The following is a 72089-nucleotide window of genomic DNA, read 5'->3' on the forward strand; positions in this document are numbered from 1 at the left end:
CTTCATTAGGTCCTTCTAGTGTTGACATTTTAGCTTTTCTCTTGATACGAGTTTTGCATACTGAGGAAGTATCAATACCCTTCACACTACTAGCTCTTGAAGATCTCCTTCTACCTACAAATTTAAGGGTAGCATTAAAACATTTAGGAACATGCTTTTTCTTTTTCATTTTTAACCATGAATTTGTTCTTTCGAAGACAACTTTTGTCCGTTCAAGGATATTACCTTCCTCTTTAGAATCCCAATTAATGACAACATGTTTTGAAACTAGGAACTCAGTTGTTTAAGTGTCAATGAGACCTGACTTATCTTCTTCAACACCTAAGATGTCCTTGTCCATATTTAATTTATACAATTCATTCTATGATATGGTAAATCTAGAGGACTCTATTTCCCAAACTTCTAGTTCATCTGTATAATTTTCCCAAAAGTCTTCAACATTATGTGCAAGCACAAACTTTATATTGGTTCCAAACAAGTTATGAAATATCCCCTTATTATCAAAATCACACCTAGCATGATAGAAGCCAAAATAGAAGTTAACTATGTATGAGCTTATACATATGGCATCTTTCATACTCCTACAGGTTAACTTGCCTAATTTGAATAGGAAGATAATATTGTAGGCTTCTTTAGTGGACAAATTATTTATTACAACAACTAGTTGCTGAGATACTTCTACTAAGATAAAACAATCAAAAGCATATCTAGGGAGTCACATGGGTTCATCATCAAAGCCTCCTATCCTTAAATAAGCTAAGTTAGGATATTGAATGTATATGCTCCCATAGGATTGAAAAAGTCTATGAGACTCATGAGAGAATCTATGATGAGGAGGACCCTTCCTTTCAAAGCATAGTTTCCTAGAGAAAATATCATGGACTTTCCTAAAAAATTCCATGGCTTTGTCTTTATGCAACACAGGGAAATAATTGTACGCAATGATACCTTCAATCCAGGGTTCATGAGCTAATTAGGTATACTTTTCTAATCTCTTCCTCTCTATCCTTCTGGAGACATTTTTCTATCACCAATTGCTCAGAAAATTACATTCTCAATATTCCCAAATCATTTGGATTTGGCCAAAAATCCTAGGAACTAGAAGTCATGTCTATATCTGCAGGATAGATATGTTCTGATTCCATATGAGGAGGATTTGAAAAAATAGGAGTTTGGTTAGTATGGAACAAATTGTTATTTCTCCTTTGTTATACATTTAGTGGATCTTGATGTATCACTTTCTCCTAACATATAACCTCTAGGGTGTCACAAAAATTATCTTTAGAGAGCTCACTAATGGATTTAGAACTTTTATAAGAAGATTCATTCTCACTGAGAGAAAGATGTGATTTCTTACTAGTAATAACTTGTTGTTAAGGGTCCAGTATTCTTGGTGATTCATTCTTCAACCCTTTCTTCCTCTTGGGGGAAGCTCCCCTTGAAGATTTACTTATGGGTTCTTTCTAACAAAGGCTCGTGTATTATTTCTTCTATCCATTGTTTCAAACTAAAAATGACACTAATTCTATAATCTCTGAGTCACCACCCACTGCTTATGGGAATTGTGATTTAAAATAAACAAACCTTGAAGGTTTACCAAGTCACTTATTATTGAATACACAAGACTAACTTTCACTAGATAGTACTCATGAAACAATTTTTTAACATAAAACAATTATGCTATACCCAATAGGAAAAAGGATCTGACATGTACTATGTATTTAGGAATACCTCTACAGTACTCCCTAGTAGGGTCATAATTTTTTTTGGTTTCTGATTTAACAAATTTAAAATAATACCAAGGGACAATAAATAACATAACACCTAGGGTTTAGCTACTTCACATGGTTGATACATCCTATTTGTGCCTAGAACAACTTAGCAAAGCACTTATTCTTTCTACTATTTAGGCTCTGCTAAACCAAGGTGGCTCAACCAAAGGATTTGACCATTTATGAAAATACCTTATCTCACAAATCCCCTATAATAGATTTTGGTCTTGAAATTTCTTGAAATTGTAATTGTAATAAAAATTTAATAATAGCCAATAATAAACTTGACAAATTATTGCAACAAGTGATGACCAACTTTATATCCCATTCTGACAACAAATTTTAATGATTTTTTATTTATAAGATTTAGTTCATGCTAAGATAAGGTTGATTTTCCTGATTCTTCAACTAAATGACCAGTACCTTAGTCCATTTCCACAAATAGAGTCATATCAGTCAATATTGATAGATCTATTTAATTTCCTTGCAATTAAAATAGTTATCCCTCTCATATCTCAAATTATCCTATCATTCCCAAGAAGTATTTACTTAATTCCTTGAATTAAAAGCAATAATGAAATTATATACAAATCATTTAAATTGCATTTGAATAAATTAAAACTTGTTCATTCATTCTTAAAATCATAAAAGCATGAAAATGGAGATAGAACTTTGAGACATAGATATTCTGCAACCTTCCTTGTATTAATATCCTTGAGAATTATGCATATCTGTCATATAAGACTTATGACAAATTGTGAGACTAAAACCAACTTTTTGTTACCTCCAAAAACTTCCAAAGAAAACAAACTTAAACACTTCAAGACTTAACACTAAATACTAGACCAACTCAAAATGATAATATTCATTACATATTTAGAATTCAGACCCTTCTTCCAAATCTTGGAAATCCTTTTATAGAATAAGCATTGCAACAAGCTTCAGATATGGGAAGAAATATTTCATCACATGACTCAAAAACTAGTTACAAAGAAGACAAAAAATAGTTTTACAAATATTCTCTGCAACTAGACTGATTTGGGAAGTAGCTCAAAACTTGACAACTAGCATCTTCATGTTCAAGTACAGTCTTTTTTTGAAGCGCGTGTGTATCTGTAAAAAGTAAATGCAAAAGGTAAGATACCCTTATATGATTCTCGCCCTTCCTCTATTTTATCTTTTATTTGCCTTCATCAGTTGTCTTCAATAAGTTGGTTCTATAACCTCTGATTTACCACCCACTACTTATGGGAATTGTAATTTAAAATAAATAAACCTTGAAGGTCTACTAAGTCACTTATTACTGAATACACATGATTAACTTTCACCAGACAGTACTCATGAAATAATTTTTGGATATAAAACAATTATGCTATATCCAATAGAAAAAAGGATCTAATGTGTACTATGATATTTAGGAATACCTCTATTTTATCTTTTATTTTCCTTCATCATATCAGTTGTCTTCAGTAACTTGGTTCTATAACCTCTAAGTCCTCAACCACTACTTATGGGAATTGTGATTTAAAATAAACAAACCTTGAAGGTCTACTAAGTCACTTATTATTGAATACACAAGACTAACTTTCACCAAATAATACTCATGAAACAATTTTTGGACATAAAACAATTCTATTATACCCAATAGGAAAAAGGATCTAACGTGTGTTGTGATATTTAGGAATACTTCTACAATACTCCCCAAAAGAGTTGCCACTATTTTTGGTTTCTGATTTAACGGATTTAAAATTAATACCAAGGAACAAAAAATAGCATAATACTTAGGGTTCAGCTACTTCACATGCTTGGTACATCCTATTTGAGCCTGGAACAACTTAACAAAGCATTTATGCTTTCTACTCTTTAGGCTCTACTAAACCATAATGGGTCAACCAAAGGATTTGACAATTTATAAATAATACCTCATCTCACAAATCCCCTATAGTAGATTTTGGTCTTGAAATTTCTTGAAATTGTAATTCTAATGAAAAATCAATAATAGCCAATAATAAACTTGACAAATTATTACAACAAGTGATGACCAACTTTATATCCCATTCTAACAACAAATTTTAATGATTTTTAATTTATAAGATTTAGTTCATGCTAAGATAAGATTGGTTTGCTTGATTCTTCAACTAAATGACCAATACCTTAGTCCATTGCCACAAATAGAGTCATATCAGTTAATATTGATAGATCTATTTAATTGGCTTACAATTAGATGTATCAACTATTGACCTCCAAATTCTATACTTGTAATATCTCTCTCATATCTCAAATGACCCTATCATTCCCAAAAAGCATTTATTTAATTCCTTAAATTAAAAGCAACAATGAAATGATATACAACTCATTTAAATTGCATTTAAATAAATTGAAACTAGTTCATTCATTCTTAAAATGATAAAAGCATGAAAATGGAGATAGAACTTTGAGACACATATACTTTGTAACATTCCTTGTATTAATATCCTTGAGAATTATGCATATCTATGATATGAGACTTCTAACAAATTGTGAGACTAAAACCAGCTTTTCATTAACTCCAAAAAATCCAAAGAAAATAAGATTAAACACTTCAAGACTTAACACAAAATACTAGACTGACTCAAAATGATAATACTCATTACATATTTAGAATTCAGACCCTTCTTCCCAATCTTGAAAATCCTTTTATAGGACAAGGATTAAAACAAGCTTTAGATATGGGAAGACACATGTCATCACATGACTCACAAAAAAGTTACAAAGAAGACAAAAAACCATTTTATAAATATTCTTTGCAACTAGACTGATTTGGAAAGTAGCTCAAAACTTGACAGCTAGCATCATCATGTTCAGGTATAGTATTTGTCTATAGTGCAGGTGTATCTGTAGCAAGTAAATGCAAAGGTAAGATACCCTAATATGATTCTTTTCCTTTCTCTATTTTATCTTTTATAATGGATGGGAGTGGATGGGAGTGGATGCATGAGGTTGATTATATGAGATTTGGATAATGCTTGGAGGAGGAGATGTGGATGGGATTTGGAGTGATTCGATGGATGGTGGGAATTTGATGCGTGTGGGAAGTGGAAGGATTTTAAGCAACTTGATGGATGGTATGGGGATGATAGCTATGGGAGATGGGACTGATATTATAGATGGGGAAGCTTCATCACTGACTACTTCACATGGTTGGATTAGATGACATGGCTTATCGACTATTGGAGGAAGCTTTTTTTGTATTTCCTCTAGGAGATTCCTTGGAGACTCGTGTGTCAGAGGTGGAGGTGGAGGATTGATAGGAATAGTTGGTGTGATGAGGGTGGAAGATTGGAAGCTTGGTTGATTGGGTGATGGAGGCGAAGCTGGGATATCAGATGGCATGACTAGATAGTTTGGAATAACTCTTGGATTTTGGGGGATGGTTGGTGGAAGGCCTCTAAGGCTCTCAAGATACCCGTCATAGTCAACAAGATTTTCATCATCATTGGAATAGGAGGTGGTGGGATCAAGGACAATATGACTGAACACATCATGATAGGTTTGGGATTTCATGTTTTGATGATGAGTCGGATGGGGATGGGGTCTTGCATATGGATGAACACGAAAGCTCATGGTTGGATTTGGATTAAGCGCAGATTTTGGATTGGCTGATGAAGGATTTCCTAGGGAGAGTCAAAGCTATATGACAAACCTAAGGAGGATTGGCTAGAGATTTTTGGCTTTCCTGTGGATGGAAGACTTCAAGGGCATGCTGTCAAAAAGTGAGTTTTGCTTTCCTATGCACTAGATTGGTGGAGATTGTGTCAACTTAAGGATAGACTAATGATCCTATGGGCATGATATGAGATTGACCACTTGTGTATCCCAACCTTTAGCTCAAGGTGATGAGGGATAACAAATGACAAAGCTAGATTACCCTAGACAAAGCTCTGTTAAAGGGATAACCTTGGTGAGGCTGGTGGATTGGTCGGATTGATTGGATAGAAAATTCTAGCAGAATGACAACAACTCTCTAAAGGCTTGGGTGTGATTTTGGATTGGGTTGCTAGCTGGCTGGGGGGGATGATTTGGAGAGACTTTGGATTTGGAATTTTTCTAAAGCAAGGAACTAGATAGATTCGATTGCAGCGGGGGAGCTTGGATGATTTTCTGATGAGGCAGTGACTACGCTAAGTATGCCTTGCGCTGGAAGATTTCTGTTTTTTTGGGATTTTGACCAAAGTTGGAAAACATTCATTCAAAAGCTATGAACAAACAAGAAAAAAAAATTTTGGATCAAGCACGTCAAACACACCAACATCCTAGGAAGCTTTCTACAAGGATGAAATTTGTTATAGCTAGGGAGTCCTTGATATACGCAAGGTACGTGAGGCCCAAATCTATAGATGAAACCAAAAAGATGTCACACAACCGAGAGGAGTGGTAACCCACTTCTCCTCTTTCATTTCTCAAGGGTATAAAGTTCCTTGAGGCTTAGCCTGAGTGACAAAATCTTGATTCCAAGAGAGGTGTCTCTGGATTCACCTCCCAATTTTTATACTCTGCCAGAACGTTGGAGTTGAGGTCGTCCCAAGGGGTGATGAAATCCCCAAGCAGGCCTCCTAAAAAGTGTAAAGCAAGACCACATACATGATCTTGGGCTTTAAAAGACACGCGTTTATTCCAATTGATGATTTAGATTTTGTAAGCTATGATTGAAGACACTTGTGATTATGGCATACAATGTTCATTCCAATTTGACAGCATCGTCGGCATAATGAAAGTCGAGAGATCGTCAACATAAGAAATGTGAGCATCATTGAAACTGCGTCCAAACCATGCAATGTTCATTGATTGTTAGGCATTCAAGATTGAGTGTGAGTTTGTTTTAAGCCTAAAACAAAGATGTGTGAAACTTGATTGCCAAGCGAGCACCCGGAGGCCCTCAACGTCAAGATTTGTCCAATTTTTATGCCCAAATGAAGTGTGAGCGAGATTAATGTGCATTCAAAGAATTTTCTAACTTAGAAAAACCACTAAAGACCCAAGTGAGTGGAGTTTGATATTTGTGGAGCACTTAACACCCTCTTAGGTGGACCCATCCCCATAGATGGCGCTGAGATTGCAACCAATGGTTAAATTGATGAGTGATTAAAGAGGGTGAGTCCAACTACAAACTTACTCAAAGCGTCTTTATTAGTTTTTATAACTTAGAAGATTTCAAAAATGTGGATTCTTTTTATGCCCCAAAAGATGATTATTTGATCTATGGCATTCAAAATTGGATTTGTTGTTTTAATCATGCATTCATAAAAAAACAAACTTGATTTTAATCCATGGCACTCAAGAATGATTTTAGCAACATGCATTCAAAGACAAGTGATTAAATATTCAAGTTTTTTCCTTTGAGCATTCAAGATTGAGATTTTGTGTGTTGTTTTAAGAACTTTGAAGTGCTTTGTTTTAACCTTAGATCATTCAAGATTGTTTTGGACTCAAAAGTGAAAATGACTCTTTGGACTTTGGTTTTCATTCAAGATTTTGTGTTCTAGTTTGCATATTTTAAGCCCAAAAATGATATTCCTAGATTGTTTTGATGCATGAAAAACCTAAGAAACATTCAAGATTTTGCAACAAGACATTTGTTTGGAACAAATAACAAAGCTTTTAGGACAATTTTTGGCAACCATTTAGGACTCTTAGTTTTCATGAGATTTTTAAAAGAACTTTAAAATATTTGCAAATGAGGTTCATTTTATCCTTGATTGATGCTTTGAGTTTGATTTAGATTTTAGTGTGCCCTTAGTGTTGATTTTGAACCTTTTGAAATGGAAACTTGAAGTTCTTTTTAAATTCCCAAAAATGAAGTGTTCCTAACTTTGCATGAATGCATCTAAAACCTTGATGTTGCAAGGATGCAAATGATTGGATTGGTTTAGTTTCACTTGTTAAAAGATTTTTTCTTTTTTGCAAATTTTTAATTTTTTAATGGATTTAAGTATGATTTGGGGGTTCATTTTAAGCACTAAAAAGAAGTGTGTATGATTTTGCTTCCTTAAAAAAAATGGCCAAGATCTCCCACAAGAAGAAGAAGAAGTAGTAGATGGAATAAGAAGAATATAGACAAGAAGAGGAAGAAGAATTCCAAGTGCTTTTTCCACCTATAAGCTTGAAAAATTTGCAAATACTATGAGATAGACTATGAGTTCCTTTGTCTTCTTCATGCTCATGTGGACCTACAAAAACAATTTATACAATCCTACCAATCACAAAAACAAACAAAATTAGCCAAAATTAGCAAATGACATACAAAACTTGACTAAAAAAGCTAATGCAGATGACCCATGTGGGGTCCAACCAGGCGTGCCAAAATGTATATGAGCAATGTTAGTATGCTAATAGAAACCAAATTTAAATAAAGCTTCTACAAACTAAAAAAAAATCATAAACTTCAAGATAGACTAAGATGAGCTCTCAATTGAGAATATGAGTCATTAATGGGCTCTCTCAATAAGAAGCTCTCTTGTTGAGTGGCTTTGTCTAAATAGATAGGATGTATGCTCAAGCTTATGCTTCAAAAAGGGCTTCAAATGGAGTTGGAATTTGGGTGTGAGTGTATGGTTTTGATGTAAAATGGCATTATGACTTTACTTCATGGATTGTGTTAAAATGGCTTGGGAGAGGATTCCTTAAATAGGCAAAGGGCTTGAGGGATCAAGGGCTAGGATGCAAGGATGGGGAAAAGCTCATGGAGGGCTCAGATTGCATGAGAGGAGAGCACATGGATTGTGCTTCCTTACAGCCAATCAAGGAGTGAGACATGTCACAGGGTGAGAGGATGCAGGAAAGGGGAAGGATGAGTCAACAAAGGAGGCTCAAGGGATAAAATCTTCATAAATACCCTCATAATGGCTTGTAAGAGCAATAAAAGGGCTTGGAAGAGTCATTTATGGCCTAGTGGGCTTCATAAAGTTTTATGGTTGGGATATTTTGAGGGAGATGAGAGGAATTTCGACTTGGGCTTGATTAGGAAGGTTTTAAGCTTGCTTAGGCTTGTGCAAATGATTAGAGGATGGATTAGGATGGTTTAGGATTAGCTTAGGGATAGGCAAGTGGATGGCATTTAATGAGGGTGGGTGAAGGAGGAGATATTTGTTAACTTTGGCTTGGGTTAGTAAGTCTTAACCCATGTTTAGAGAATGTGACAAGGTTAGGAGGGGATCAGGATTAGGTTTAAAGACATCTTCTAGAAGAGTCTAGACTTTGGATGAGGATAAAGACTTTCTAGAATAGTCTAGAACTTTCTAGGATGAGGATGAAGACTTTTTAGAAGAGTCTAGAACTTCTTAGGATGAGGATAAATTAGATTTTTAGGAAATAAATAAAGTTTTATTTATTTCAAGGGTTTGGGTTGAGGAGATATTTATTAAAACTTTTATAATAAACATGAGGATTAATATTTAATCTTAATTAAATATTTTGAGTTGGGATTAGGGGTAGGAAATGATGGGATTAGCCTTTAATCAAAATTAAAGAAGGATTAGAAGATTTTGGAAGAGTTTAGTGGTCTTGAGGAAATTGGCCAAGTTTTGGGCAAAAAATAATTTTTTTATTTATTTTGGGTTTTTTGGTCAATTTATTAATTAAATAATTAATAAATAAGGAAATAATGTTTAAATAAGATTTAAACATTTTTGGGAGGGATTCTTTAATTAAATATTTTTAATTAAGATAAAGGGATTTAATGGCATAAAAATAAATTAATTAATTAATAAATGATGATGTCATCAGAAATTTTTCAGAAAATAAAAATACTTTATTTTCTAAAGGTTTTTAGGTGTCTACAATAGCATCATCACCTAACAATCAATTACAATATCTTTTGGGGCAAACAATCTCCCCCTTTGTAATTAATGGCAACAAATAACATAAGATTTTGCATTACAAAATATTACATAAGATAATCAAATGTATGCATTGTCAAAAAAATAACTTTACAATTCTAGTTCTTCAAACTAATACTCAGTATCTATCTTCAGCAGTAGCAAAAATTCAACATTACTCCCCCTTTGATTATGATCTCTTATTCAAGTTCAATATTTTGTCTTCTTCATTTGATTATTCACTCTATTCAGAATATTCTCTCCTTTAGTTACACTTCTCCCCCTTTCTAGGTTATTATCCCCCTTTGACAACAATGCCAAAGGTCATCATAAATTTCAATGTGAAACTTATAAAACCTCGTAATTAATTTTGTAGCTTGCATGTACACATTACATCAAATTCATCATAGTTAACTTCACAACTTTATAAAATCTCCTAAATTGTGAATAGTTATGCATCAACTCCATAAGATATTTCAATTCATTCATGAATTGATGCAGCATGCATCTTTACCTAGTGAATTTTGGATAGGGGTAGGATCCCTATTTTACCTCCTAGATACTCAAAAGAATTCTTAGGCAATGGATTGGTAAATATATCAGCAATTTTCTCCTTCGAATTTACATACTCAAGCCTCACTTTATTTTCTTGAACTTCCTCCCTCAAGTAATGATACTTGATTGATATGTGCTTTGTCTATGAATAAATCATTGGGATTTTTGATATATTTATAGTACTTGTGTTATAACAGTAAATAGTGATAGGTTCAGTTACTTCTTCTTGCATTCCTTCCAACAATTTCTTGATCCATACAATATTCAAACAATTAATTGTAGCAACAACATATTCAGCTTTAGCAATAGATTATGAAATACAACTTTTTTTCTTGCTTATCCATGTGATCAACTTTTCTCCTAAAAAGAATGCTCCTCCACTTGTGTTTTTTCTGTCATCAACATTTCTATCCCAATTAGTATCTATTATACTTTAATATTAAATTCATCTTCTTGTTTATACCATAGGTCATAATCTTCAATTCCTTTGAGATGTTTGAATATCCTTTTCACAGTAGTCGTATGTGTTTCTCTTGGATTAGATGAAAACCTTGCAACTATTCCAATAGCTAGGGAAATGTTTGGTCTAGTATGTACAACATAATGTAGGTTTCCAATTATATATTTTTATTATGTTTGATCAACCTTAGTAATAGTGCCTTCTTTGGCCAATTTCACTCCAATCACCATAAGTTTACTGACTGGTTTAGACTCATGCATTCGAAATGTTTTCAATATTTCCTTTACATACTTGGGTTGAGTAACATTAAGACCTTTTGGTTTTTAAAAGACTTATGAACCAATGAGATTTTTTATCTCTCCAAACATTGACATTTCAAATCTAGTATTCATCTTATCAGCAAATGACTTACTCACATATCATTTCCTCCAAATATTATGTCATTAACAAATATTTCAGAAATTAACACCATATCTTGTACTTCATTTTTCAAATATAGATTTTTTTTTAACTTTCTCTATCAAATCGTATCTTAATCAAATAAAAGTGTGACCTTTCATATCATTCTCTTGGGGCTTGTTTCAATTCATGCAATGCTTTGTTCAACTTGCAGACCATGTCCTTCTTTCTAGGTTCAAAAAATCCCTCTAATTGTTCAATGTGGATTTCATCTTCAAGTACTCCTTTCAAAAATGCATATTTAACATCCATTTGATATACCTTGAATTTCTTGTATATAGAATAGGGCAATAGATTCCTTACTCCTTCCAATCTTGCAACAAGTGCAAAAATACCATACTCAATTACTTCTTGTGTATAACCTTTGTAGACCAATTTAGCCTTGTTTCTTACCACTTCTCCATTCTCATTCAATTTCTCTCTAAATATCCACTTTTTTCCAATCACATTATTATTATCAGGTCTTAATACAAGTTTTTGTGTGTTGTTCTTCTAAATTTGATCAATCTCCTCATTCATAGCATTAATCCAACACTCATCATTCAATGCATCTTTAAGTGATCTAGGCTCAAAATTAGCTAGTAAACATGTACCTTCTCTTATTTTTCTTCAATTTTATACTCCTTCACTTCTATCTCCAATTATTTGTTCAGGTGAATGGTTCTTTCTCACATATTTGGTTAATACACGCTTAGTTCTCTAGTTCTCATTATTTCCTTTGCTCAGTGGTAGTTTAGATTCCTACTTGGGTTGTACTTTCTAGTGCTTGAGTATAACTTTTTGAGATTCAATAACCACTATTTGATGCTCAGGTACAACTGTCTGATGTTTGGGTACAACTATTTGATGCTCAGTAGGCATATATTATAACTTGGGCAGGCTATCTGGTGCATCATTGTAGACATAAACAAATGTGTTTCAATCTTTAGGTTCCTTCTTTATTTCTAGATCATTCTTATATAAAAACTCATTAAATCTTACATTTTTGCTTTCAATCATCTTGTTAGTAGCCTTGTCCAAACATTTGTAAGCCTTTCTCTTAGATAAATATCTTAGGAATATACCTCCATCTCCTTTAACATCAAGTTTACCATTCCTATCATCCTTATGATATAAAATATATTTCCAAATATTTTGAAATAACTTACATTTGGTGTATAACCATACCACAACTCATAAGGTGTCTTGTTTGTTCCTTTCTTCAAATGAGATCAGTTGAGTGTCTAAACAGTAGTACTGATTGCTTCTCTCCCTAATATCTTAGAGACCTCCTTCTCAATCATCAATGTCCTCGCACAATCCATGATAGATCTATTTCTCCTTTCAAAAATATCATTTTGTTGTGGAGTCCTTGTGCAGATGATTGCAATTTGACACAATTCTCAGCACAAAAGTTAGTGAATTTAGTAGACATAAATTCACCATGATCTTAAACATTTCAAAGATTTTTTAATTTCCTTTTTAACTCTTTCTTTGTACCATTCAAACATATAAAAAGAATGTGATTTCACTTTAATGAACATTATAGTCATCATCCTTGAATAATCATCCACAAAAAATATAAAGTAACTATCAATTCTAATTAGACCACATAAATTAGTATGCACTAATTCAAAAATATCATTGGAAGTGTGTGTCTTGCTAGAAAACTTGGACTTTCATCTTATTGAGCTGAAATTCTTTGCACATGACATTATCAAATTTTTACAAATTTGGTAAGCCTCTTACTCTTTTATTTCTACTAATTTTCACCATATTTTCAAAGTTTACATGACACAACTTTTTATGCCATAACCACATATCCTCAACTCTAGAAAATAAACATGTATCAATCATAGGATCATAGAATAAGTTACCTGTAGTTTGCACTTCTATTACAATCAATTACCTTCATCATCAAAGATTTTGACCTTCTTTGTCTCAAATTCAATCTTGTGACCTAAGTTATTTAACTAATAACAACTCAACACATTACATTTGAGTCTTTATAATTAGTATACATCATCATATATGATCTTATCATTTAGCATTAATGATCCTTTACCTTTCACTGAGTATGGAACATCACTACCAAACTTAACAATTCCACCATCATCAATTTCTTCAAATTTTTCAAACTTACTTTGATCACCAGTCATATGATGTGAACAACCACTATCAATAAAACAAGAATAATTCATTATAACATGTGAAATAAGGGCATTTTCATTCTCATACCTTTCACCAGCTAGATCTTCCTTTATTGCAACATAGACCATTTCTACTACTTCCTTGTCATCATCTGAACTTGTCTTGATATGCTCTTCTTTATCAATGTAACATGACTTCATTCTTTTGTCTTTGAAATCTTTTTTCTTCATGTACTTGTAGTCTTTCTTATCATTTCTATTAGATTTTCCTCAGGTAGGACATTTAGTAGCAAATTGACCAACTTCATTATATTTTTAACAAATCAAGGGTAGTTTATCTTTGTATAAAATTTACCTTTACCTCTTGATAACCTTGTAGAAAGTAATGCTTCAATCTCGTCTAGATCATCTCCAAGATCAGATTTACTTTCTTCTTTGGTGTTCTTCTCTTTGTTTGATTTTTTAATGGTTAGTGAAGAATTAAAAGCATTTCCAATCGTAACCATATTGTTTTCATAATTTTTCAACTCAAATGCAGTCAACCAACCAACTAGACTATCAAGGGTTAGATCATTATTAGGCACAACTCTTACTTATTGAAAAGCATAAACTTTGATAGCATAAACAAGGATAAGATTTCTCAAGATTTTACTTACAATTTTAGAATCCAAGATTTTTCCTTTATCAACTCTTATTGCACCCACAACATCCTTGATTTGGTTCACATATTGTGTATTATTTTCACCTTCTTCCATTGTCATGTCATCATACTTACCTCTCAAGCTTTCAGCTTTAGCTCTTCTTACATTTTCATCTCCTCCATAGAATAGGTTCACTTTATCCCATATTTTCTTTGTAGTGGTGCAATTCTTAGCATCATCAAATTCAACATCAATGAGAGCAGATGCAATATCAATCATCATATTGTTATGATTCCTCTTCTCATTCATTTCATCTATAGTTAGAAGACTAGCAAGTGTGAGATATTTATTTTCCATCCAATGTGTGACACATCCCTAATACCTAAAAGATGTATCTTCATTCGGTCTTGCCATGAGGAAAAGTTCTCCTTGTTTAGCTTTGGTGGCTCTCTTTTCTACATCTTGATATTATCCTTAAGTTCCATTAAATGTCTTCCTTCAAGTGCTCTAAGATCTAATAACAAATTGTTAGATAGCTGAGAGGGGGGTGAATTGATTATGTCTAGGTATCTCACAATCTCTTCAAACATTTCATCACCATCAAAGCAACATAAACATCAACAACAATGAATTCAATACATCCATCACTCGATAGACATATCCAATATAAAACTTAACACATACATCACATTCTTTCCAAACTATTATCAAACTATTCCTTGTATTACCAACTATTAGTAAATCTCCATTAATTACCTAGTGATAACTTAGTTATTACCAAGTTACATTAAACTATAAAAACATGTAAAACAACTTCCAACAAAAATAACATTAACACAATTTTGACCCCAATATTTAATGTGGAAACCATGTTAAGGGAAAAAAACACCTAGGACCAAAAACCTAAAAAAATAACTCTTTTGAAGTGATATCTATTAGGGGAATACCTTGTTAATGATTCATAGACTTTGTTAAAGAGACCTTGTTAGAGGATTTCACCAAAAGATCATCTAGACCTTATCACTCCCTATCTAGGACTAAAAAGAGTGGCCTAATTTAAAGGACTTACAAATACCACTAATTGATGTTACCATATAGGATTTCATAGACTTGTTAGGTCCACTCAGTGCTTGTCAAATTTTTCTACTACAATAGTTAAACATAATATTATAAAGTGATCTATTAAGAATACAAACTATCATTGCTTGATCATATCTTTGCTCTTTCTCTTTCTCTATATTTTACTCACTTTGCCGATTCAATCTTATACAAACTCCTTCCTCTTCTCTCTTCTATGCTCACTTGTCTTAACTCTGACTTCTTCACCTTCAACAACTTTTCATTCCACAACAACTATTAACACTCCAACATAATCACCTTCTAGCTAACAACATGAGATCAGCTCCATAAACTTTTGAAATCATCTTTGCAAATCAATAACCTAAACTATCATTTCCTCCTCTTTAATATATTCCTCAATTCTTCTAGATCCTTCCATCTTTTGTCTCTTAATCATAATCATCAATATTAGGTTTATAAAATAATTCCTTCATACACTAAATTTAGACACATAGAAAATATAACTTTACATAGAACATTGTACCCACCCTTATCCTTCTTCAATTTCCTTCATCAGATCCTTCTCAATTTTTCTCCATTTTTGATCTTACAAAGAACTTTAACTCTCGAATAGACCTTCTCAACTTTCCAAATTTCCATCAAAATTCGGCCTCAGATTTTAATTTATCAAACTTGTTCATCTAGCTATCACTAAATAAACATCACATTTACTCAAGAAATATATAACTTGGTTAATACTAACTCACTCAGGCAACACTGCATTCTTCCTTCTTTTGTAATCACTCGAGAAATATTATAGTCACTCAATGAATACCATCTCCCTTCATTAAATTTATGAATGAATTAAGCTTGTGATCTTCAACATACTATAACAATACATGATTGTAAAAAAATCAAACCAATATTACATGATCATTGTCCAGCTCATTCAAGTACAAATTGAATAGCTTACATATCAAATTCTATCTCCATTATACTTTCTTCAAATCCTCTTCATCAATCAAATGATATGGTACTTTCTTGAGTTAGCATATTGTCTAGCCAATCAAGACTTATCAACAAAAATATAACAATTGATATGATGCTTTTGCATACATTAATAGCATCATCACCTAATAGTTAATTACAATATTGTTAGCTATTTTTTCCTTCTTGCCAAATTGAAAGATTTGAATTCAAACCCAGTTAGCATTCATATATTTAAATATTCAAATATTAGGGCACGTGAAAATACCATTTTAAGACCTTGGATTATCCCTTATTTCCTAAGTGGTTGCGCATTTTAAAAATTTTGCGGGCCCAGCTTTTCTCCATCATCTAATCTCCTCAGATCTATAGCCATCACAATATCACTTTACAAAAAGCACAAACCTTATTTTTGTGATAAAATGACAACATGCCATGTCACTTGGAGGGCCTTCCATTCTTTGTGGCTGGTGAGTTGCTAAATAGGGGTATAGTTGGCAGGTTCTAATTTTTTCTTGGTGTTATGGGCCAGTTTCCTTTGCATTTTTTCATCCATTGTCAGATCTTAAAACATCGAGGCTTGTCACTTTGTGAAGATGTGAAAGTTTTATTTCATGCAACAAAGTGACAAACAAACACATGTACCAAGTGGGCCTCCCTCTCTTTGCGACTGGTCAATTTGTCAGATAGGTTATAGCTGGCAAGATTTCATTTATGCCTTACGAGGGTGGGCTAGTTTCTTTAGTGTATTTTACTCACTGTTAGATCAAAGATCATCCATGTTTGTCGCTTTGTCTCTATGTAGAGTTTCTCAATCTTTAATTCATGCAACAAAGAAAAAGGTTGACATGTGTACATGGTAGGCCCAATTTAGAGGGAAATAACAATGGTTACCATGGTTAGGATTGGTAGTTTCATGTAGTTAGTGGTCACGGTTAAGTTTTAAAATGCAAAAGCAATTAGATGAGAGTTTTGATCTTATGATGAAGCCATGTCGCAAGATCACAAGTAAAAATGAGGAAATCATCAAGGTCACAACAAAGTTCAGGATAACTATTATTGTAGTATCATAAGGATTATGGGATCAATTGTTGATGTTAAGCCAAACTATAAGATCATAGTATTATGAGGTTAGTTAGTTATTTCATAACACCATGAGAAGGAAAGAATGGTCTTGCAACTCTATGATATGGAGTTGTCGTAAGATCAGATGTCTTAGTGTTGTGAAAGGATCACAAGGAAAGTAAAAGGAAGGCTCACTACTATGATGAATGGATGATCATAAGATTGTAAGGGTCAAGGTAATAAGAAAAAGGTGATATGAGGTTTTTGACCCCAGTTGATGATTGTGAGATCGTGAGTCCCCATGTTGACCGTAATATAAGAACTTTGCCCATCTGAGCTAGAAACTAAAGGGCCTTCAACCAATCAGGTTGAGGGAAAGGTACAAATGGATGTTGGAAATGGTTGACCAATGCTTATATTTGATGTGGTGTGTTGATATACAAGAATATAGTTGTTTAATAGAAAATTTGATCTACTCAATCGATTACTGGTTGTTTCAACTACCTCCCAAGCTTGTTAAACAAAAAGGAGCACTCACTCATTTCTTGGTTATCTATCTAACTAGTTGTACATTAATGGTGGTTGTTCATATCTTCTCAGGGTTTTTCTTATAGAAAAATATTAGATTTTCACTACATCTAGATGTGTACCATGATCAGATCTTTTTTTTAGATTTGCAGACGATTGTTCTCAGAAACTTTAATTGTAGTGGTTATACTTGGATTCTCTTAGAAATTATCTCAATTATGCTTGAACTATAAAAGCAAGTTTTGTTGCTCTTAAAAGGGGTCAATCTTTCTCTATTTTCTTTTGCATACTCATTGTAAATTCCTTTTTCCTCTAAACTTTATGACATTTTGTTGTATCCCTTTCAGCAATTGATTTACCGTGTGAGATTCATTTGCCTCTTGTCAATGTATTTTGGATATATGTAATTTGTATGATTGTATCTCCTTTGAAAAAATGAATGGTATATAGTGAATTCTTCTTCCTTGTGTCATCCATTTGATTATCTAATATGCATGTGGTTATTGGATTAAAACAATTATAAATCTATATTTTTTATGTCATGATAGTTTAATTATGCATGTATGGGCAGAGATTGGTTTGAACACTCTATTTTGGTGCATCACCTTCTTAAGATAGATTAGATTAGTGTTAACTATGCATGCTCTCTCCCCTTTTCCTCTCCAAGTGTAGTTTAGGGTGCACCCTAATAGCAAAGGAAGTCAGCCTTCTCCAGAGACTCAAACTCATTGTTCAAGTCCCACAACTTGGAGGTTGTTTCCATGTTTCACAAGGTTTCCTTTAGGTATAAAATTTAGGCAAGGGTGGAAACATTTGTGACAATAATTTTTGGCACACCCGATGGGACAAACACATCAAAAGATTTCAGGTTCACTGGTGTCAAAGAAGAATTTCAAGATTGATACTGAGGAGATAGTGATGCTCTTAGTGTCATAGGCCTTCAAGAGGCTCATTTTCAAGCACTTGGCAACTCTACCCCAACCTCACATCTAGTTTCAAACCATAGTCATTGTGATTCATGCACAAAGTTGAAAGAAGGGCATCTTCTAAAGGTAAATTTTAATATACAAAGCTTTCATTATCAAATCCTAGAAGAAGAAAGACTAGAGTATCTTTATCACCAGTTAAAAGTGCAGCATTAACACATACCCCTACAACATCCATTTCTACTACTCATGTTGTTAGATCTCAACCTAGAATACCATCTTCTCATATTAATAGGTCACTTGCCTATATGGCTAGAGCTCATAATTTTGCCACCTTTAATGGTGGAAGTCCTCTTCTAGTGGCTCAAAGACATGACATACCAGTATCAGCTCCTAAAAATATACCTAAGTTTACTAGTGAAACTTTCATCTTCCCCTTAGAACACATCGAAGAAGTTGCAAATGTTTGTAATATACATGGAATATCTAAAGATGATGAAGAAATTAGGCTTCTAGCCTCATCCTTGATAGGAAAAGCATTACAGTGGTATAAAGGGTTTCCTCATAACTCTATAATAGATTGGGATAGGTTAGAAGAAGCCCTATGCAAACATTTTGAGGACAAAAGTGACTAACTTTCACTTTTAGAACATTGACTATAAAGAGGGCACCCCATGAATACATGACTGGCTTTAATTATAGATTCTAGAAAACATGGGATAGAATATCCACTATAGTGAAGGCTACCCTTGGTAATGCTTTCTTGCATTACCCCTAGTAAGTTAGCTCCAAGGCCTCCTATGCCCTTCTTCCCTGGTATTCCAAATCACCAACCAACAGTAGTCCCTATTCCTACACCTTTCATAGCAAAACCTCTTGCCATTATTCTCACAGATTCCACATCTTTAGATAGAATAGATGAAATTAAGGAGATGATGCAAAAAATAGATAAGAGATTGCAAGGTCAAGAGAAGAAGCTAGAGGGATGGCCTCTCAGTAATGCAGAAGGTGGGCAAGAAAGTGGTGACTTTGGAGAGGCAGCAAGCTCAGGGTAATAAAGCTCCTCAACTACAATACCAAACTCCAAATAAAATTAGGCCTCCAAATCATAATCATGGGAATAGTTCTTTTGCTCAGAGTAGGTAGAATAGTCATGCTTCTACTTCAAATGCAAATCAAAGTAGGGCCTTAGTACCTCAAAATAATATGGCTCAAGATCAAGATTTTTGTCCCTCCTACAATTATTGCTATGCCTATTGTATGTGTCAAAAGGTTTAATCTTATTTATCTTTGACCACTCAAGAGCCTATAGTAGGGAAATCATACAATGTAAGCCAACCCAAAGAAGCCTCACATTTTCAATGACAAGGTGATTGCTCCTTCATGAATCATCAAGTAGAAGAGCATTGTCATGTGAATCAAGATTCCATTACTCACAACACTAGGAGAAAGATAAGAGCTATTGAATATGTTACCTTTCCTCCTCCTAATTAGGCCTCAACATCAAATTTAATACCCCATGTACAAGTAGTAAATGATCAATCCAATTCTCCTCAGCAGTAAAGATAGAGTAATAGCAGAATAGATGTGAATGGTCCTCAAGATATTCCTTCTCCACCTCCTACACATGTAGCTCCCAAAATTCCTACCAAAGCACCTAATGCATCATTCAATGTGGTAGAATAGATGAAGAAAACAAATGTGAACATTTCTATGTGGGATGTTGTTGCTATTGTACCTATGCAAATGAAGTTGTTGCTGTAGGAATTGGATAGCATTAAACCAAAGGATCAACCACCTAGCATGGAGAGTGCCACAAGTTTTATACAACCATCAAGGGAGGTAGAAATAAGTAAAAATGTTAGACCTCCTCCATTTTATATTTCTTTGATTATAGGGGATAAGCTAGTCCATAATTACATGATTGATTCAGGGGCTAGCAATTCAGTAATGCCCAAGTGTGTTGTTGATGTCTTAGAAATGAAATATGAGCCCATTGTTAGGGATGTATTGCAGTTGGATGGTAGCACTATCAAGACTGTGGGAATCCTTAGGAATTTTGAAAGGCCCTACATGCATGCCTTAGTTGTACCATAGTCCAAGATATATCAGTTGTTGAAGTCAAGCCACACTTTTTCATTTATCTCTCAAGAGATTTCACCACCCAAATTGGTGGCTACATATCTTTTGATTGGTCATACATGTTTTTTAGAATGAGATATGGAACTAAAGGTTCAATCAAAGTAGAACCCTTGGCCCTCAATCATATTGAGCCCTAGACTCCTAATCTCATCAATATGAACTGAATTATCCTAGAGATAGATGAAAATGACATAGTAAATAAGCCTACCACTTCCCTAGTAGAGACATGATTTCCTCTTAGATGAGTGGGATAATGCATATCAGTTCGATCCTATATTAGAAACCCTAGAGATAGGCACTGGTACTTATTAGATATCAGAATAGGATGTTCTTGTTCCTAACCTTTTGAAGAACAAAGAGGATACAAGTGGGGTATGGAGCATGTCCTTTGATGGATCAAGGAATAAAAATGGATTAGGGGCTGGTGTGATGTTGATTTCTCTTGCACTAGAAAGGTACTACTTCTCCTTTAGGCTTCAATTCAATTGTACTAGTAACATAGAAAAGTATGAGGCACTTATTCAAGGTCTCTTACTTGCTCAAAAAAAGAGGAATTCAAGCCTTAAGTGTATATGCAAATAGTAAGTTGATTTTTAATCAAGTGAAAAATCATAATGTCACCAAGAATAGTTTGCTTTGAAAGTCTTATAAACATAGAGTATGTGATTTAATTGAAAGTTTCAATGCATTTAATATTCAAAGCACCCCTAGGAAAGAAAACAAACATGTTTATAGACTTGTAGCAGTGAGTGCATTTTATGATGTGCCAAGGAGCCTTGAAGATGAGAAGAAGAACTAGATTAGAGTGGTGGTTAGGCCTACTATCACTGATAATAATATCAATTGGTAAGTATTTGAATCCAATGCACAAATTGTGAGTTTCTTGCAGAATGATGTAGAGTTTTTTAATAGAAATCAGTCAAGATTCAAGACCAATATGGGGATCCAATCATAAATCTCAGTTCTAAAAAGTTTCCTAAGGGTCTCATTACCATAGAGAGTTCTTTCACTCCTGATGATTGAGTAAGAGACAGAGGCATGAACCTTGTTGCAAGAAAAGATGATCATATACCTATTACTATTGCTAATGGGAGAACTTTGAACATGGGAAAGGTATGTACTAAGATTGAACAAGAAAATTCCATTTGTATATGTCAAGAATTTAGTGATTTAATTGCTTGGACATATGATGATTTAAAGGGTTTTAACCCAAGTCTTTTTCAGCATACCATAGATTTCAATGATAATGTCAAACCAGTAAGACAAAAACAAAGGCCAATGAATCCTAAAATTAAACCATTAATGAAAAAGGAGTTATCTAAGTTAATTCAAGCTAACATTATCTTTCCTATCAAACATTCCTCATGGGTAGCCAACCTTGTCCCTATTAGGAAGAAGAGTGAAGAAATCAGACTATGTGTAGACTTTAGGGACCTTAACCAAGCCTCCCTTAAGGACCATCATCCCCTTCCTTCCATGGAATAAATCCTATATAGGGTCAATGGTTCAAAAAGGTTCCTATTCCTAGATGGAATTTTAGGCTACAATCAAGTATTAGTCAAAGAAGTTGATAAATAGAAGACTGCATTTACCACAAAGTGGGGCACCTATTCTTATAGTAAGATGTCATTTGGGCTAACAAATTCAAGTATCATTTTCCAAAAGGAAATGGAAATGGATTTCAAGAACATGATAGAAAATTTTGTATTGGTCTATCTTGATGACATTATAGTATACTCAAAGAATGTGATAGACTATTTTGGCCATTAAAGAAAGGTGTTTATCAAATGTAGAGAGTATGGAGTATCCTTGAATCCAAGTGTGTCTTTGCCACTAACAAAGGAAAGTTGTTAGGACACATATCCCGGGATGATCTAACTATTGATCCAAAATGAACCAAAGCAATACTTGCTCTCTCTCTTCCTAATCACAAGAAAGGGCTGCAAAATTTCCTTGGTAGGATTAATTTTGTGAGGAGATTCATCCTTAAATTTGGCTACCATGGTGAAACCTCTTATATGCTGAAGAAGAAAATGGTTTTTGCATGGACCAAGGAAGGGAAAGAAAGTTTTGAAGAGGTCAAAGCAGCCATAGCCTTAGCCCCTACTCTCATCAATCCAAATTTTTAGAGAGATTTCATCCTTTAAGTCAAGTATTTATGTTTTTTTGACTCAATTGAATGATAAGAATGAAGAACAACATATTTCCTTCTTTAGTGAAGGAACTAAGGAGTATGAAGATAACTATAGTTATATGTAAAAGCAAGCCCTTGCACTCATAAGAGCTTTGAAGAAATTCAGACATCTTTTATCCCACAATAAGATCCATTTGCTAGTGCCTCATGCAAGTGTGAAGAACTTCCTTTTGAGCAAGGATATTAATGAGAAAAGAGTAGTTTGGATCACTAACATGATATAGTATGATGTGGACATCCAGATTACAAAGTTGATAAGAGGGAAAAGGATTATGTAAGTAGATGGTCTCATCTCAAAAATCAAATCAAGAAGTTGCCTTGGTATTGATAGAACAATAGGAGGTGAGAGATGATAATCCAAAGGGTTGGATAAATGACATGATGACCTTCTTATTAGGAAATGGATATTCTCAAGGAATAGATAGAGCTAAAAGAAGAGGGTTCAGATTGAATTTAATTCCTTATGCCATAGTTGATGTTATTCTCTTTAGGAAGGACTTCAATGGAGCTTTGCTAAGATGTATTGATGTAGATCAAGTAGAGAGAATGAGTAAGGAGCCTCATGATGGTCCTAATGGTGGCCACTTTTCAACAAGAACCACTACCATGAAGATAATGAGGGTAGGTCCTTGTTCCATGATTGCCACATGTATGTTAGGAAGTGTGAAAAATGTGCCTTCTTTTTAGGTAAGCAAAGGCTTGCAGCCCTTCCACTTCATCCCATTCAAGTGGATCAGCCTTTTTCTCAATGGAGATTAGATTTCATAGGTCCTATTAACCCTCCTTCTAGTTCTAGCCATAAATAGATTCTAGCTGCTACAGATTATTTTACCAGGTGGATGGAGGCAATTGCATTAAAGGATGCTAATGAGATTTTAGTTTTTGAGTTCTTAGATGGAATCACCGCAAGGTTTGGTACTCCTTCCACCATCATTTCAGATAATGCAAAATCATTTATTAGAGCTCAGATTTGTGCATGGGCAATAGATCATGGTATTTATTTGAGTACTTCTTCCAACTACTACCCTCAAGGTAATGGATTAACTAAGTCATCCAACAAGAATCTGATTAGGATAATGAAAAGAACCATAGAGGATAATCAGAGGTGTTGGCATCAAAAATTGAAAATAGCCCTATGGGCTGATAGGATAAAACCTAAGAGATCCATAGGAAATTCTCCTTTCATGTTGGTTTATGGGAGGGAAGCAAGGCTTCCTATCTCATTGGAGTTCCCTTCCCTAGAGCTAGTCCATTAGTTAGAATTGATTGAAGATGATGCTATAACAATAAGGGTAGTAGAATTGACGGAGCTAGAAGAGAAAAGACACCAAGCCATGCAGACCTTAGATACACATCAACAGTGAATGAAAAGGTCTTTGATAGGAAGGCTAAGGTTAAGAATTTCAAAGAAGGTGACCTTGTGCTTGAATGGGATGCAAACAGAGAAAAACTAGGGAAGCACTCAAAATTTGATACAATTTGGAGTGGTCCCTATGTGATAATCAATTGCAAGTAGGCCAATGCTTTCCAGTTGAGTAGGCCTAATGGTGAAATTTTGCCTATTCCAATCAATGGGATATATCTTAAGCCTTGTTTCTGATAAGGCTTAGGGTTTTCTTGTATATAGTAGAGTAGTTTACTTTTAGTTGTTTCTAGTTTTCCAAGAAGTGTAGGGTGCACATGGTGTTGTTCCTCTAGAATGACAGTTTTTGAAGTCTTTTGAGGTTGTAGAGGCATTTTTTTGGGTTTTTTCAGTCACAGATGTCATAGTTCTTCAATGTTTGGGTTTTGCAGAGTAGGTCTTCATGTTTTTTGACTTCATAGCCCAATCGATGTTGAAGGTCACCAGTCATATGCATAGCAAGCGTGCATCCCCTTGAGTCGCCAGAATTGTTAGCTATTTTTGCCTTCCCACCAAATTAAAAGATTTGAATTTAAACCTAATTAACATTAATATATTCGAATATCCAAATATTAGGGTATGTGAAAATACCATTTTAATACCTTGGGTTGTCCCTTATTTCCCAAGTGGCTACATGCTTTAAATTTTCATGAGCCCAACTTTTGTCCATCATCTGATCTCCCCAGATCTACGATTATCGCAATCTCACTTTTATAGAAAACCACAAACCTTATTTTTTGTGAGAAAGTAAAAGTGTACTACATGGCTTGGTGGGCCTTCCCTTCTCCATGGCTGGTGAGTTTCCAAATAGGGGTACAGCTGGCAAGTTCTAATTTGTGCTTGGTGTTGTGGGCTAGTTTCCTCTACATTTTTTGTCCATCGTCGAATCTTACAACATTGAGGGTTGTCTCTTTGTCACTTTGTGAAGATGCACAAGTTTTATTTCATACAAAAAAGTGACAAACATGTGTACTAGTTGGGCCTCCCTCTCTTTGTGACTGGTCAAGTTGTCAGATGGGTTACAACTATGAGGATTTCATTTATGCCTTATGAGGGTGGGCCAATTTCTTTAGTATATTTTACTCACAGTTAGATCAAAGATCATCCATGGTTGTTGCTTTATTACTATATTGAGTTTCTCAATCTTTAATTCATGCAACAAAGCGAAAGCTTGACATGTGTACATGGTGAGCCCAATTTAGAGGGAAATAAAAATAGTTACCATGATTAGGATTAGCTTCACGTAGTTAGTGGTCATAGTTAAGTTTTAAAAGGAAAAAGTAGTTAGATGAGTTTTCTAATCTTATGATGAAGCCATGTCGTAAGATCAGAAGTGCAAATGAGGAAACCGCGGAGGTCACGAGAAAGGTTGGGATAATTGTTGTCGCAGTATCATAAGGATTATGGGATCAATTGTCGATGTTGCACTAGACCATAAGATCATAATATTGTGAGGTCAATTAGTTTTTTTGTAACATTGTAAGAAGAAAATAATGGTCTCACAACTCTACAATATGGACTTGTCATAAGATCGGATGTCTTGGTGTTGTCAAAGGATCACAAGGAAAGTAAAAGGAAGACTCAATGCTACGATGAATGGATGATCATAAGATCATAAGGTTCAGGGTAATAAGAAAAAGGTGATATGAGGGTTTTGACCCTAGTTGACAATCATAAGATTGTGAGTCCCAATGTTGACTGTAATATAAGAACTCTGCCCATCAAAGCTGGAAAGTAAAGGGCCTTCAACCAATCAATTTGTGGGAAAGGTACAAATGGATATTGGAAATGGTTGACCTGTGCTTCTATCTGACTTGGTATGTTGATATACAAGAATATAGTTGTTTAATAGAAAATTCAATCTGCTCAATCAATAACTGGTTGTTTCAACTACCTCCCATGCCTGTTAAATGCAAAGGACCACTCACTCATTGCTTGGTTATCTATCTACCCAGCTATGAATTAATGGTCATTATTCTTGTCTTTGTAGGGTTTTTCCTTTGGAAAAAAATTGGATTTTCATTACATCTAGATGTATACCACAATTAGATATTTTTCATGATTTGCAAATGATTGTTCTCAAAAACTTTAATTATATTGGTTGCACTTGGCTTCTTTCAGAAGTTATCTCATTTATGTTTGAACTATAAAAGAAAGTTCTAGTGCTCTTCAAAAGGGTCAATATTTCTCTATTTTCCTTGGAATGCTCATTGTAAATTCCCTTTGCCTCTAAACTTCATGACAATCTATTTTATCCCTTTCAGCCATTGATGTACTGTGTGAGATTCATTTTTTTCTTGTCAATATATTGTAGATATCTATAGTTTACATGATTGTATCTCCTTTAGACCAATGAATGGTAAATAGTGAATTTTTCTTCCTTATGTCATCCATTTGGTTATCTAATTTGCATGTGGTTATTGGATTAAAACAAGTTTGAATCTATATAATTTTTTATGTCATGATAGTTTTAACTGTGCATGTATGGGCAGAGATTGATTTGAACACTCTATTTTGGTGCATCACCTCCTTAGGATAGATTAGATTAATGTTATATGCATGATTTCTCCCCTTTTCCTCTCCAAGTGTAGTTTAGGGTGCACTTTGATAGTAAAGTAAGTCGGCCTTCTCTGAAGATTCAACCTCATTGTTCAAGTCCCACAACTTAGAGGTTGTTTCCATGTTTCACAAGGTTTCCTTTAGGTAAAAATGTTAGGCAAGGGTGCAAAGTTTTGTGACAATAAATATCACTTGGAGCTAATAGGTGGTCATGTCAACATACCAAGTGATGAAGTCACATTATACAAGGATTACAAAAGGAGCCACCAAAGGAAGCCCATCATGATTATGAAGTAGTTGTATCCCACAAGAAATAAGGGCATGGTAAGGAAACTCAAGAAAGAAAGTGAAAATTCATGAAAGGATAGAAAGGTAGGCCCACACTAGTAGAAAGAGAAACCACAAACTTCCAGGCCAAAAGATGACTAGAAGGAAGGGTTCTTGCACAAGGAAGACATGAATAAGGTAAAAGATATTGTGGCAAGATGTAGAGATGGTTTTGTTTTTCTATTTTTTGGTTTATTTTTTAATGATAGTAGACCATCCAAAACCCAATTTTTAATCTACTATGACCTAGGGGCATTTATAGACCAATTTTTACCCCAAATATTATTGAGCAATTGACACCCACAAGGATCTAGTTTTTAGATGTTGACTGGCCAATAGTGCCTAGAGGTTTTCACTATTAAATATTTGTTTTTTATAGATGCATTTTTGTTAGTTGTAGTGTAAGCCAAAAGAAAAAAACACTAATTTCCTTGGCTATATCAAGAAAGAAAGTCTCTTTGGAAAGAGGATATTTGTACAACTTCAAACAAACTCCATTCACAAGGAGAGTTATGCATTTAGAATCTAGAGTACACAAGAAAATAATACCATTTCCATAAATACTTTGAATCTCATAGACGCCAGGCCATCTAAAGGGAGAAAAGCTTCTTACGAACTAAGGTTCCCAAAATGTGATCAATAAAAGGAAGTCAAATGTGGTGCTTTTGTGGCCTTGGTAAGGACCCCATAGTCAACACATATATTCCATTTTCCATTCTTATTAGGTATAACTACAAGAGGAAACACACATTGGCTATTAGATTATATGGGGTAGATAAATCCTACATTTAGAAGTAGTTCTTCCTTAATGATTTCTATTAGGGATGGGTTTAGTCTTCTTTGAGGTTGTCTTATAGGTCTACTCCTTTCATATATATAAATATAATGAGTGTAAATAGAAAAATGTATACCTCACATATCTTTCTAATCCTAAGAAAAAGCTTCTTTAAATACGCCATCTCAATAAGTTCCTTGGCTTGGGATGCACTCAAATCTGGACTCATATTGAGTATTTTTCTAGGTAAAATTTTAGTTGGATGAGACTGGGTAGGGGCTTTTATAGCAAGAATTTTTGAGCTAGAAGAAGATGGATCTACAGTGTTGGATACTACTAATGGACTATATTGATAGGTGTACAATAGTAATTGATATAGAGTAATGAAATGTTGGACTGATTGTGAATTACCCACTAATGGAAAGTTCCCAAATGGACAAGTACTATTCACATCAATAAGAAAAATCATTGACATAGAACATTATCAATTGAATAATAATTTTGTAACAAATGATTAATATCATTTTCTTCAGGAGTCTCTTCCAACTCCCTACCTTGCTCTATTGCTAAAATAAGTAAAGAATCTTCAAAATCATTGTTAACTCATAGGGGCTCTTCTATTTTATTTGAGGGTTGTATTGGGGATATAATATTAACTCCTTTATGTTCTCTCTATTTGAAATCACTATGTTTCCAAACTTAAAATTAATAAAAGCATCAATAGTGGCTAACCAAGGTCTAGCTAAAATAAGGGGTATCCACCAACTTTATTTTAGGCTACAAACTCCCAATATTTAATAGAAATGATAACATCTTTAATCATACCTTCTAGTTTTGCCAATGAATGATCAACCATTTGCAAAACTATGGGAGTGGGTCTAAGTCCTTGCAATGCTAATCTCTCCTTAGTTTCACTAGTCATTACATTTATTATTTTGCTAAGATCTATAAGTGTATTAGGAATAGTTAAATCACCAATATGTACCTTAATAATTGGGATACATAGATCTAAATACTTGGCAATATAAGTCTTCCCTAATATTAGATCTATAAGTTATCTAATAGCTTTGACAATCTTAGGATCCTCTTTATTTCTTTCTTCAAAGTTCCTTAATAGATTTTCCATAGACTGGTACATTTTGAATTTCTTGCAATAAAGGAATTATGTTATTTATGTTATTTAATTCTTCCATAAAATCAAATTCATACATAGGTTTCAAAGGCCTTTGTGATTTTTCCTTAAGTATATCAAGAAAATGAGGCTCTTTAGGTTCTTTTTTGTGAACTTCAAGCTCAATAGTTTCATAAGGTGAATCCTCAATTTTTGTAATAGTTTGGGCTTGAAGATCCTTACTAGATTGAAATTGAATTTCATCAATTCAAAGAGACTTTATTGGATAATTAAGATATCATCCCTCCTCATTATTGTATGTAGGATGACTCACCTTGTTATTAGGATTTTTTAATGGTCGTATTGACATACGTGTTGCCTTAGGTGGTAGAGAAGAACTGGATGGTTGCTTGGAAGGTGGTGAAATAGATACTAATATTTATTTTGGTAGATAATATGGACAAATTATAGGGGGTGATGGATATTATGGAAATGGATATGATTGTTGTGGTGGATAGAATAAATATTGTGGCACTTGTGGCCTCCATGCTCATTGTCACAGTTGATGTGTGAATTTAGGTTGTGGTACCCATTATGAATACTAAGGGGATGGATGTCATTCTATTGGTTAGGAATATTTTTTCCAACCTCCATATCCTCAAGATTGATTAAAAAAGGGAAATGATTGATTTTGTCCCATAAAATAATCATTTTACATATTAGGATGCTTAAGATGAGAAAAGGGGCATCTAGGCACCATGAAATAAATAGGTTCTTTATAATATTTAGGGTTTGTGGTTCCTATAGGAAAATACCTCAAATAAGAACTCTTCTTGGCTTCTTCAAGGGATAGTATGTTTGACCTATTGTAGGGGCATTCTTCACTACTATGTCATGTGGGGATAAAACACTACTGAAGTTCACTCTGCCTCTTCTTGTTTCCTACTAGAATAAAGTACATCAATTTATTCTCTCACATGATTTAAGATATCATTTTTAAGGTCATTCAACAAATTACCAATTTCTCTTTTTTCTATACATGTTGTTCTTCCAAAAGAAGTGTACTCACTTGAATATCCTCACACTAACCACTAGGACCTACAATAACTCTCACAAATATCTTTAAAAGGTAACTTAGAAATGTCACCCTTACCAATCAAATTCAAGGCATCCATGGTCTCATCTCGAGTTACCCTGAGGAAGAGGATCTTGATAGTGTTAGGGGTTAGGTCAAAGAATCTTGAGCATTATAAGATGAATGCAAATTGTTCCAATAAATCTTACAAAGATTCTTCTTCTCATTGCCTCATGTGGAAGATTTCATCCCACACTTCCTTGGTTTACAATATTCCTAGTATTTCATCAAAAAATCTTCTTTTATTTGTCCCCATGTCCTAATGTCTCTAAGGCTCATGAACCATCACAATGTTGCTTCTTTTAGTGCAGCTGGGAATAATTTCAAATTTTACATATCATTTTGATAGTCATAGATGTTACAAAGAAGATAAAATTCAAATAAGAACATATCAAGGTCATCATAAGTGGTCCCTATAAAAATAGGAAGTGTTGAGTGGGGTATATTCTTCATAGGGGAATCACCAGTCAAAGGTTGGATGGGAAATTTAAAGGTAATAAGATTATTGTTATGTTGGATCAATGCACCTTGCACATTACCTATACCTAATTTTCCTCCACCAAGTTTGCCTCCACCCAAGTTTCCCCCATTGTCTTACATGATTTCTTGTACGGCTTCCACTATCCAATGTGTAGAAGAAGTTTTGAAGGGTTTTTCTAGAGGTTACTACCCTTGGGTTTGAATGAGTCTTTAAACTTTTGGAATACTTCAAGAGGTATGGTAGGTGAAGTTGGTCATGTTGGGTTTGAGATTCCTTGTTCTAACTTAGTTTCTACCTCTGTGCTTCATGGTCGTTTCTCTTTTTGTATTTTTTGAGTTTTTGAACTACCTACTAATTATTTATTAACAAACCTTCCTTTACTATCTTTAAACCTATTCATGCATTTAAAGGATTTACTTCAATTAAAACCTAAGGTACCAGCTCAAGCAAGTTTGACAATTGTTCAAGCTTTTACTAAGACATATTTTTCCTAACAAAACTTACTATGGCTTCACTCCTTTAATACCTTTCCTTGAAAATGATGCCAAAAATGTAGGATAAAATTGAGGTTTGATTCTTTTGATTAAATTAGGACTAATTTGATATAGGTATCCTTAGTTACACTTATAAGTGTCAATCTACGATTCATAAACCAATGAGGGATATAGTGGCTATTTTCTCAATGGATGGAGATAGTATATTAAGTCATTATGAATGTACTTTAATTCACATACTTAATCTATTAAAAAATCCAAAAACTCTTATGCTTTAACTAATGAATTAAATCTCATACTTAAAATAATTAAACTTAAATCACAGTATTTCAATCAATACTTAATGAACAAAATTAAACTTAAATGTCACACTTTCAATTGATCTTTAATAAACATCAATGTATAACATTCACTTCAAGAAATATATAATCTACTTTCATTATTATAATCATGAAAATACTTTCCTCCAAATTATTTTCACCCTACACTCTAAGAATGGAGACAAAATGGTTCTCCTTCTTGTCATGGTAGTAGCAAGAAGTGGAACAAAGTATAAGAATACTAGAATTACAAGTTACAGCCAATCCCTCATACATATATATTTTTGAATATTAGCATTATGAATCACAACTTATTAAATCAGATCAAACATAATTTGTATGAATATTGTTTGATTTATGAACCAATACATTTTCCTTATCTTGTAAATATTGATTAGGCTTGTGATTGAAGAAATGATACTATAATTTAAACCAATGATATTATATTGTATGGATTATGAATTATTCCATAAACTCACAATTCCATCAAAGAAAACTAAATATGAATTAAAGTATGTATTTGGTCACTCTACTAGTATCATAAATAATAAGCATATAAATCACACGAACAAAACATAAAGCTACTCAATTTGCACTTGAAAAGAAGTCACCTGATAATGTAAGAAAGGGGGGCCTGCCTCCTCGGTCACTGGGAGAACACAACACATATAAGTTCTTATGCTACTTCATCCATACAATACACTGAATACAAATTGATAGTTTAAAGGAGTGATATATTTATATGATGAAAAGGTCAATCCCTATCATTGACCTACATTCATATTTGTGTTATAATAACCAAACCTCAGTTTATTTATAACTATCAACCATTATCTACAATATTACATTACATTACAAAATGGCCACTAATCAAGACCCATTCATTAACAACTATGTTCTAAATAAAAATACTATTGTTTAATAAATGCCTTTCTTAGATATTGAAAAAATAAATACTAAACAACTATCCCAAAACATTTTTATTCTTGTTGTGCCCTTCCATCATCCACATTCATGATAACTAGATTTATCATTCATTCTTTTCTTTCCATTATAATAGCAAAATTATTAGAATTTTCATGATTCTCAATAACTCATTAATCCTAATTTCTTCTTCACATTTTAATAAAAGGTTCCCTCATCAAATGGTGCAAAAATGTGGACAAGAAAAAGGGTAAAGGGAAAAAACAAAAAGAAAAATAATTGTACATCTTCTACTCATCAGTGTGGTTTAAAGAAAATTTTGATGGTTACTTGAAAGGAAACTTAGGTCCATGTTGGGATGACTATATTATTAGGGACTAAAATGGTAATATATTTATCCCATGAGCTAATAATTTGAGACATGAGACCAATAATGAAGAAAAACATATGTAGTCTACTTAACAGTGTAAAAAATATCATCACTTGGGATTAGGAAGCTACATTTGGAGAGAGACTCTATGGTGGCAATCGTAGCAGTTATGAATGGTTTTTCTCATGCCTAGAACTTGAATAAGTATGTCAATATTATCATAGATAAGTTAGATCACTCATATTAGGAGGGAAGGAAAAATATAGCCTAACATTATGTCAAATATGGGGGTTAGATTAACAATTCAAGAAAAGTAGAATTATTGGAAGACTTTCAGGGAGATAAAAGGTGAATGGTTTATCTAGTAAGAGTAGGTAGAAAATATAGGATAAAGGAGAAAGGATCAAGGCTATAGAAGTGGTTATAGTATAATTAATGGGTTGTAGGTTGATTTAAATTCAAATTTTTAATACTTACATGGATAATTTATTAAGATAGGTAGGTTTATTCATGCATGGAAATTAGGAATCACCTATAGTCCCCTAATAATGCATCTTCTCATAGAAAAAATATTACATTTAAACTAAAAACATGGGGATCAAATGTATGTATGTTTCCTAGTAGCCATTGATAGAAGGTTAGAGATATAATAGAGGTAAATTTCACTTTGAAAACCCTCCATCAACAAACCATTCTGCAATAAGGTGTTGAGGAGATGACTAAAGGGTATTTTCAAGTATGTAAGCCCAAGCTTATGAACATTTTTGACATATTATTGGGCAACAAGTTAATGAAAAAATATTTTAGACATCATGTTAATGTTGGAATATCCTCCATTCTATTGTCATCGGCTTTACAATTGGGCACACAAAGTGAATCTTTCTAAATCATTAGGGAAATTTGTGAAGCTCGAGTGGACATGAGGAGTGGTGTAGATGTTTGATTAATTGTAACCTAGCTCTAGATTTGAATGATAAGGAAGAATTGGAGGATGATCAATGGTACACAAGAAACCTTCCATCCAATCTTGGTATAGAGTGTTACCATTCTTTCCTCACTATGCAAAAAATGGATAAAGATGTTGACTAGTCTTTTCCTTTAGTGTGGTGGCCATAATATATTTTAATTATTAAATGCCATGAAAATGAAAAGGGGACACATAAAAACCATGCATATACTTTAATCCCTAAGTTTTTGGTCGTGCTATCTTGTTATATATTTTGCCTCTAACCTATCTTAAGTCGTGACCAAGCAATCAATGCAAGATGGTTGTCGCAGCTTCATAAGGATGAAGAATACAATTACATTTAATGTGGCAACAATGCAATACAACTATTCAATTAGCTAAGTCTTGGGTCACCTAGTCATAGATAGTTAATGATAACTTAGTGTTAATGCAGCGATGCGGCAAAAGCCTTGTTTACATAGTTGTGGAGGGTTAAAGATGATCATAGGTTTATGTGGTGAAGATGCGAAAGCTTGTCGCTTGATTGCAAGGGTGATAGTCTGATTAAGGTTGCAAGTTGAAACTATGCATGGAAGAAGGAAGCAATCAGTCTAATAGTTAATTGCATGATTGCAAGATTAAATGTCATGGTCAAGATACAAGTTGCAAAGAAATGATTCATGTCTGATCATAAGGTCACCTAGAGTTAATGAGAAATCATGTTTAAAGCTGTGAACATGCAATCCTTCATGTTTGCATGGTCATGAGGTTAAGTGCCTAAATCTTGGTTAGAGACAGCACATAGCATTGTGGTCCCTATTTTGACCTTCGAGAGAGAGGATCATGCATCTTCCCAGTTGTTAGATCAAAGATAGATCAACAGTCATTGTTATGTCACTAACAAAAGAAGCAAGAAGGTTACCCAAAGTGACATAATGAGAAGTTGACATATGTACTAGTGGGCCTATTTTTCAATAGTAGTTCATATGCCCTTGTCGCAGGATTGTGATGTATTAATTATAACTTGAGGTTAAGGTTCTGATATAGCAATGCCTTTATCGCTTGGTCACAAGGGTTGATGGTTGAGTCAAGATATAAGTTGTGAACCTGTGATCTCATACCATTTAAGTCAACAATCAACATTCAAACTTGGCACAGTGTCACAGTTAGAATCCAACAATCACAGAATATGTTGCGAGGTTGTGATGCATTTAGTGTTTTCATTGGTCGCGTGATCAAGGTCAAAAAAATGATGTTAAGGGTTCAACTGTGGCGATAGAGCAACTAAGTTGTGGTCATAGCATCAAGAGATTGGAGTCTAAGTTTAAATTTGACTTTTCAACTATTATATATGTGATCTCACTAGGTTGTCAGTTAATATTTTAACCAAAGGTGGCAAGAAATGATAGGTTTAGGTTGTAGAGCTAAAACAAGAAAATGAAGATCTAGTCCTAGATAAAATAGAGCCAAGAGATTGAAAAGAAGGATCAGGTATTTTGAACTACCTTGGGAAGAAATAGACATGGTAAGAGTAGTTGAAGATACCAAGACTCTATTAGCTAATGCAATTGAGTAATTTCATGATGAAAGGCAAAGGCAACAAAACCAGTTAAAGAATTCCTATAGCAAGCACCACCTAGCATTTCATGATTATCTTCCTAGTTTTACCCAAATGTAGAGAATGGAGAATGTAAGTGTGAATGTATCTTTCTAAAATATCTATATTCTTCCAATATTTTTTTGACATGTGCCCCTCCCATCTAAAGTTGGTTGTAATCCTTCTCTTTATAAGGATTTCCAAGATGTGAAAAAAGCTAGTTGGAATTCAAAAGTTTTGATGCAAAATAGTGTTGTCAATATTTCTTAAGGATCCTTCATGCTTTCTCTACATATTACTTTACAATCAGCCTAGAGGGAGGTTGTGAAATGACCTTTGAAGCCTAAATAAAGGAATAGTTCAAAAGTCCTTATTGTGTCTTAGTTGCTCAAATTATTGATATGATATAAATTTTTTTATTTTTTCTGAATCCCTGAGTGTGTGTCTCTGTTTTATTTGCAAGTGGAATTTTGGATGTGTTCATACAAGTTGTAAGTCATTAATCTGTGCTTTATCTCAAATAGTTAATTGTGAATGTTATCATTCCCTTTAGCATCTTGCCTGAAGTGCTTTCCTTCTTATGAAATACTTATGTATGAGTTTTCAGTGATCAATATTGTGCTTATTTCAACTATTCAAAAGTGTTTCATCATGTCAGTTCAACAATGTCCTCATATTAATGTTTGGTGTATCACCCCTTTTACTTTCAACATTTACTTTCAAGCAATCCTTCTATCCCTTTCCCTCTCAAGTTTATTTTTATGTCTAAAGAAGTAAATAGGTGAAATATCATAAGGAATCGGCCTATAACCCAGAGATTCACTCCTAAACTTTGTACTTCCCATTACCTAGGAGTGTTTCCATGTTACTCGAACTGTCTGAATCCTAGAATTATAGTTTTCAGTCAAGGTGCAACTTCTAGAGATAACATAGAGCATTGTCATCCAAATAGATTAGCATTAATAGTGCCATAGATGGGTGGGAATTACTCAAAACAATTGTACAAGACAAATAGCTTAAAGACCAAGCCAAGATTTTTTGCCAACTTATTGAAAAAATCATATAGAAATGCAAATATAATGGGTGTATGGTTTCATAAGAGATGTCAACTCCTGCAACAATACACAAGGAAAGAAAGAAGAATCCCTATGTAGTGGAAATACAAGGTTTTTTGTAGTCTTTTGAGTGTTGTATATTTTATTTCCATGTCTATATATAGGATCAAAGGTTTTATAGGACTACAAATCATACATTTTGGTTTTTGTCCATAGACATGGACTAATTTGTAATTAAGATAATGGTTGTTAATGGCTAGTAGAGGAATAGGGGAATTTTAGGTAGACTTGTATGAATTGCAAGCCCAATTTTGGATTATGGGTGGAAGGTAAAAGATATATGTATGAAAAAAAAATATTATAAAGAAAAATAAGTATTTAAAAAAATATTAAAAATTGAATTGAAAGTTTCATATATTGAATACTATATTAATTATCATTTTTAAATATTAATATATAAGTTAAAATAATAAGTATTGTATTAGTTATATTTAAAAACAACTTAATATACTTATTCTCATTTATGTTTAGTCTATCCATCTATCTATCTATCTATCTTTTTCCCTCTCCTGTCTTGCTCCATCTTTGTCTATCTTCCTCTCCCATCTCTATATTTATACATATCCCCAAGTTTCTCTCTCTCTTTCCCTCTTCCAATATCTATGAATTTGTATCCCTTGGTCTCTTTACCTCTATTTTTATCTCTTTAGCTCTCCATATTTCTCTACCCCTATATTTATTTTTATTTGTATTTCTATATATCACTTTACATCTCTATCTTTACCATTCTATCTCTTTATCTCTCATCTCTAATTTATTGAGCTTCCATATCTATATAACCCCCTTTCCACTTGCTTAATAAAGCTCAATTATCTTTCTAACTCAAAGGTTCTATTTCAGCCATGTTTGGATCTATGTAATTTGATCCATAGTTAACTTAAAGTCATCTACTTCTCCATTGATACCTTTAGTTGTACACACATCATCATTTGATAAATGGTCTACCAATTTATTCCTTGAACTATGCAAATACATGTAAAAAATTGACCAAAACTTTCCCTATTTGATTTTCCACACCAAAGTGCGAGTGCTAGTGCTCATTTATATTTAAGGAAGTACATAATTTATTATATATTGGCTATCTACCAACTACAGAACAAATACAATTGTTGTAATGGTACAAAGACAAGTACTCACTACTATGTGGCAATTTTGACTATTTATTTCAAAGTTTTTAAATTTTTAGGGATCTTACTTATTAATTTTTATTTATTAATGATTAATGTTATTATTTATTAATTTTACATAGATAAATGTAATTAAATTTTTATTTAGAAGTTGTTAAATATAATAATCTAGTTTTTTTGGATCTTATATGTATTAAAGTGTTTATTTAAATTTTTTTATCATTGTGATTATTTGTTAGCTATACATTAATAAATATTATTGACTATGTATTTATAAGTTAATAAATGATAATGCAATTGTTTGGGATCTTACGTATCAATTTTTATTTATCTTTAAAATCAATGTGGTATAAACTAGTCGAGAGATAAAAGATTTTGGTATATATACACTACTTAAAGTCACATGTCTTAATATATGCTAATGTTAATAAAATCATAAATTTTGAAATTAATTTGAGTTTTATTAGGATGATTCAAAAGTACCTTTACTTAAATGTTAGTTGTAGAATTTAAATTTATATAGAAATTAAAAGTAACTTTTCTCTATAAGAGTAAATCAAACACCCTAAATGTTGCATCATTATGAGCTACTAAATCCCAATTTTATTGTAAAAATAAACCCATTGCTTTGTTCCTTTAATATGAAAGAAATAATTATTGGATATATATGTAATTTATTGTGCAATAATTCTTAACACATTTTGGATCAATGAATACAATTACTTCATTTTTCATAGTCTATATTCAATATACCCTTGTAGAGAGGGTAGCAACCTTACATTAACCATTTCAATGTGATGAACTATCTTACCATCTTGAATACATATTTCATGTTTACGTAGCATATTGTGAAATACAAAAAATTTCCAACCTTCCTTAATATCACCAATTCCATAACATAACAATTTTATGCTTGGTTTCTAGTGGAGGTATCATTAGTAACCGCAAAGAACCTCTCTTTTCTACTTATTCTATTCATTTACAAGACTCTACTAGTGATAGAGATGGGGCCATTATTCTTTTGTGGGGAGTCAATTTTTTTCTCTCAATAGGAATTCAAACTTTAGTGATTGAAGGGGATTTAAGTTTATAATTGATGCTATCAAAGCGACCTGGACCCCCAGATGGTTTGTCCAAGGTCTAATTGTGGACTTCATTTGTTTCTTAATAGATTTGATGAGTTTACTATCCAAAAAATGTACAAGGAAGGAAATGTTGTTGATAACCATATGGTATCTCTAGGGATGGACCAAGTTGGTGTGGAATAATTGTAGTGTCCCTCCAGTTGGATGCTACTATGGATTATTTCATTTTAGATACATAGTGACATGATGATTATTTCTCTTCTTGTGATATCTGATGATTATGTTGAGTAACATGGATCATGTTCTACAAATGTTATAAAATTGTCATTATTATAGGTGTGTCCCAATGTAGATTTGAATTTCTTATAAATATGAGAGGAGGCTCATGAAGAGACATGTATCTACAAGTAATCATCATTATTTAATAATAAAATATTAACAATAGTGTATGTAAATATATATAATATAATATAATATATGAAATATATATATATATATATATATATATATATATATATATATATATATATATATATATATATTACTATATAACTATATAACTATATTACTATATTTCTATATTACTATATTACTATATTACTATATTAAAATTATATAATATATAAGTATAAATAAGAATATTTATCTAAATGATGATTTACCAACAACAACATATCTCATGATTGAACCAATCTGATAGAAGCTACAAACTTAACACTTCCTCTTGGCTAGGGAGGATTGTTATATAACACATTATGCTTCCAAGCATCTGGAGAGGTCTCATCCTAATATGATATTCCTAGACTGACATATTTAAGGATATTAACATATATCCATCAAGTCAAATGTTATCTTTTAATATAATCCAAGTATGATTCAACAAGAAATATCAATCATATGATATTCATCATACTTATATTCTTATGTGCACTGACATCAAATCCTTGATGTCTATCAAAAGAATATGTTATATCTTAGAAGCATATGTGTTATGTGAGCTCCAACCCTTTGGAACAACAACTGAATGTAGTCCATCAGATAAAAACCATAATCTCAAGGATAACATAAAGTCTCCAATATCATAGGTATCACAATATTAGAAATATACAATCCATCTTGATATATAAGTTATCATGATCTCTGACACATTTTGGGACAACAATCTAATGCAGTTTGTCATGATAACAAATCAAGAAATAACTATCTCAATATCATGATATCTGGCACAATCCAGGACAACAACTTAATGAAGTCAATCATGATATGAGTGTTATCACAATCCCCAACCAATTTAGAACTAGATTTAGTGGTATCAAATAATCACAAAAAAAAAATCAATATCAAGATATCTAGTACATTCTAGGACAACAACTTAATGCAGTCAATCTTGATACATTTGCTATCATGAATTTCAACTCATTCTAGACAACAAGTTAAAGAAGTTAATCATGATAACATGTCAAGCTATTGTTAAGATTATCACCTTACAATAGCAACCTCACACATATAGAAAATGAAATATCATCATCGTTCATGACATAAATCATAACAACATCATGTAGTAACTCACATGATATCCACCATGAACCAAGTCAGAGGGTGAACCCACCATAGCTGCTCCTAGAGGGTGGAACAAGGGTTTTCACCTCAGACTTCTCCCTCATAGAGAAGAGTACATTACAAAGAATTTCACTTCAAACTTCTCCCTTATATAGAAGAGATTATAGAGAAGAGATCATTGACAAGGGATCACTCAAAATATTCCCTCAAAACAATAATCCTAGGAAGTCAAGTCCTCTAGTTACTCCCTTAGCGGCTCTCTTTGCCAAAGGATGCATGTTTGACTCCCTCTAAATCTAATATTAATCTTTCAACCTTCAAGTGAAAATTCATTACTTCCTCGTGATGTATATAGGACTAGGACCATTAAAATCATGCAATCACATACATTTATTTTTAGACTCTCTCTTAATATCAATCTCCTAAACTCCTACATTTCCTTTGAAGAAAAGTCTCAGACTCCCTCTTAATGGAAGAGTACTCATAATCTCAATCATCAAGAATATTTGTGATGCAAGAGCATCCAGAGGTATAAGGGCAATCTTGTGTCACCAAAAAAATGTACTTAGACTTAGTTTCTATTTCATGTGTTTTCATTTCTGGATACCCATTTGGGTCAAATAAAGGTTCCAACTCTCACAGTTCCACTATCAGTGTTCAAGGATAGAGTATTTGAACACCTTGGGATACGTGTAAATGCCAAAAAAATAGGAGTATGTAATTGAGCCATCATTTTGGTGAACTGGGAGGTGCAAATTGGCCAGATGAATGTAATTGTAATTTAGAGCATTCCAAAAAAAGAATCAGGTCAAAAGGCCCCACGGTTTGAAAGTTATCGCAATTTTTTGGGTTTTGGAGACCTCCTAAGAATGCTACAAAGTCAGGTTAGGGGCATTAAATGACCTTGAAAAGGGCCAAAAAATAGGGGACAAGAAAATTTGGTCCATAGGGCTATAGAGCGCTTCGAAATCTTTTCAAAAATATAAACGGTTCGTCAATCGGAGCTACGGTTCAAAAGTTATGCCTCCCGAAAGTTTGATTACCATTTTTGGATTCTTCTAGATTTGCACCAACTTCTAATGTGGCTTCTGGAGCCTTCTACTTGGTCAATGGATGCCTACTAGCACTATCTAGAATGTATTCCTAGTCCTTAACCCTTCGGGGTCTATTTAAGGACATTTCTGGCATTGTAAAAGGCAGTTCGGAGTGGAGTTTGAGAGGAGGTACTGAAAGGAGAAATTATCTCCAGATTTATGTTATTGTAAGCCCTTAGGGCGTGTTTTGAAGTCTATTTTCTATGTACTGAATGTACTAGCTTATTTTCACAATTAATACAATTTCCCTTTTCCTATTTTTTCCATTTTGTGTGTGGGTTGTGTCCCCATCAAGTAGTATCAGAGCTGGTTTTCCTTAGTGTGTAGACAGAGCACCGACTGTGAGGCAGTTTGCACTAGGACTATGTGGTTGTCGGTTTGAGTTAAGAAGATGACTCCATGAAGAGAGCATGGTGGAAGGGTCAGAGTTGTTAATCCTGAGGAGGTTAGAGCCCTCCAAAGGCAGGTACAAGCATTGTAGGAGGAGCTCCGTAGAGGAACAAATGTTGCTACAGGCGACAACAGTGAGGATGACAATGAAGAAGAAGCAATTGGACTAGAAGGGGAATTTGACAATGAAGTTTTGAATCAGGTAGAGGAAAGGCTTTTTAGGTCCATTACTAAATTTGGGAAAAGACCTACAATTGATGTGGGTGTATTTTTAGGAAATCTGAAACCAGATGAGTTGATCGATTGGATCAATGAACTGGAAGAATACTTTGAGTATGAGGATATCAGGGACCTAGATAGGGTTAAGTTTTCAAAGGCCAAACTGAAAGGCCATGCCAAAATTTGGTGGCAAGAGGTTCAATTGGAAAGAAACAGAAGAGGAAAGGAGAAGATCACAAGGTGGGATCGCATGGTGGACAAATTGAAGAAGCAGTTCATTTCTGTGGACTACGAGCTTGATTTGTTTAAGAAGATGCATGGGCTAAAGAAAGCAAGAAGATCAGTCCAAGAATATACAAAGGATTTTTATCAACTTTTCATTAGAGCACGGCATGCAGAAGCAAATAAGGAGAAGGTTGCTCGTTATATCAGTGGGTTGCGACCTAGCATCCAGGAGGAATTAAGTCTGGTAAGAATGACCAGCATTGAAGAGGCATACCATTTTTCCCTACAAGTTGAAGAGAAGCTGAATAAGAGGTTTGAAGGGAGACAAAGAGGGTGTGGTCAAGGTGGAATGAGAAGTGGTAGGTCATCTGGAGGTCGAAATGAAACCCAAAAGAAAAATGAAGATGTGGGTACTAGCAGGAAATAGAGGAATGAGGGTTTCAACCGCTCCCGTGATCAAGACTTTGGAAATCAGAGAGGAAGATGTAGAGGACATGGACAAGGAAGAGGAGGCTTTCATGGTACCTATTTCCATTGCAATGAATAATGTCATCGTGCCTTTGAATGCCCTCAACGACACGGGAGGACAGATAGGAGAGCTGAGGGTCAAGCTAGGGTTGCTCATGTGGATGAGGATGCACAGCCATCACATCCAGAGGATGTAGAAAGAGGAGAGACCTTGGTAAATAAAAGGGTCTTATTAAGTGGTGAGATTGAACCAGGAAAAAGGAGGAGTTTGTTTTGTGCCAGGTGCAAATGTGAGGAAAAATGTTGTGATGTGATCATTGATGGTGGTAGCACTGACAACTTGGTGTCAGAGGAGATGGTCTCTAAGCTAAAGCTCAAGAGGGAGAAACATCCCCAGCCCTATTGGATTGCTTGGGTAAAAGATGATCATAAGGTCCTAGTAAGTGAACAATTTTTAGTGAAATTCAAAATTGGGAGTTACCATGATGAAGTTCTCTGTGATGTTATTCCGATGGATGTTTTCCATCTATTATTGGGTAGACCATGGCAGTTTGATAGACATGCAGTACATGATGGTCATGCAAACACATACTCTCTAACAAAGGATGGAGTTCATCACAAACTGAAGCCCATGAAAAAGGAAGGTGAAAAGGTATGTAGCAGTGCTAGGATTTGTCTTATTGATGGAAGGAAGTTTTTAGATGGAATGAAACATCAGCGTATGTGCTATGCTTTGATTCCTAGGAAAGATGAAGAAGGTAGTAGTGAAATACCACTTGAAGTTTCAAATTTACTAGGTGAATTTGGAGATATTATCTCTGATAATGTTCCAGAAGGATTGTCACCAGTAAGGCAAATCAGTCACCAGATAGATCTAATTCCAGGAGCAAGTTTGCCTAACAAGGCTGCTCACAGGATGACTCCTACTGAAACAGAGGAGCTAAATAGACAGGTTCAAGAGCTATTAAGGAAGGGCTTGATTCAGGAGAGCCTAAGTCCATGTGCAGTACCAACAGTACTCGTACCAAAGAAGGATGGAGAGTGGAGGATGTGTACAGATTCTCAAGCTATAAATAGGATAACCATCAAGTACCGATTTCTTTTGCCAAGAATGGATGATCTTATGGACTGCTTGAGTGGAGCTCAGTACTTCACAAAGATAGATCTCAAGAGTGGTTATCACCAGATACGGATACGAGAAGGAGATGAGTGGAAAATAGCCTTCAAGACCAAGGACGGTCTTTATGAGTGGTTAGTCATGCCCTTTGGATTGACAAACACCCCAAGCACCTTCATGCGGCTTATGAATGAGGTACTTAAGAAGTTCTTGGAAAAAAAAATTATTTTCTATTTGGATGATATTTTAATTTTCAGCAAGACTTTGGAAGAACATTTATTGCATATTCGTAGTGTCCTTGAAAGGTTAAGGGAAGAGAAACTGTTAATTAATTTGAAGAAGTGTATCTTTGCAAAAAGGGAGTTAGTCTATTTGGGGTTTGTTATATCACCTGAAGGTCTCAAAATGGATCCAGAGAAGGTAAAAGCTATCTTGGAATGGCCTACTCCAAGGTCTGCTACTGAGGTAAGATCATTTCATGGTCTGGTTAGTTTTTATAGGAACTTTATTAAGAATTTTAGTGGCATATGTGCACTCCTAACTGACACAATAAGAGGGGATAGAGAAGAGTTCAAATGGACTGCAGCAGCTGTAAGAAGTTTTGAATTGCTGAAAAAGAAGGTGACAGAACAACCTATGTTGGCACTTCCAGATTTTAGAAAGGTGTTCCAGGTGGATTGTGATGCTAGTGGCAGTGCTATTGGGGCTGTATTAAGCCAAGAAGATAAGCCTATTGCATATTTTAGTGAAAAAATGAATGATGCAAAGAAGAAGTATTATGTTTATGATCAAGAGTTCTATGCAATAGTTCAGGCCTTAAAGAAATGGAGGCATTATTTGTTGCCAAAGGAATTTGTTTCGTATACTGATCATCAAGCATTACAATACCTAAATAGCCAAGGTAAATTGAATCAGAGGCATATGAAGTGGGTAGAGTTCTTGCAGAGCTATACATTTGTGTTGAAGCATAGAAGTGGAAAATCTAACAAGGTTGCAGATGCACTAAGTAGGAGACAGTTGTTGCTTATAGTAATGCAGGTTGAAGTAGTTGGGTTTGATGAACTCAAGAATTTGTACCCTGAGGATCCTGATTTTGCTGAAGCATGGAAAGCTTGTAAAGAGCCTGTTGCTATAGATAGAACCAAATGGTTAGACTATTTGATTCAGGATGGCATATTGTTCAAGGGTAGTCAATTGTGCATTCCAAGGAGTTCCATGAGGGAAAATTTGATTAAGGAGAAACACAGTGGAGGGATGGCAAGACATTTTGGTTGAGATAAGACCATTGCCATTCTTAGAGGACATTATTTTTGGCCTCAAATTTCACAGGATGTGAAGAAGTTTGTACAGAGTTGCTAGGTTTGTCAAGTTGCCAAGGGATTTAGTCACAATACTGGACTATATCAGCCATTACCTGTTCCATCAAGGCCATGGGAGGACATAAGTATGGATTTTGTTCTTGGATTGCCAAGGACACAACACGGTAATGACTCAGTATTTGTGGTGGTTGATAGGTTCTCCAAAATGGTACATTTCATTCCATGCCACAAGACTCATGATGTTGTCCATATTGCAGACTTGTTTTTCAAAGAGGTGGTAAGACTACATGGTCTTCCAAGGAGTATGGTTTCTGACAGAGATACTAAATTTGTGGGGTATTTCTGGAGGACCTTGTGGAAGAAGTTGAGAACAAACTTGAAATTTAGTTCCATGCATCACCCACAAACTGACGGCCAAACAGAAGTGGTAAATAGAAGTCTGGGCAATTTGCTAAGATGTTTAGTTGGGGATAAGCCCAAGGGATGGGATTTGATTCTACCACAAGCAGAGTTTGCTTACAATAACTCTATAAATAGGAGTACTGGAAAATCACCATTCCAAATTGTATATGGAAGTAGCCCAAGGACTACACCAGAATTGAGGAAGATAGAGCAAGGCTAAAGGACAAGTGCTGAAGCTAAAGAATTTGCTGAACATATCAAGCATCTACATGAGGAGGTTCAAGCACACATTACCAAGATGAATCAAGAGTATAAAGCTAGGGCTGATCAAAGGAGAGGACATAAGGAATTCCAAGTAGGGGATCTATTCATGGTGCACTTACAAAAAGAAATATTTCCAGCCGGTACTTACAACAAGCTGAAAATGAAGAAATTTGGCCCCTACAAAATTTTGAAGAAACATGACTCAGGAAATGCATACGAGGTGGAGTTACCAGATGGTGTTCACATTTCTCCTATTTTCAACATTGCAAACTTAACAGAGTATCATGATGATGGTGCAGATGAGGAGCTGGTGTTAGAGCAATGTCCAATTCCTGCTTCTAAGAAAGAGGAGATAGAAGACATTCTAGATCATCATGTGGGTAGAAGTACTAGAAACAGGCAGTATTAAGAGTACTTGGTCAAGTGGAAAGGACGGACAATTGAAGACTCAACTTGGATTTCAGCAGCTGAGGTTTCCCATTTGGGATATCCTTTACCATTCATAAAGTGGCAGGGTCACTTTTCAATCTACCCTGGGTGTCTGATGCAGGAGCATCCAGAGGTATAAGGGCAATCTTGTGTCACCAAAAAAATGTAATTAGACTTAGTTTTTGTTTCATGTGTTTTCATTTCTCGATACCCATTTGGGTCAAATAAAGGTTCTAACTCTCACAGTTCCACTATCAGTGTTCAAGGATAGAGTATTTGAACACCTTGGGATACGTGTAAATGCTAAAAAAATAGGAGTATGTAATTGAGCCATCATTTTGGTGAACTAGGAGTTGCAAATTGGCCAAATGAATGTAATTGTAATTTAGAGCATTCCAGAAAAAGAATCAAGTCAAAAGGCCCCACGATTTGAAAGTTATCGCAGTTTTTTGAGTTTTGGAGACCTCCTAAGAATGCTTCAAAGTCAGGTTAGGGGCATTAAATGACCTCAAAAAGAGCTGAAAATGAGGGACAAGAAAAGTTGGTCCATAGGGTTATAAAGCGCTTCGAGAGATTTTAAAAAATGTAAATGGTTCGTCAATCGGAGCTACGGTTCAAAAGTTATGCCTCCCGAAAGTTTGGTTACCATTTTTGGATTCTTCTAGATTTGCACTAACTTATAACGTGGCTTTTGGAGCCTTCTACTTGGTCGGTGGATGCCTACTAGCACTTTCTAGAATGTATTCCTAGTCCTTAACCCTTCGGGGTCTATTTAAGGACATTTCTGGCATTGTAAAAGGCAGTTTGGAGTGGAGTTTGAGAGGAGGTACTGAAAGGAGAAATTATCTCCAGATTTATGTTATTGTAAGCCCTTAGGGCGTGTTTTGAAGTCTATTTTCTCTGTACTGAATGTACTAGCTTATTTTCACAGTTAATACAATTTTCCTTTTCCTGTTGTGTCCATTTTGTGCGTGGGTTGTGTCGCCATCAATTTTCTTCTAGATGACTAATGAATTCTAGATCACAACTTCTTTAGAGTTGTTTTCATAAGATTGAGTCTGCACAATATTTGGTAAAGCATCAACCTTATTTTCTTGCAAGAACATCCTTAGACACAAAGGAAAAGATCAAGGTGAGTAACTCTTATAATATGTATAGAATTACAAATAAGTGAGAGACTACAATGAGTAGATAAAAGTAATACTTAAAAAATTTATGTGTATGTGTGTGTGTGTGTGTCAACATCTTTGATACCAATTTATCCAATGAAGGTCCACCAAAAACTGGGAATGAAACATTGATTAAGGTAATTATTCACCCCCCACAATGTAAAATTTTAATATGCTTCATTATAATTTGAATCAATGAGTAGTTTAATTCAATAGCTTTGAAAATAGCATCACTTCCACTTGTACATGAATTATATTTATATCCAATCCTCTAGAAATGTTCCAACAAATTAATGTTCTCCAATGACTGAAATTTTAAGCATCCTCAAACTTCTTTAATCCTTATAGTATTGATCAACTTCATAATCAGTTGATCACCATGTTCTTCTTCATTAGATATATATGATTGATATGTTCAATACATCCAACATGGCTTTCATATACGTGTTCCTAACTACAACATCAACCAAGTTTAATTGTACACACCAAACATCCATTATTATAATTAGCCCAATAACCTAAATAAAACAATGAATGTTGTTAGAATTATTGCCGATTCCTTCTAGCATGGATATTTTAGTCAAACTTCCAAACACAAAAGGCCTTTGTTGTCCCACAAATAGGTGCAACCAATTTTCAACCAAGTTTGGTCATTTTCATTTGAGGGCTATTGAAAGAAACAATATTCACCCACTCTCCTCAGCAACTCACACATCGTATCATACCTATGCCTACACTATCGGCATAGACACTGAGCTAGGCATTGCAATGAGGTTTGGATGCACACCTGCACTCTAGAATGCTATTTGGATTTGTTAGAGCACTCATATTCTGAAGAAAGTGTGGACTTTTATACAACAGGTTGGATTTGAAGAAACTTGTGTTATGTTTGTAATCACTAAATAATTAAGTTGTGGCTAACCTACTGCCATAGCTACAATATCCATAAGTCTAGCTGGAACCAGCCATCATAGCTGCAATGAATATGATGACAAACTTATTCTATCCATTATGTTTTTGATGGATACAAACTCCAATTTAAGACCATTTTATTTAAATTTAAGTGCTCAAATTGAGTTTCTTATAGTTTGCAACTATTGAAAGGTGTTTTTAAAAATGTTTGGATGCTACATATGAGCTCATTTAAACGATGTTGGTTGATAATGTTCAAATAATTTATAAAGCAACCTTCATTTTCTCATAACTAAAAGTAGCTACAAAAGGAATTGGTGCAACAACTTTGAGAGAGCCAATCACACTAAGGTGGTCCACATCAAAGATGCATTATACATCATCTATATGGTTTCTTATGCAAATTGTTTTCTTATCAGTGCAAATGATTGCACGTGGCTTATATTAGATGATTTCATGTATGTATAGTGTATAGTGGATACTGCGGGAGTCTTTGTTGCATTAGAAAAGAGAACAATATAAGAGATAGTAATTATTAGACATGATTGAGCATTTGCAAAATATTTGGTTGTTATTAAAGAACAAACCACAAGAAGCTATGCTAAAGCTTGATTGATTCTATGTTGTTGATACGGGTCAACAAATATTCTTTATGTATCTATTCAAAAAATATTCTTAAATGTAATTTATAAAAAAGACATCACGTATACAGTTTCTTATAGTTTTGGGTACAAACCAAAAGTATACTAAATGTGGTATGCAAATGAAGCTCTTTTCTGTATCAACAATCTATTATTTGAATTATCTACTAGTTCTATTTTAATATCTTCTTCTAGTTTAATTTTACTTTCTTGATATATTGAAAACTGTAAAGTGGACATATATTAAAGTATTATATAAATTATATGTATATGTTTCTTCTTAAGTGATAGAAGTTTCTTCTTAAAGTTAGATAACTCTGTTAAATATATGTATATGTATATTTTATGAATACTACAATCAACCTATCCTATTTCAATATTAGGAATCTTTCAAAAATTGCATTATTTGTATCCCATATTATTCATATTTTTTATCCATATCCATTTATGTGCAACTTTGATTTTATCTTCTTACTCATTAGGAAGGAGAGTCAAATCCCATCTCTACAAGGGTGTTAGGTCATTCATAAATTTGTAGATGTGTATGGCAATAATTGCAAGTGGAAGATGTAGAGCGTCATGTTGACCTTTTACCATAAATAGGCTCATACACTAGTAACTATCCATGATCAAGATTCAATATATGATCCTAGGAAAATTATAATCAGTTTATACAAAAATAAGTAGAGATATCATTGGTTGAAGATCAAGTAATGTTTTTGTCATGGTCAAAAGATTCTACTAGAGATCATTTTTACATTTACTTCTTAGTTTGTACAATATATTACCAATTTTGTTTTTCCACCATTATGAATCTTGTTTTTCTAATCAGTCGTATTTTAAGCCTCCTTCAATATAATACTCAAGGCCATCGGTTAAACTTATAATTAAAAGTACATAATCTCATATGTATCAAAATATGTGCACAAATATATATAAAATGTGACTCTCCAATATTAATCCTATCAATGCATTTCAAGTTAATGAAATCTGAGATGACAACTAAGGTGTGCATTCTATGTACTAAGATCATATTAGAATTTCAACTGCAAGAGAAAAAAACCTTCACTCTTTTTACTCTACATTGTACTGACTCTCCTCCTACAAGCTACTATTCTGCATTGTAATGAGTCTCCTCCTACCAACTACTCTTGTCACTATCATTCTTCATTTGTAACACTTTCATATTTGACTTGCCAATGAATAGTACAGTCTAATGTCACACCATTACTTTTTAATATCTTTAATCACTTTATACACCATTATTTTTTAATATCTTCAATGAACAGTCCTATGATGAACAATATAGACTATGGTCATACCATTTTTTTAAAATATCTCTGATCACTTTATAGGTCACACTCTGTTGTAACAACACTAAAATTTCCTTCTTCCTAAATTTCTAAACTACCCCTCTATCAATTCCCTATGATGCATCCCTACCCCAACTCACTACAGGCAAGGACTCGAGCTACTCGCACAGCACTTGTTATAATTAGCCCAATAACCTAAAAAAAACAATGAATGGTGTTAGAATTACTGTTGATTCCTTCTAGCATGGATATTTTAGTCAAACTTACAAACACAAAAGGCCTTTGTCATCCCACAAATAGGTGCAGCCAATTTTCAACAACTATATTTAGAAAAGCTCCTTCAAGTCCCTTTGTTTGTGATGGTGGAAAATAAGTTTTGAAAACTTATAAACTAGATGTACTATGAAGAAAATATTAGTCAACTACCATATATATTTGTTTTGGTGATTCTTATTGGGTTAACAGACACTCAAGCAGCTTACTTCATATTTTTGTAATATGTTTTCAAACAAAAGACTTTTCAAAGCACTATCATTTTGCACAAGTGGCATGATAATGATAAGGATTTTTCCATCCGGATGAGCAAATTCCTAAGCATATTCCTTTCTTACGTATTCACATGTATTATGTAGGTACCTTTCATGATGTTTTAATTATGATAACCTACACTCATCTCTATATACATTTCTTATACTCTCCTATTAAATGACATACAAGCTGATATCCTATTCACAGACCCTCTCGATTGTCTTCTTGACTCCTTGTTTTGTGTTTGTGATATTTTGGTAGGAAGATCCATTGAATGCATTGGAGTTGTTGAGCTTTAAGACAATGCAATTTATGTCGATCCCAATCTTTGTTGAGAATATCAAACTCCACAGAAACCATATGATAGAGTGATTAAAAAAAATTGTGTCATTAGAAATCTGCCATAGGCATTATCTGGTATTTCTAACTCGAATGGTGACATAACCATCATAATCCATGTATATCACATCAAATGCTCTAGCATGTGTAGACCTATTTTCTCCAGCAAGCCTTGCACCATCTGTGGAATAAATTTTTGATGGTATAATATAATATAATACCATGGGCATCACATCCGCGACATTTTCAAATATATCAAGCATTGATGTATTTAGTATAAATCAGACTGAGTGATGATGATCATAAATTGCTAACTTTCCCGAATTTCCAATAACCTAAGCAATTACAGATTACTTAAGGTTTATTTGGCTCTGGGAATAGACATATGAGAATACGAATAGTTATTGTGGAGTAGAAAATGTGGATAGATTTTCCTATTCTTGCTTAGTTCAATTAGAATTTGATGGGGAATTCACGAACCCAAAAATTTATGTTTATTAAAATAAATAAAATTGGAATAGGAATATATATTCCAATTCCACCTATTTAGGAAGAATAGAAAATATTCATTTTTGGACCAAAATTGGAATACGTATTTCTATTCACAATTATGATTTGGTGCACCCAAACAAAGAACTTAAAATTTTAAAAATTCACATATGCCTATTCCACTTAGATTCCCACTGTCAAATAGGCGCTAACAGAAACAACGTACTCTTCCATATTAGAATTCATTTCCCACACTATTTGTTCCCTGGCTAAGTCACATCAGTCATAGATAATCTTGCGCAAAAACAAACTTATTCAAGTTTAGCATAAAATAAAATATATGGTGACTTCTTTAATCCAATTTTGATTAATATTCCTCTACTACTGTGTGTGTGTGTGTGCATGCACACGCACGTGTGTGTGTGTGTGTGTGCATGTGTGTGCATGTGTGCGTGTGTGCATGTGTGCATGTGTGTGTGTGTGTGTGTGTGTGTGTGTGTGTGTGTGTGTGTGTGTGTGTGTGTGTGTGTGTGTGTGTGTGTGCGTGTGTGCACGCACTAGATTATTATATTGTGATAGGCCCTAAATATTCCACAAGTGTTATTTCAAAGAGTCTTCAAAATATAAAAGATAAAACTCCTTTCTAAAGTTTGTAGTCTTCAAAATATAAAAGATAGAACTCCTTTCTAAAATTTGTAGATGAAAAATGAAAGTTTTCCCAATATTATTTCATAAAAGAATTATGGTCGGGCTTCACTTTAAGCTTCCCCCTCTTGACATCAAGAAATATATGAAACATTACAGAGTCAGTGCATTTGAATAATATTGACAAGTATTATTAACTCTTCACTAGAATTTACATAATGGTGAGTCGTTCCTCAAAAACTTTCTTGGCCTATCGTTGAACTTGGACTAGGTTTTGTTGCTAGTAGTGTATCTAATCATTTTGCACCCAATTTATCCTCAATCGAATATCTATGATTTTATGGAGTATTGCTACATTCATTTCATGTTTTATATTATTAAATTCTTCTATCCTTTGTAGGTATTATCTATGCTAGTCAATGTCTTCTTCATGCAAAATATATTTCTTCCTTCCATTTGCAATTTGGCTCTGATACCATGTTGAGTAAAATGGATCGTGTTCTACAAATGTAATAACATTGTCATTGTTATAGGTGTGTTTCAAATGCATATTTTAATCTCTTATAAATATGAGAGGAGGAGACATGTATCATGAAGAGACATGTCTCAACGGTTAATCATCATTAATTAATAATAAAATATTAACAATAGCATATGTAACCATATATAATATATGTATTATATATAATATAATATATATAGTATATATATATTATATATATAGTATATATATATTTTATATATATATATATATATATATATATATATATATATATATATATATATATATATATATATATATAAAAGTATAAATAATAATATTTATCTAAATAATGATTTACCAACAACAATGTGCCTTGTGATTGAACCAATCTAACAAAAGTTGCAAACTTAACAGGTTATGATATGATGCACTATGATGTGATGGTTTCATGTGTTGCATTTCTTGGTTTGATGTAAATAATAATATTTATCTAAATAATGATTTACCAACAACAATGTGCCTTGTGATTGAACCAATCTAACAAAAGTTGCAAACTTAACAGGTTATGATATGATGCACTATGATGTGATGGTTTCATGTGTTGCATTTCTTGGTTTGATGTTATTCTCTAGCATTGCATTCCCATGTTTTTATGAATACCTATGATTATGGATTCCACATCTTTTTTTATGGCACTTCTTGATTATGGACAAGATTCTATATGTTTCATGTATGTCCATTCAATCATATTGAAGATGTATATGTTTCATTATGACTATATGATTACTTTTATCATGGTACTAACATTATTGACTAGTTGGATTATGGTTTTATCATGCACTCTGCTTTGCATGCCTGTAGGATGAGAGGAAGTAGTCATAGTCACTTCTATGGGATATCTACATAATGTCATTCCCCCCCTCCTTATTTGTGATTGACTACATATTTTTATATGTATATATGTATTTCTTGATTATATGATGTAATTATAGGTAGTATATATGTCTCCCCTAAATTGGCAAGACTAAGTTTTTCTCCACTTGGTCAAAAACTAGTGGTTGATGGACATGACCTTCAAACCCACACTGCCCCTTCATTTTAGTTGGTATTTATCTTTGTTTTGTACCATGTTTTCTTATCATAGATTCACTATGATGTGATGGTTTCATGTGTTGTACTTCTTGGTTTGATGTTATTCTCTAGCATTGCATTTCCATGTTGGTATGAATACCTATGATTATGGTTTCTACATCTTTTTTATAGCACTTCTTGATTATGAAAAAAAATCTATATGTTTCATATATTCTCATTCAATCATATTGATGATGTATAGTTTTTTATTATGACTATATTATTATGTTTATCATGGTATTAACATTACTAACTAATTGGATTATGATGTTATCATGTACTCAGCTTGATGTGCCTATAGGATGAGAGGAGGTATTCATAGCCACTTCTATGGGATATCTACACAATGTCATTTTCCCCCTCCTTATTTCTAATTGTTTATATATTTTTATATGTATATATGTATTGCTCAATTTTGTGATGTAGTTACAGGTAGTAGACATGTCTCCCCTGAATTGGCAGGACTAAGTGTGCCTCCACTTGGTGGAAAGCTAATGGTTATGGACATGACCTTCAGACCCACACTGCCCCTTCATTTTGTTTGGTATCTATCTATGTTTTGTGTCATATCTTGTGTAATCATCTAAAAATGGTCATCTAGACTATGAGCCCCCTTTCTAGCATTTTTACTTAATTTATTTATGGCTTATCTTTGATCAAATCCTTAAAAATTCATTTATTCAATTTTATCCTATAATTTGATAGTTATATCCTAAGATATTATTTAATTAAAATAAACTTTCCCCCCTTTAATTAAATAAAAGATCTCATTCTCTACTTATCCTAAGTGTGCACACATAAAGCATTATTCTTATTTTAAAAATAAGAGGAAAAGACTTTTTTGTCTACACATAAATGCACAATTTTCTATGTGAGAGGAATCTTCTATTTTTAAAATAACTTTAATTCTCCTCCACGCATTTCTTTCTCTCTCAAAATTCAACTATTGATTATGATTGGTGGAGATTTTTTGCACATGGATCACTCAAGATGCATTCTCCTCCCTTGATTATTCCTCTCTTGGCTTTTGATTTCAATCATCCTTTTTTATTTAAAAGGGAGGGCTCTCTCCTCATTCTAAAATCTTAGGTCTCTCATGCTAATGTTATGTTTCAGGATTTTTAGGTGCTTATGGAGCTTTGAAGACTTGGAGCACTCTTGCATTTTCATTTCATATTTTCTTTCACATTCTTGCATTATGGCATTTTAGCTTTTCTCTCATTCTACTTGCATTATGGCATAATTTTTAGATTAGTTTCCTTTATGCTTTAGCTTAGTTGTCTCTTGTTAGCTTTCATCTCATTTATTTTAGTTCTTGCATCCTTCATCTTGTATTGCATTTCATTGTGATTCTTGGATGCTAGCATTCTTACTCTCATCTTTGAATCTCTCGTTCTATGGTGCACCTTGCAAGGGTTGCATAGCTTGGTTCATTTGAGATTCACCATCTCATAGCCTTTGCACATCATAGATAGAGAACTAAAATCCTCCTCTTGAGATGCTCTCTTTCATGGGTATTCTCAAGAATAATGGTTTATAGAAGTGTGACACTTGTTGTACACACATTTTTGGTGCCCACCATGGGGCAAGAACCAAGTTTCTAGATCCATTTTGTTGCTTGCATTTTGGTTACATTATCATTTTTAGTTTTTTATAGCTTATGAGATTCAAGCAACTAGTTTTTTAAGTTTCTCACTTTGGATTTAAGGCTAACCCTTGTGCAGATTGGTTTGAAAGCCAAACCCCTAGTTTTTTAAAGATTTGATCACATCTCCTAAACCACTTCAAGTTTAGATTTGAAATTTTGTTTGCAAGTTGGGAATGCATTAAAAATATCTCAGCCCAATTTTCATATTGTTTTGATTTTATTTGTGTTCGTTATAAATTTTTCTATTTTTTCATAAAGAATTGTTTCTAGTCACAAATATATGAATTTTTTGGAAAATTTTACATTTTTGGAAATTTATTTAAATTATATAGGGGGTTGGTTCTTTTTATTTTGAATTTGGAAGTCATATTAGGGCTCAATAGCTCAATTTGAGAAATCTATTCTGTTTTGGCAAAATGAGTCCCTAGGGCACAAATGAAGAGATATTCATGAATTTCTTGCATTTTTGGAAGCTCTCTATTTTTTAGCAATGTTCTCTTCTTTTCATTACTATTTTTGGAGCCAAAATAATAGAAAACAAATCATTGTTGACTAGTCAAAAAATGTAAAAAAGAGAGCATTTGTGATTAGTTTGCACTTTTTTTGCATATATTTGATTGGAAGACAACTTGGAATTTTGAGGTAACTAATCACTTTGTGTTGCAGGTCTTACTTATTTTTGATTCCCTAACCTTATTTCTTTGTAGGGGTTTGCACAATTTCTTGCCAAAAATAAATAAAAGAATGTTTGTCAAAGATAAAAGGGCTACTAACGTGTTTGCAATACTTCCCAAAGCAAACAAACAAACCAAATCTTTCTTGTACTTTATTTCTTTTTTAAGTGCGGCATTAGATTAGTTATTAATTTTCATTAGGCACATAAAACTTATGAGTAGGGGTCATTTGTTGATAGGAGAGTGTACTCTTCACCCTTTGGGTGAATTAGAAATCTTGACCCTTTATTAGATCAAAGACAATGAGTGGGATATTTCACTCTTTAGCGGTCTTAATTAACCTTATTTTGTGTATTTGGGGGAAGCGCCAAGGAATAGGAGAGTATGTTCTTCACCTTCTAAGGTGAATCAAAAATCTTGACCTCTTTGGTGTGGATCCATTTTGTCAATCTAATTAATGAGATTTTTCCTTTAGAGGGTCTACTATTGGTGGAAAGATACCAATAGGAATGACCCAAAGTGGGAACAAGAAAACCTAGCTCTTCCAACTAACTATAAACTTAAGGCTATCAAGGACACAAAACCTTGGTAGACATAGTACTCATCTTCATCTAGTGGAAGTACTTGTTGGATTGCGACCATGAGGAAATCACTAGGTGAGAATGCTTAAGGTACTCTTGTGGCCACAAGATCTGTTACTTATCATATGATAAGGCACCTCATATTGGGAGAAAGAAGAGTGTTGTGAATAGAAGCCCTTACTAAGAACCTAGGGTAGAGGCTACCCTTATTTGTCGCTTAATATCTTGGTGCAAGGATGGATCCTAGTGGACTACCTTGATCACCCCAAGATTTGAATCACCATATGTGTTCCTTTAGGTGTGGGTAACCCATCTATGAAAAATCCAATATCTATTATGGGCAACCAATTTGTATGAGTAAAAGGAGAATCAAGTTTTGGGCCAAGTGTATTGAATAATGAACTGTGTCCTTTAGGTAGCTATTGCTTGATATGTTTTTGAGTGTGCTAGAGTTACGAAAATATTTTTGAACATACACATGAAATTAGTTCTAGGGCTTTCCTTTTTAGAGCTCACATATTATTGTATCATGCAAGGTTGATTTTTCCCTTGATTGATTGCTTGAAGACTACTCCATGTGTCACTATCTTGCTTGGAAAAAACTTTCTTTTGAACATCAAACTTGCAATGCTATCAACTATTGTCAAACTTTGTCAACCGACTCAAAACATCAAGTGAAAATATATTTTTTGTGTTTTTCATTATTTGACTTTTATTTTTTGTCTCTAGTGCATGAACATGCTCAAAGTGGCTCATTGGTTTTAGCGCTCTTGGTTTTTTCCATATTCATGGTCTATGCTAGCATATTAAGAATTTCTTTTTCTGAAATGTTTGCCTACTAAACTCTTTGATTGGTAAAGTTGTTCACTTGTCATCTCTCTTGCTTTATCTATTTTTCCATTTGGGATTATTGCCTAGCTCTTGACTTGAGTCACTAGAGTTGTAAGTTGCTTGGATACTTTGCTTGACAAGTCACTTGCTCATTTCTAGCTCTCTTTGGCAAGTGAACACTCTACCTCTCTAGTTTGGACATAAATTTATCTTGTGTTACCTTATTAGCTTCCTCTAGTCTCCTTCATGCTTGATTTTCTATCTATCGCTATGGGCTTCAAACTTTGTGCTACCAAACCTCAACCAAGTCTATATGATCATGAGTTCTTCTATGCCACTAAAGAATTTGAGGATCTATACATTGGATACAAAGAACTAGAAGAAACAAATGATCTTTCTTACTTGATCTCATTAGACGCATCATAGAAATAAAGTCTAAAATTGAGAAAAGGTTAGAGGAAAGAATGGGAGCATCACATGAGCTTCGCATAAGCTCTAAATATGCACATGATTCATCTTCTTCAAGATCATATTCTTCCTCTACTTCTAAGTCTACACACTTTGTCTCTCCAAGATATCAATTGACTTCATTTATTGGATCTAAAGACCTCCTTAAAGAGAAAGAAAGTGATACCTTCTTTGAGCCTATACATGGTAAACCTATCTTTAATGAAGACATGGATGCATGTTATTCACTTGAGAAACAACAAGAAGATCCTAGGCATACTTTTGAGAGGAATTTTACTCCCTTGGAATACTCTTATGATGATATTTCGCAAACACTTCTTGGCACTAAGCTCGTCACATTTCCTAAGTCTAGCTCATATGGAAACCCATTCTTAGATATCTATTGTGTTTATCATCAACATAATGAGCATAGTACTTCAGATTACATTGAGCTGAAACATAAAATCCAAGATCTTATTGATGAGGGGATTGTTGATACCTCTAATGACTCATGTTATGAGGATACTTCTCTTGAGAAAAATCATATTGTTGAACATATGTCTAGTAATGGTCTCCTTGACACCTCCACTTCTTCTGATACTCATGCATCTCCCAAAACTTCAAATATCTTCAAAATGACTCCATCAAATAAAGAGCCTAATTCTTTTCACATTGACTATGTGTACCCTCAAGGGCTACCTCTAAAATAAACTCAAGCTAATCTTTACTTGGATGAAAGTCTTTTCCATGCTACTATGACTAAATATCCCCAATCTTCATGCACTACTATGCCTGCTCCATACACTACTCCATTCCCTCGTCATGACCCTTTGTCCTTAGAAGTGGCTCCATGTTAAGTGGACTCTCAAAAAGCTAAAGCTATAAATGTTAAGAAAGATCAAGACCAAGCACCCTTTCATATCCTTCAAGATGTCACCCCTACATATCCTTTGTCTAGTCCACCTCCTAAGTATGATGAGGATACCACTTCCACTACCTCCATTGAGCTTACTAAAAATTATGAGAAAATTTATATTTCTATACTATCCAAAGAAACATGTCAAGATCAAAGTATACCCTCTTGTTCTACTTCTCTATATCCACTTTGAAACTATGCTTAAGCTTCAAATGGTCCTACTAAAAATGTTGCTCCTATCAAAACTACTCATGATGAGTATATCTATGGCCATGGTCACATTTCTCACTCTAAATATTTTGATATCCCTACTCACTATCCATTTGCATCTCCCAAATATATCCTTGGTCCTTATCCATCTAAGCTAGATCCTTCCAACCTTCCATCCATATTAGGACCATATGTTCCTCAATCTCCTAATTTCACTCCTAGGTCATCCCCTAGCTCTCCTATCACACCTCAAGATCAACAAAGATACTCATCCTAGACAAATTTCCATCCATCAATCCATATAAACCATTTCTATCAGCATTATTCATGCACAAATCCCAAGTCTTTTGGAAGCAATTTGGATGATCAACTTAAGGACAAACATAAGAATCCATTTACAAATGAAGATCACTTTGTCCTATCTAATTGACATGTGAATACAAAGAAATAACAATTATTCAAGAGACCTCAAAGCTCCACTACCCAAAGAGATAAACCAAAGAAAATATGGGTTTCTAAACCCATTATTGAAGAAATGTGTTGTAAAGTATCCAAAGGAAAATCTAATCTATATGCATTCCCAAGTCTCTCTTGAAAGACTTGAATATTGAACATAAATCTAAGTTGACATTCAAGCTTCCAAAGACTTCCACTTCATCTTCTTCCAAACATCTTCCTAAAACTATTTTATATCCTTCCACTCCATCTTCCTCTAATATTACTCTATCTCTTCATACATCTAAACCTCACGCTATTTCTTCCATGATCTCTTCATCATTCCACAACCCTTAAATGTGTGTCAATGTTGATCTTTCCCACTTCTCACCTACCCTTATGAAACATTTTCAATCTTATACTTACTATCTATCCTCTTTCTAACCTTCCAAGGAATGAACTCTTATCCTCCATATACTCTTCCTACTATCATCTCCCTTCCATCACCCCATCATCATACTGAGCATACCTTTCTATGATCTTGGCCTATCATGACTTATCCTTCCAATAGAAGCACTATTAATTCTATCTAAAAAGAAAAAAAAATACAAAAAGAACAAAAAAATGTGCCTTGGTGAAAACCACTTCTTGTGATGCCTTGGTAGAAAAAGTAAAGAGAAATACATTTGTCCTATGGTGAAAACCACTTCTTGTGCCACCTTGGATAAGTACTATGATGAAAACCTAGCAAACAAGCATCATATGTAATTCTTCCATCATCCATCTATTCCCTCTTCTCTCTTTGATATTGACAATGTTGAGTTATCCTTGTACATTGGTTGTCTTGTCCATGAACTTCCATATTGTGCTTTCTCATTCACTCATAGCCTTCATATCTAGCTTCGTTCTTATTTCTCTATCCTATCTAATTGACCCCTTGGTCTTGATTACACAAAGAAAAACTTGGTTTTCATGGGACTCTTGACATGTCCACTCTTTTGGACTATACACTTTCATGACATCATGTCACTATCCTATTTGTTATCTCATTTGTTGTCTTTAATAGCTTATCCTACATGTTATCTCCTTTCATGGATTTCTTGGCTTTTCCCAAATGTGCTTCATATGGCTATTTTACACTTTCCCTAGCTTGGGTATGGAGTCAGTCCTTGAGGATCACTTTCACTTGCTTCATACTCCTTTCTTATCCATCTCTTCTTATCCACAAGCTTGTTGCTCCATCATGTCCTACACCTTGCTAGACACTAGAACAAAATGATGTAATCTTGCTTGAGAACTAGTAATCTCTAAATCATTCTAAAACATCCTTTAAAAAATAGAAAACGTCCTTAAAAAAATGATCATCTTAGTGAAAATTTCACAATAGGAACTTTGATGTATCACCAAAAAAATCAAAAATCTCAAAAAATACAAAAAAATCATTAAAATATCCTTAAAAAATAATGCCAAGGGGTGAAAACCTGGAAATAGATGGCACTTGAGACCCTTTCACTTATTTCTATCTCTATCTCACTTTGCGCTCATACACCATTCATCTTGTTTTTCCTTGCCTAGCTTAGAACTTACTCTATTATAGTTCTTCGAGGCACAAAATGCATAGCTTATCAGGGTGTCCTTGTTTCTTTAACAACTCACTAAATAGTATTTTTAAACACTTACCCTTGACATCAAGTGTTTCTCAACACTTATTAGATACTTTCCCAATCTAGGATGTTGCAATATTTCTCACTAGAAAATTTGAGCTCTAAAGAAATGATCATGTGACTTACACACATGTACTTAAATTAAAACTGGTTAAGACTTGTTGGCTCACTTTATTTGTGTATTTTCTATGAAAATTTCTTTGTTGAGTGTTCCCTCCCTAATAGTCTCTCAAGGATGTCATGAACTAGAGGACTGGGGGCATGGGGCATGTTTTCTTTTGCTTTATGCCTGTGGGTATACCTTGTCAAACTTAAGGTGTCTTGAGCTTCTTGCTTGTCCCGCTTGACACTTAGGGTTTACAATGTATCATCCTTGTCTATTTTTTTCAATTGTGTGCTTATGGCCATCTTGACATTTTGTGTCTCAATGCAAGCATAATCTTGCTACACTAAACTTAGGGAATCTAACTACACTATTCATCTTTACCTATATATCTTTGATGCATAGATTAGATTCTCACATTCTATCTAATATAGATCATATTCATGTCCTCATATTTAAACTACTGATGGTTGTATGATCTTCTAATGTTCCTAATAAGGCTTGATGATAAAAACCTATCTATATAACCCTTGTAATTGCACCTTTTGCAGACTAGGGTTCATTCTATCTTAGCTTTGCATTTTTGAATGTTGAGAGAGTCTTTTTTAATTTTTCATGAACATGTTGGCTAGCTATGTTCATTCTTCTCCTCTTCTCAATTGTATGTTATCATCTTCTCTTGGCTTTTTCTTGCCTCTTTTCTATCCTATCATCACATCTATCTACCCTTTTGGATCCTTTATATAGCATTTTGACCTAAATTTTCAAAGTCTTGGATTTCTGTTAAAAAAAAATGCACCCCTACCTAATTTTGATATCCTGGATCCATTTTAGGGTCAAAATCAAAGTTTGGGTTCATCTTGATGGTCAAAATTGTATTTAAAAATTATTTCTTATTCTATGCAGTTAGCTGGCTTTATAGGGCTTAATCTTTAAATCTTGTTGGGACAATCATCATTTCTTCATAATTTTTTCTCTCTTATATTCCATTTCACCTATCTTCTTGCTTTGACCTACTTCTGATGCTATATCTTTCTCGGTCAAAATTAGTTGCACTAGGGCATATTTTCACTACTTGTTGGTCCCTCTTTGGTCTTAATTATTTATATGTCATCATGGACTTTTCTTTATCTCAATTTCATCTAGATCCAACTCATTTATGTATCTCCTCTATCTCATTTTGATTTCAATCCTAAGGGGGTAGGAATATTCTATCATTATTTTAAATTGCTTTTCTTTGGCCATCTACTTCTTAGGAGCATATGCTTGACATTTCTATTTTCTCTTGATCTATTTACTTTCTTTGGCTACTTAGTTTGAAATATTAGTGCTTGTCTTGAGTATTTATATTTTCTACCTCTCTCCTAGTTTTTAGTGCTACTACTAACAGGTTGTGCATTTAGGATTTGCTATCTCTCTCTGCACTTCGTTCTTTGGATTCAAATCTCCCTATTTGCTTCTTGCTTGGTTTCTTCATTCTTTGACATAATGTGTTCCCAAATTGATCACACATTAGTCAAAGAGGAGAAAATGTAATCACTCAAAAATGGTCATCTAGACTATGAGCCCCCTTTCTAGCATTTTTTGCTTATTTTATCTATGGCTTATCTTTGATCAAATCCTCAAAAATTCATTTATTCAATTTTATCCTATAGTTTGAACATTATATCCTAATGATGATGTTGCTTCTGGATTCGATTGTGTAAGTTTTTTTATCATCAACGTTTTGGATCACACTCTATGATCCATCATCAGGATGAGAGAAGGAAGTAAAAAGTATGTAGACCAGCCAAGCCAAGCAAAATAAAAAGGAGAGAGGGGGAGGAGGAGCACACAACACAAGGCAGAGGAAGAAGGAAATGAAAAGAAAGAAAAAGAAAAATTAAAAAAGGGAACAAGAGAAGAAAAAAAAAGATAGAAGAAACAAAAGAAAGAGGGAAGAGTATAGAAATATCTGAGAAAAAGAGAGAGTATATATATATAAGACATTTTTAATATAAGATAACGTATGTATATAATATATAACTATATATATGAATTAAGAAATTGTATATATATATATAAGATGACTTGTGCATATATATCCTAATATAATAGTATATGTGTGTATAAAATATATATGCACAATGAATATATATATATATTATATATATATATGAAATAATAAAAATAAAAGAAAAATAGAGAATGAAAAAATAAAAATAAAAATAAAAATATATATATAAACAGGAACAAATGCAAAAGGTCTCCAAAAACAAGACCAACCCGACACAAGAGAAAATTAAAAATAAAAATAAAAATATTAAAAATAAATAAATTAAATAAATCTAAAAATAAAAATAAAGGAACCAAATGTATATATATATATATATAAAGGAGAGATAGCAAAAGAATACAAGACCAACTCGAAACACGAGACAAAAGAAAATGAAAGCAAAAAATAAGAAAATAAAAACAATAAAAATACTAATTATTAAAAAATAATTAATGAATAAATTAATAAAATTAATAAACTTAGAAAAAATAATAAAATTAGAAGACCAAAAACATAAAGAAAAGCAAGCCACACGAGAAAAGAAGCAACCAAGAGACAGAAAAGCAGAGGACAGAAAGGAAGAAGAAAAAACAAAGAAAAAATAAGACAAAGAAGAGCCAACGAACAAGGACACCAAACCACAGACAGGGGAGGGGGCTATCCACGATGTTGTCGACAATCGAGTGAGCGGAGCAAAGGTTGCCACAAGGGGTTCAAGGACCACCCATCATCTCGATTAAGGTTGAGGGGATGGTGGCTAATTTCAATGGCTTCTTTGAGCTTTCTTTGAGATTATATCCTAAGCGATCATTTAATTAAAAGGAACTTGTCCCCCTTTAATTAAATAAAATATCTCATTCCCCACTTATCCTAAGTGTGCACATATAAAGCATTATTCATATTTTAAAAATAAGAGGAAAAGGCATTTCTGTCTACACAAATGCACAATTTTCTATTTGAGAGGAATCTTCTATTAATAAAATAACTTTAATTCTCCTCCACACATTTCTTTCCCTCTCAAAACTCAATTGTTGATTGTGATTGGTGGAGATGCTTGTGTACATGGATCACTCAAGATGCATTCTCCTCCCTTGATTATGCCTCTCTTGGCTTTTGATCTCAATCGTTCATTTTTCTTTAAAAGAGAGGACTCTCTTCTCATTCTAAAATATTAGGTCTCTCATGCTAACGTGATGTTGTAGAATTTTTAGGTTGTTTTGGAGCTTTGAAGACTTGGAGCACTCTTGCATTTTCATTTCATATTTGCTTTCACATTCTTAAATTATGGCATTTTAGCTTATCTCTCATTCTACTTGCATTATGGCATACTTTTTAGATTAGTTTCCTTTGTGCTTTAGGTTAGTTATCTCTTGTTGGCTTGCATATCATTTAGTTTAGTTCTTGCATCCTTCATCTTAAATTGTATTTTATTGTGATTCTTGGATGCTACATTCTTTCTCCCATCTTTGAATCTCTTGTTATATGGTGCACCTTGCAAGGGTTGCATAGCTTGATTCATTTGAGATCCACCATCTCATAGCCTTTGCATGTCATAGATAGAGAGCTATAAGTCACCTCTTGAGGTGCTCTCTTTCATGGGTATTCTCAAGAATAATGGTTTATAGAGGTCTAACACTATTTGTACACATGGTTCTCATGTCATTAATCTTGTCCTTTTTACCTGTCATAAGAACAAGAATTAAGATATTAGTAATATAAAACTATGAGTGTCAAAGAATTATCATAGCCTTAAGTTGTAAAGGGAAACAAAGTCAGATAGGCTCAAATATCAAATAAGGAGTTAACATTGGCATTGAATAATTAAATAGAATTAATCAAGGGTTAATGGTATAACCTAAACTTTATTGTGAAAGACATAAAGGTGACGAATACTAATAACACTAATAATAATGATGATGATGAATATCATTACTATATTGGGATAAAAAGTGTTGAGATAAAATACTACTACTACTACTATTTTGTGTCATAGTCACTTTCCTTTAATGCTTGCATGCTATCAACCTTTATGCCCCATTACAATATCGGCAAGGCCATCCTTTAGATAATGAGGCATGACAGGCTCACAGACCTAGCACTACTTTGAGAATTTATCATGGACTTGCTTCTCTTGGGTGGGTGGATGGACATTGGCTACCCCATGCCTACTTTAATGCTTCAATCAGATGACCTACTACTACCACCTATTTAACACCCTTCGTATAGATATTGCCTCATTTACCCAACCCCGTGGGAATTTTAGTTGAGCTCTATGAGTAAACAACTCTCTAGCGTGTTGCTTTCCCTTCCATAATTTCTCCACTCTACATGCATATTGACCAAGGATTTGTAAGGGTGTACCTTAGCAACTAACAGAGGTAGAGCAAAGGTGCGGGTGTTACTAGGGAAGGCCCTATGAGGATGTGCATGTGGGCCAAGTTGTTGGAGGGAGGTGACTGAAAGGCCAAGATTAATTCAACATGTCATAGTGCACAAAAGGCACCCTACAATTCTATAGGGGCATGCCCTATTCCATAGTAGGGTGGCTAGGGCTGGGTGCCACAATAAATACATTTTTTTCCACTTGCCCATAGAATTCTAGGCTTGCTCAATGTTGCAGAGTATGATACGACTGCAAAGGGGAGGATTCTATGCATATAGAATCCCCTTGCTAGGAATAGTTTGTAAACTATGTTTAGATTATGGGATAAGTCCTAGAAGTGCCCTATATTTGAAAGGACTAGTAGTTGGGTCAGTTTATCTTGTTGATTCACTAGAATTAGCCAAAGTAGCATAGGTTCAAGCAAAAGACCCAGCATATTAACTACTAAATCATTTCACCGAATGATGATTATATGCTTGTGATTTCTTGTTGACATATCCCTTATGGTTCCACCTTTGAATGTAATGAAACAATGGGTTGTGACTCTCAATTTTGATCTGTGCTAGATCCATGATAACACTCTGCATTGGCATTATATCTCCAATGGCTATACCGGTAGTCATATCCAACCAAACTTGCTAGACTGGAAAGATGGGCAAGGACCTCCGCATGTAGTGGACCCCAGTCATTGATTGGCCCCAAGTATGCAAGGGGGTTATGTTTAATTTCCATCTTTATTCATAAGATCCCTACTATTTTAAAGGGGCCTGCAAAACTTTGGTGTTGATTATTCGTCTCTTGCAGAAATTTGGTGCTACATTTTGACCTCTACTAATTGAGCTATTCATTAGTAGGGCAGGCCAAGCACTAGGCTATTGATCCATCTATTCATTTCTCCTTTCTTGAGTTGGGTGTTTCATCTTAGTGTGTTATCAATCATCAAAGGAGAGGGATGGTGGGGAACTGATATAACATTAGAATTGAACTGAATGGATAGTCATCACCATGGAATAATAGGGGCCCACCCTTCATGCGAAGAATGAGATATCGAGCCATCTATAACCTCATCAATCAAGTTGATTTCATCTCCTCTTCGAAACTTACCTTCATGATAATTTAGGTAAGGGGGAGTTTAATAATCAAAGTGATCTCAGTAATTAGAGTGATCAAGTCTAGTGATGGGGAGATTTGTGTAGGAAGATGAGTAATTAGAGTGGTTGGGCGTGCCAACAAGGAAGATTGGTAATCAGAGAACTATCTCTTCCCAGAATAATATAATATAATAATAGGGTGAGTGTAGAGGGTTCTCAACCTACAATTCTATGGAGGTTGGGAAGTTATTATCTATTATCAATCCCCCATTGATTGCTTTCAAACCTTTATCCCATTAGTGAACAACTTTAATCCAGCAACCCCCTCTTTATTTGTTTGTTAGAAAATTTCATAGCATTGCTATACTACACATGCCAACCCACCTAAAGAAAAGTTGGTGGGTGGGAAGCAATGTCAACCCATAGAATTGTAGGGCCATCCCTGTTGAAATGAAAACCATCTACCCCTTCTAGATTATTCTAAAATAGATTATTCTGGCAATTTTTAATTGAGATCGGGGAAAACCATCCTCATTGAATAGTAGGACCAGCGAGATAGATCGAGATGGGGGAAAACCATCCAAACCATATCATTCCATTTTCCCATCTAGCTACCCTTTGCCATATAGGGTTGAGGAAGGGGCATTGCAAACCATCTGCCCCTTCTTTATATTATTTAATGCCTTAGCCTTAGAATAATATGCAATAATCAATAATCTATTTTAGGGTAGGCGATATGGCTCTATTATTCTATAATGGCCCCTACAATAATATGAAGCCCTCAAAATATTATTGATTATTATAGATTATTGGTTAGGGCCCCACTATTATAAAGGGGCTAGCCCTTGAGAATGGTAGGCCATAGCCCTATAATTGGGGATAAGCAAAGGGGCCTATGGGTAGATATAGAAGTGGAATTGGGTGGTTAACCTCCTCGCCAACTTGTCAATGATCTGCCACTAGGAACAGAGGCAGACCCTTCCTCTTCCCTTATAAATAGTAAGGGGTAGGGGGCCCCTTTCATATTGTTCATTGGGGTAGTGGATGGATAGTTAGAGCTAGTTAATCACTCCAAATCATGACTTTGCAACACGACCCACTCTGCATGCATCGAGATGAAAGGTGATTCTAGATAGAGAGCACCCAGAGTGTTGCTTTGCTTTAGTAGCGTAGCGTCGTCATGATGGTGCCTTGATAGCTTCACCACCGCGGGGTCATTGTTGTCTCAGATCATAGGAGCTCAGTGCCTAGGAAGACAAATCTGACATAGGACTTTTTGGGATACAAAATTGGATCCAAACATCCTTGGATGACTTTGTCAACAAGTGGTGGCATGCTTAACAAAGAGTCAAAAAGTCATCAAAAAATCAAGGATGGGCCTTAACCAAGACTTTCTCAAGATTATTCTAACACTAAAAGCTTCCTATCAAAATATTGAGTGACTAATTATCAATCAATGAGACTTGGATGGAAGGTCTTTTTGCCTCTATCATTAGCTCAAGCAGTCTTTGCTTTTGGTGTTCTAATATTAGTTTAAACACATTATTGGAAGTAATTATAGGTGGTGAATAATCGAAATTATGAAGTGTGATTTTTGGGATGATGGGTTATGGAAAAAAGAATAATGGGGGAGTTTCTCAACATTACATGAGAAAAGAGGTAGAGTGAAAGATAAGAAATGGTAATGGAGATCTTGAAGATTTTTCTTTTGTTGCTAGGAAGAGAAATTTAATATAGCCAAACATTCAGTTGTATAATTTAGTAATTTCTATCACTATATTCTTTTATTATTATTTTGGATTTGATTTATAGTTTCCTACTATGGCTAGGAAAATCTATAGTCTTCATGTTGAAGCTCAACATTATATTCTTTATCCATCTCCATATTACCTTTATTATATTTGTATAACTAGGATTAATTGGCATACTCAAAGAATTGACGCTTTGGTGGTTGGGCCCACCCTTAGCCTATAACTTGACATATACTATTCCCATTTTGCAAATATTACTTTTGCTCATTTCTTACAACTAACATCTAGTTGTTGGCATTCATTTAGTCTAGATCATAGACATCATTAACTTTTGAATTTAAACTATTCCCACTTGGAATTTTGATTTCTTTGGATGGCTTTAAACAAATGTGAACACTCTTGTCTATCTTGTTGCTTTCATGGAAGATTTTAGGTAGGTGCAAATATTTCAGTTACTACTACATGGCCTTTGAGGATCTTTAAGGTCTTCCTTACTTTATGTTAGAAACATAATACATGTGCATCATGAAAACTATGAAGTTCATAAATTGGGCATTTTGGAATAATGTGTCTCTATCCATCAAAGTATAGCAGAAAGGGATTGTTGTCTCTGGTAGACAAGTAAGAAAAATGTGCAAAATGTGGGGACCGTTATCATCTCCCTTCCTTAGTTTACAAGTTGCCCAAGATTATTTGATAAATTCTTTATAAAAGAGGACTATTGTCCTAGATAGACATGTAATTAAATGTGCAAGCATAGATAGGGAAAATGAATTGTTTCACAAAATACTTCATAGAATTATGGGAGCATGGAATGCTATGATTGTAGGATATGCATTTCTTGAAAATATTTCATCAAATATAATTGTAGAACTACAGACCCAAACTCCACAAAAATTTCATGTATCCTCCCAAACTTTACAAAAATGGAAGATCTTGAATGGGGTATGAATATCCATCATAGGTTACTTAGTGAAAAAAAAAAAAATTTATGTTTAGTTGCAATCACCTAAGTAGATATTTATGCAAAAATGTGTTATCTTTGACAAGGAACATGAAATCAAGGTAGAAATTAATCTAAAAATATCTACTCTAGTAAATAGTTCACGTTCCTTATCAAAGCTAACATATTTTGTATAAATGTCTACTCAGGTAGTTGTAGCTAAAACATCAAACAAAATGCATTTCTAGTAAGTAACCCATGGTGGATATCCAAACCTCATTCTAGATCTCCTAGGTTTGGGAGAATACATGAAATTGTCATGGATTTTGGGTATGCAACTACAATTATATTTTCTTAAAACTCTTCAAGAAATGTGTATACTCCAATTATAGCATTACATGCTCCCATAATTATTTGAAGTATTTTCTAAAACAATTCATTTTACCTATCTATCTTTACACATTTTCTAACATGTTTATTGGAGATAGTATTCCCCTTTTATAAAGAATTTCTGAAAGAATTTTGGGCAACTTGTAAATTGAAGAAGGATGAGGACAATAGTCTCCACTTTGCATATTTCCTTACCTGTTTAGTAAAGACAATATTCCCCTCCTACTATGCTTTGATGAATGGATATATGTTGTTCCAAAATGCCCATTTTATTGACTTCATAGTTCACATGATGCACATGTATTATGCCACTTGCATAAACCAAGAAAGGCCCCAAAGGCACCCTATAGGAAATCTAGTAGTAACTAAAATCTTTGCACTTGCCTAAATCTTACGTGAAAGCAACAAGATGGATGAGAGTGCTTGCATTTCTTTAATATCATCCAAAGATTTCAAAATTCTAAGCAGGAACATTTCAAATTCAAAAGTTAACGACATAAAATGATTTGGACCAAATTGATGCCAATAATTAGATGATAGCTATAAGAAATGGGAAAAGTAAAAAAATTAAAATTAAAATGGTATATGTTAGGTTATAAGCTAAGGGTGGGCTTGGCCACCAAAGCATCAATGCTTTGAGTGTGTTAGTTAAGCTGAACCTGTTTGAACTAAACTTGGTAGATTTATTTTTCTCTCCATTTTCGAAGTATCATTGTATGATTTGGAACTTAGCTATTTTTACTTTCTTACCTTGCATTGGCCTATCTTGGTCCTAGTCTTCAATGTTACCTTATTTTTTCCCTCAATTTGTTTTCTAATTTGCCATTTTGTTTGAGTGTCTTTTTTTTGTAACATTTTCCATGATTTAATCCATCCTCAATGACTTCACTCTTTCTTTACAACAAAGAAGAAACATATTTTCTTCTTCAAGGATTTTTTGTTCCCAGTTTGGAGTATCTAATTAGTCAATGTATCTTGCCAACCCCAATACCTATAGCATTACCTTTGTGGTCTTGGTTTTGGTTTTGGGATGGAAATTTATGTCATTCTTATATTTGCTAGTAGGTGTCTATATGAATTTGAAAATAGATTAGTCATTGTTAAATAGAGGACTCCCTTGTCATAGTGCTAGTAAGATAATATATAAACCTTAAGTTAATCCATCTCTAGCTTGGGAATTTGGACAAGTGCCCTAGATTTGGTGTATAGTTGCATTCACATGTTCACACACACACACACACACATACACATATATATGTGTATATATACAGATATACACATATGTATATGTGTGTGTGTGTATATATGTATATATGTATATTTATACACATATGTATATATATACATATGTATATGTATAGATATACATATGTATATGTATATATATATATATACATACACATGTGTACACATACATCATATGTATGTATATATATACATGTACATATGATATATATATATATATGTGTATATATATGATGTATGTGTACACATGTGTATGTACACATACATATACATACATCATATGTATATGTATATATATACATACACATGTGTACACATACATCATATATATACATACACATGTGTACACATACCTTGAAATTGAAATTAAAACAGAGAATTTTGGCAAGTAGTAGAAGTAGATTTAACATGAAGAAATGTAAATCTATGAATATGCTCTTGAATTTAGAATGTAATCAAATATGTTTATGTAATAGCCTCAACTCAACTTCAAAAACCATAAACAAGGAAATCAAAGTAAATAAAAAACCCTCTTGAATGGATGTGATTGAAATTCACCTTAGGAATGAATGTGGATCATGGAAGGAAGAATGTAGAAGATGTAGCAAAGGACCCTAAATGTATGAAGGGAGATCTTGAATTCTTATGATACTAGATCTTGCATAAACTCCTTCAATTTCTTGATTTCTTGAATTGTTGGTCTTCAATAGAGAACTTTCTTGAGTGCCTTGAATGATTGAAGAATGCTTGAATGTTGTCAATCATGATTGGATGCTCATGTGCTTATAGATTGTGGATGTTTAAAATGGAATAAATGAGGTTCTTAAAAAGGATCTAGAATATAATTTCTCTTGTTAGCTAATCGGAAAGGAAAATAATGCCTCAGATCAACCCTGACATGAGGGTTGAGAAGGGGAGCCAAAATAGGTCACCAGTTAAGGATGCATTGCATCCTAGACTAGCATAGGGATACTTTGAGTCCCTAAACAAGGTAGGGATGCACTACATCCCTAAACCAATGCCCAAAAAATCTTTGGGATTCCCCTAAGGGTCTCATAATAGGTGT

The sequence above is a fragment of the Cupressus sempervirens genome, chromosome 6 (genome assembly GCF_028749045.1).
Source record: "Cupressus sempervirens isolate cs-2001-9-10 chromosome 6, ASM2874904v1, whole genome shotgun sequence".
Taxonomy (NCBI): Eukaryota; Viridiplantae; Streptophyta; class Pinopsida; order Cupressales; family Cupressaceae; genus Cupressus; species Cupressus sempervirens.